Source organism: Apodemus sylvaticus, chromosome 12, assembly GCF_947179515.1.
Source record: "Apodemus sylvaticus chromosome 12, mApoSyl1.1, whole genome shotgun sequence".
Lineage (NCBI taxonomy): Eukaryota > Metazoa > Chordata > Mammalia > Rodentia > Muridae > Apodemus > Apodemus sylvaticus.
In genome coordinates, this window is record NC_067483.1 from 88,981,868 (window position 1) to 89,053,449 (window position 71,582).

A 71,582-nucleotide genomic window follows, 5' to 3' on the forward strand; every position below is an offset into this window, starting at 1 on the left:
CTTTCCTTTACCCTTTCAAGTCGCAGAGTGGGCACAGCATGTCGGGTGGCGTACTGGCTGGCTGAGCCTCATATCTAGGCATGTGCTGGCTGCACCTCGTCCTGTGATGTAAAGAATGTCATTCAGACTCTCCCTGGGCCTCTGCTTCCTGTACTATGTCCCAGAGGAAGTTCTTGTCATATCCAGAGTTCTGCAAATTAAACTACATCAGTCAGGTAAGACAGTGTGAATGTAAGACAGGGCAGCTTCAGCCAAAATAAGGGACACTACAACAAACACAGGGAAGAGAAGATGCTACAGAGACTCATCCTCCAGATGCTAACCTCTGATTAGCATGGGCGACATGGGAACTCATCAGCAGACGCCGGTCACTTCTCCATCTTCCAGCAAGGTTTTGTGGTAGTACACCATTAACTGTGTTTAGCAGATTACCTGCTTCAGAAGACATATTCTGGAACGATTGTGTTTCCATACCTCACAAGCTGATTCTGGGATGCCTGCATCCTGTTTGCTCAGGCTGGACTGGTCGGAGGACAGCTAGACTTAGGGCAGACACAAGCAGTGACTGCTGCTGCTGTGGTTTCTGGGGAGGCTCCACACACGGGCTTCATTTGGCCGCCATCTTTGTTCTACAGGCATCTGTGTGTTGGGGGCACTTGGAGGAGAGTGATCCTGCCTAGGGGTGATGGGTCCATGGTCTAACACTGCAGAAAAAGTTTCCTGTGTCAGTGTAGTACCCTCTTCCTCCTTAGCCCTTCTCCATGGTTGCCCTGAACTGCAGCCATGATTCTAATTCTTCTTCTTCTTCTTCTTCTTCTTCTTCTTCTTCTTCTTCTTCTTCTTCTTCTTCTTCTTCTTCTTCTTCTTCTTCTTCTTCTTCTTCTTCTTCTTCCTCCTCCTCCTCCTCCTCCTCCTCCTCCTCTTCCTCCTCTTCCACCTTCTTTTTCCTCCTCCTCATGGCTGCCAACACATTGCTCAGCTCCTCCCACTTTTGCTTGGCACGGTGCGCTGCTCGAAGAGCGAAGAGCACGAAGCCGCACACCCTCCGCCCGGATCATGTCCCACATGAACTTGGTGTGCTTGGTGAGGCACCTGCAACGCTGGCCATTTCTCAGCTTTTTGATGTTCTTCATCACCGTGTGGTCCTTGTTGAGGCCCATGGCCAAGGGGTAGCACAGGGCCATGGCTGCCGCTCTCCCATGGCGTCGAAGACAGCTCTGTGATTCTTTTATAGCGCCCAGCTCAGCTGTATCAGGTCCCAACATCTTTGCCTCTTTCCTTCCCTCATCAGTAGTTCCTGAGAGGCCTCTGCTTTCCTACCCCAGAGCCTTACTTGTGTTCTCGGGCGGGGGTCAAGTCTCAGAGCATCTGAGACTTGAACCTTGTACCTTGGCCGTCTGGAATCTTGGGGATCCGTTTCTTGCCTCTCTTCCCTGTGCTCTGTTTCTGGCCCTTCTTGCTTTTTCTTGTACTCACTCATATGCACGGCGAGGAACAAAACATGGGGGTGGGTGGTGGCTGGGTAGTCACAATCCAAGTTGGCTTGAACAGACTGAATTTAACAGTTTGGATGAAGCAGAACAGTTCCTTGAAGCAATAAGGACACAGAGCTCAGATAATCGGAGCGAGACAGCCAGAGTAATACTAAATCTATTTTTGAAGTTAAACTCAAGGTGCAAATTTCCCCACAGAAAAAAGTTCAGGTTTAGAAAAAAGTATATAGGTGAAGAAAGTCTCGGTGTCCTCAAGGGCTTTTAAATCCATGAGTTCTTGGGTCCAGAAACAAAGGTGTATAAAAGAATATTTGTCAAGTGTCACTCACAATAAAAGCTTTTGCTCTAGTCATTCAAGGTCAGCCTGGGCCGCATGGCAAAACCCTGTCTCATTTTTTTTTTAAAGGAAGGAAAACAATGGGCTAGAGATGGATCTTGGTAATAGATTGTTTGCGTGAACCCCTGGGCTCAACCCTAGTACTGAAAAGAAACCATCAATATAACAGCTGTTTCTTATCTTAATTTGTTATAAAAGGGGTAAATGATTTAAACACATGCTTCATCAAAGAAGACACACAGATGGCCACTAAGCCCATGAAAAGATTCCCAGTGTCATTACACACTAAAGAAATGCAAATTGAAACCCCAGTGCCTTCATCACATACCTATTAAATTGGCAAAGGAACCATAATGACTTTTGACTTACCTGTGGCATGCCTGCAACGCCCATGTCCTGTTTGGTACAGTGTTACAGGTCCTTTGCAAAGATGTATCAGTTTCTTACAAACCTAGACATATACTTTATCAAATCATCCAGCAGTATCTCTCCTCATCACCCAGGGAAAGCAGACGCCTCTTCTACAAATGTTCACACTGGCTCTTGTTGCAGTCAAAATCCAGGAACAACCCCAGCAGGTGAACTGGAGGGGTGAATTTCAGTGTCTCTTTAGAACCGAGCACAGCTCAACAGCGAAAAGCAGCATGCTATTGATATGAGCAACACCGTGACTAATCTCCAACGCATCGGCACGTGGAAGGAAGCAGCCTGGAAACCCCACATGCTTTATGGCTCCATTTCTGTGATGTTTGGACAAAGATGAAGTTTTAGGGATGAGGCAGGCATTGATGACTGCTACGCAGGAAAGCAAGGTCAGGGGTGGCAGAGAAGTTAATGCAGTGTCAAGAGGAGGGCATGGGGAACAACAGAAACCGTGTAATACAGGTGCAGCATGTTCACGGGACTGTGCGTTTATTGGGATTTAAGGATTTTTCACTAAAAGAGTAAATTTTACAATATAAAAAATTTTAAAAATGAATGTGAAGTTTGGCGTGCCCTTATTGTTGGATCAGGAGTTCAAGTTTACCTTGTACTGCTTGGTATTGGGGTTTATGGTTCAGTGGGTCATTGGGACACACATTGGCTCAAGTGCACTCAACTGAGTCAAAGCCACTTGTCTAGCCGCCTTCAAACACAACAGCACCCTGTGTCTCTCACACTCAACAGGGTTTGGAGAGGATCGCCCTCTGCCGTGCTGCTCCTATTCTCAGACACAAGCAGGAGGAAGGACAGGAGTCCACTATGATCTGGACAGGGCGGGGAAGGACAGGAAACCGCTATGATCTGGACAGTGCGGGGAAGGACAGGAGTCCACTATGATCTGGACAGGGCAGGGAAGGACAGGAGTCCACTATGATCTGGACATGGCAGGGAAGGACAGGAGTCTACTACGATCTGGACAGGGCAGGGAAGGACAGGAGTCTGCTACGATCTGGACAGGGCGGGGAAGGACAGGAGTCCACTACGATCTGGACAGGGCGGGGACGCCCTAAGTGCTCCTCTGGGTTTCTTCCCAGGCCCCATCCCTTCCTGTGTCTTCACATCTCCAGCCTTGTCTACACTGTGGAGCAGCCTCATGGGCTCTGCCTGGCTTAGTGTATGGGTTTCTGTTCTGGCACTAGAGCCCTTTAGCCACATTTGGTATCATTATCCAACTCTAAAATGGGGATAATAATAGACCTCTTTCATGGGGACCCAAGGATTAACTGATGCAAGTTTCTGCCGTGCGTGGCCCAGCACCTGCCTTGGTGACCCTGAGAGGAATATAGTGATTGTGTTGGTTCTGTCCCTTACCACATTGTTCATACAAGGTCCTGTTTGCATGCTTGTCCCCCACTGCCACAGACAGCATGCACTGTGCAGTTGGGAGCTGAATCTTGTGGAATTCAGTATCTCCAGGTGGCTGGCACAGGACAGATGCAGCTGTGACATTGGGGTATCAGGGATGCTGAAGACCCTGGCCATCACAGAAAACAGCCAGGTCATAGTTCACATGGGGTTGAGCTCACTTGTATGAGCTGCGCTCCCATCTTCACCCTCCTCCAGGTCGGGCCCAGGCATAGAGCAGAGCATCCCGAGACACCCTCCCCCACCCCAACAGTTCCTCTGCCCTGCTTTACAACCAGCTATCCTGGATCCAGTCAGCTCAGGTTCACCTGTCTGTACCTGCCTGTACAGGGACAGAGATCCAGGCATGAGGCTGGGTGAGAACAGGATCAAAATGTGGGGACCTGTCTGGCTTTCTAACTGTATGAATACGAGGCCCAGGGAATGCCGACATCAGCCTCCCTTGTGCTGGAGGACAGGAAGGTGGTCCTCTGTCCCACCTCCTGTTTGTGTCTGAGAATAGGAGCAGCATGGCAGAGGGTGATCCTGTTCATGGTCCTGTCTTGAGTCTATAGAGAGGGATACTGATGTGGATGCTGAGGGCATTGCATTTACCAGGATGCACAGATGGGAGACAGGTTACATCTCAAAAGATTGGACTTATGGACTGGGCAGTTATGGAAGGATGAATAGGGACAAAGGTTACTGCCTGCCCTCAGGTCCTCAAAGCCAACAATGCTCATGTAGAATGAGGGGGGCTGAGTTTCCCTGGAGCCCGTGGAGAAGACCCAGGACTGACACAGCCAGGATGGGTTCCCACGGGCTTGGGGAGCAGGGACAGTGATGAGGCTCTTGCTCTGTGCTGACTAGCCTCATAGAGTGTTCAGTCCTACTGGAACGTTCTAGGGTGGACATGTCCAGCCAGTCATACCAGCAGATGGTAACTAGGATGACCAGGTGACCCAGCACTGGTTTGTGTAAACATTGGATGGGGAGATTCAGCTCAGGGAGTAGAGATGTCATGCTAGGGTGAGAGATCACGGTAGTGATGCTATCTAATGGGCTCCGTGAGGAGATCAGACCCAGTGGATGCGTCTCTAATGTAGCACTGTCCTGTAGAGATTTCTCCAGGAATAGAATGGTTTTATAGGGCTGGAGAGATGGCTCAGTGGGCAAGAGCACTGACTGCTCTCCCAGAGGTCCTGAGTTCAAATCCCAGCAACCACATGATGGCTCACAACCATCCATAGTGAGATCTGACACCCTCTTCGGGTATGTTTAAAGACAGCTACAGTGTACTTAAAATATAATAATAATAAATAAAATCTTTGGGTCTGAGCTAGCAGGGCTGACTGGAGCAAGCAGGGTTGACTGGAGAGAACAGAGTTCCTAAATTCAATCCCCAGAAACCACATGAAGGCTCACAACCATCTGTACAGCTACAATGTACTCATATATATAAAATAAATAAATAAATCTTTTAAAAAGAAAAAAAGAATGGTTTTATCCATGAATTATTTGATAGATAACAGACTTCTGTCCCTCTCTGTCTCCGTATCCTCCCTCTCCACCTCCTCTCTCTCTCCCAATCCCCCCCATGCGCCCGTGTGTGTGTGTGTGTGTGTGTGTGTGTGTGTGTACATCTGTGTCTGCATGCATACAGGTATCTTTCTTTTTTTTTTAAGATTTATTTATTGTTATATGTTCAGTACACTGTATTTGTCTTCACACATCAGAAAAGGGTGCCAGACTTCATTACGGATGGTTGTAAACCACCATGTGGTTGCTGGGGTTTGAACTCAGGACCTTCAGAACTGCAGTCAGTGTCCTTAACCACCGAGCCATCCCTCCAGCCCTACAGGTATCTTTCTAATTGCTCTCTATTTCACTTTATGAGACAAGGTCCTTCACTGAATGTGGAGCCAGAGATTTGTACAGTCTGGTTGTCTAGCAAGCCCAGGAGTCCCTCTTGTTTTTATCTTCTCAGTTCTGGTGTTACCATGTCTTTCAGCTGTTACAGGAGTGCTGGGGGTCAGACTCAGGTCCTCCATGCTTGTATGGTGGACACTTTACCACCTGAGCTGTCTCCCTAGATCCCTGGTGGCTATTTAAAACAGTTAATGTATGACTACAGATTGACTTTTAAACAGTACAATTCTAACAGAAATATTAGCTTCATGTGGTCAGTGTCTGTTGTATGGGATACCAAGCCTGAAGAGGACAAATACAAGAATAGACCAGAGATCAGCTATTTTCTCCCCAAAAAATGTTAGTGGATATATTTGTCTCACTCCTGTCTTAGAGTCTTCAAAAGCAATATACAATAAAGCACCGGTAAAACTCTATCCATGGACACCAAGATTTGAATTTAGCAATTTTTTCATGTGTTGCAAAAACATTATTTTCCTCTTGATGATTTTTCAACTCCTTAAGAAGTATGAGGTCTGCTCTTAGCCCACAGGTTATAAGAGAGTAGGTGTCAGGCTGCCCTGGCCTGCAGGCTGCAGTTCAACTATCTTCCTCACTTCATTATTTCTGCGACATATTCAGGGCTCCCTGTTCGTGGAGGCTGTGTTCATTCATGATCAGTAGCCATATTTCCCCGATTGTGACAAAACACTTGAGGCAGATGACTTATAAGGAGGAAAGGTCTGGGATAGCTCATGGTGCCCTCAAACACTTTGGCCCATGAATTTTTTTGGCCTGGTCATTTTGAGCCTGGGGTCAGGCAGAGCATCATGGAAGGGAGCCGCGTGGCAGAGGAGGCCTGTTCACCTCTTCACTGCAAAGTGATCAGGAAGGAAACCAAACCAAACCAAGCCAACCTAATAAAACCAAAAAGCTCTGACTTCACTATGCTCCAATTCTTTTCAGTTTTTGCTATCTGGTGTAGCAATGGGCTGGGATAGAGCTCAGCCGGGGGAGTGCGTGCCTGTCACGGAGCTCCGAGTTACTGTGTGAATGGAGTATAGTGCTGCATGCCTGTAAATCTCAGCATTTAGGAGATGGAGGCAGGAGAATCACAAGTTCAAGGTCATCTTCAGGTATATAGTAAGTTCAAAGCCAGCCCAAGGATACATGGAACCCTATCTCAAAAAGCCAACCAACCAACCAACCAACTAACCAACCAACTAGCCAACCAAAAACCTCCAAACCATTTAAAGCACCCACACAAACAAACAAACAAACTCAAAACCACGAGTGCCAGGGACTAGGTACCAACCCCTTAACACATGGGCCTCAGATAACTCTCAAGATCCAAACTGTAGTTGTGAAGAGACTTTACTGAGGATACCCAAAGCCTTCCCCCAAAGAGAGGAGAGTCCCGGGGGCAAACCCCTGTGTGTTCTGCCTCTTAGTCTCCCGTAGCAGACAGGGTGGCCCGGTTAGGATGAGGGCTTCTGAGCCTTTACCCTCATTTGGTTCCTTCAGTGGATGGAATACATCTCACCCTGTGATTGCAGAAGGTCTCCTTCCAATCCTCCTTCTCTGACAAATAGGGAGCCATGGCTCCCCAGGGAGCTTGGTGTCTATATCCAGATGAGCCTCTAGGGTCTGCTGTGCTAGGCAGGGTCTGCCTGAGGGCTGCTGACGAGGCTTTGCACATCCAGAGATGTTTCTCATTGTGACAACCCAGCTTCCCTTTCTTTCCTCCCTAATTTCTATTTTCTTACAGTCGCCATCTCTGCAAAATATGAATAAAAGTATTGGTTAGAGGCTTTACATTTTTGTCCCTTTACCAAACTTGGGTCTGTCAGATGGTTTCTTTACATCTTTGAATAGACTGCATAAGGAATAGAAAATGCTAAAGGAAGGAAGGAAGGAAGGAAGGAAGGAAGGAAGGAAGGAAGGAAGAAAGGAAGGAAGGAAGAAAGGAAGGAAGGAAGGAAGGAAGGAAGGAAGGAAGAAAGAAAGAAAGAAAGAAAGAAAGAAAGAAAGAAAGAAAGAAAGAAAGAAAGAAAGAAAGAAAGAAAGAAAGAAAGTTATCTGGGAAGTTTCAAGGCAAACATCATAGACAGAGACAATGAACCCATGTGCCCACTGCTAGTATGGACAGTGGCTGCCTCCTGGCCAGTGTTGTGTGGCCAGCCTCCTCCCTGTCTTCTCCTATGGTGACTGAGGGCCGAGCTGCAGGAAGGTTTTGGTGGTTGCACTGACCGCATGTGCACAGGATCCTGACTGTGTGTATTCTGTTTCAGATAATCGCCTTTGATGAGTTAAGAACGGATTTCAAGAGTCCCATAGACCAGTGCAACCCGGTTCATGCGGTAAGTAACGCTGCTGAGGGTGTGCAGGTGATATCCCCATGAGTCACCCAGTGGAGGACAGTGGAGGTTTTAAAGAGCAGAACAGAGAACATATTCTCCAGAACTGGCCTCTATTCCTGGCTGACAGGTACAGAGCCTTCTTGCTGAGGTCGACTGTAAGACTGTATGAGGTCTTACAATATATCACCAGTCAAGTGTAGTGGATCTGCTGCACTGTGGCGCTGAGTCCTCAAACCCTGGTGCCAGTGACTTTTGGTTCCTTATTTGTGACCATAGGCAAAGACCCCATGTTGGCCAGCACATCTGTAGGGCGTGCAAGTATGGAAGTATGAACCTCTTGTTCCGCAGGAGGTGGTCAGTGGTTGGGTTTCTCATGGAGGGTCGATGGATAGAAGTGCCAGGGACAGCCTCATTATCTAGTGGGGTTTCATCTCTGATACCTATGGCTTGCCGTGCATCAGGGAATCGGGTGCAGCATGGTTGATGAGCTTGGGTTCAGCTTCTGGATGTCAGGTCTAGAACCCAGCTCTGTCCATCTCCAAAGCCCGTCTCCTGACTTGCAGCTCAGGCTTGAAAAGACCTAACTTTATGATGTCTAAGCCGTCCTTTGGCACAGCAGCCTTTGATTCTATAAAGTGGAGCCAAACTATTTCAAAGTCAGCTATAAAAAGCAAACTAAAGTCCCCCTAAGAACTGCTTGAAAGTTTCGCATTTTTCATAAAAGTTGTAATTTTTAAAACTGGTTTTATTCTCCTCTACCAGCCTTACCATCCACCTGTGATAATTTGGCTTTGCCAGGCCTAAATGGCTTTGCCCAGAGGCTCAGATCTTTCTGGACAATGAATTTGGCACTAACAGCACACACCTGTGCGTCAATACCCATAGGTACTCAGAGTGGCTGGAAGCCGAGTGTGTTCACTTCCAAATGCCAGGAAGTCAGGAGCCTGAGGCCCAGCCTCCAGCCTGTCTAGAGATGTCTGGTAGGATTCCCGAGCAGAACCAACTAAAATTTATCCAGCCCCTGTTTCCACCCTGCCAGTTCCATGCCAGGTCTTGGGCACCTGGTGAGATTTGGAGATGCTTTTGTAGAGTCTGTTTTTGGCTTACCAGGACAAGTCCTTTTTTAAGCATCAGGTTAGGACTTGCTTACCTGCTTCCTCACACCCCACTGAGAGGGCAGGTGCTTCTGGGAAAGGATAGTTCAGAAACAGCAGTCACTAGGTAGTATCCAGAACTACTTGCTGGAAACAGAAATGGATACTGAAGGATGAAGGCATGGGCCTTTCTTCACGTCTCTTCCTGTGGTGCTGGGGTGAAGCCTGAGCCTTTGCATACATTTGAGACAAATGCTGTACCACAGAACTACGCCCATCTCTCTCTCTCTCTCTCTCTCTCTCTCTCTCTCTCTCTCTCACACACACACACACACACACACACACACATACACACACACACACACACTTGTAAATTCCTATTACAGCAACATTTCTAATTAGTTATTGGATTAATTAAAGAGCTGAGTCCTGTGGAGCCCAGACATCTCATGGATGGACAGACCAAAGCCTGAGATGCCCCTGGGGGAGAGGGGCTAAAAACAAAACCAAAAAATCCTAAACCTTGTCATTAGGTGAGCATATAGACACAGTATGGTTTCCCCTGTTGTCAGGACATTGCTTCCCAGCAGGGGATGAAGTGCTTCAGCCACATCATTTAGCTGTTTCTAGTCCTCCAGTGTCCTCGAAGCCTCCAGAGCCACGCTCTGGGTTCTGAGATGTACAAACTTGCTTCACTGGTTGGTGACCCTAGAGGAACTTGGGTCCCAAGAACTTCCTGACTGTGCAATGTATTTCTTAAGGAGGGCATGAGACCCATTTGAAAATGTTTTCTTGTTCCTCTCTCTCTCTCTCTCTCTCTCTCTCTCTCCCTCTCTCTCTCTGTCTCATTTTCTCTGTGCGAGTGTGTGTGTGTGTGTGTGTCTGTGTGTATGTGTGTGTGTTATGGAGTGAGATCTTTGTATATGCCAGGAAAGCCCTCTACCACTGAACGACAACCCATGCTCTATTTTAAGATGCCCTAACACGTCAAGTACTGATGGACGTTTGGTGGGCCTGCTCCAGGGGTGGGAGGGTTCCCTTTCTATCCTCCACCTACCCTGGGAAGTCTCTGTCACAGAGATGGACAGTGTTTTCCCACAAGGCTCTGGCTTGCTGGAGCGTGTGGATGTCTTGTGTCATGAGTGCATCTGTATGAACTCTATCACATGTGTAACTTGTCTTCCCTGGATACTAACTCATCCTGATGTGGCTCCTTCCTCTGGGCTTCTGGGCTGTGCAGAGATCACCATATTTATGATTCAATTAGAGAACCTGAAGTGTCCCAGCCACCAGTGCCCACCCTGGTCCACAAGGAAACTCATTACCATGACGCCGACAGCAAATCACTTTGGTAATGAAGCACCAGAGATGCCACAGCTGTGTTCAGCATGGCTCAGAAATCTTGACAGAGCAGAGAGAGAGGAAGGGGGGGGAGGGGAGTCTGCTGTGTCATCCTCTGTCCGGCTTCCTAACCTCTTTCCCTGGAAATATGCCAGTCCTTGGAGACAGATGGACTTCTAGAAAAGCCCTAGCCCAGGGCACAACTGGGAGCTGAGTCCAGGGAAGGTGTCTTCCTCTAAGTACACACACACACAGAAAATGCAGAGCAAGGCAGTGGCCACTAATGAGGATGCCAGCGTGCTGCTCCTCGCGATCAGGGAGGTGTCTGGGACACCTGAGACATCCAGGGAGCATATGGTGGTCACTCTGCTGCCGCCGGGCCATCTGCTGTGTGTACGTGGAGACTTCAACTATAGGAAGATGAATGCTGAATGGGGAAGGAAGGATGCATGCTTTTGCCAAGAGTTTTTTCTTTAAAAAAAAAATAGGTGCACCATGTGTGTACATGTTCATGTGTGTACATGTTCATGTGTGTGTGTGTGCACGTGTGCACATCAGAGGTTGATGCCTGTGCACATCAGAGGTTGATGCCGTATGCCTCCATCAACCGTTCTGCACAGGTTTTGTTTCTGTTTCTTTCTCTTTTTAAAGGCTTGTTCTCTTGTACGACTGGAAAGATGGTTCAGTGGTTACAGTCCTGAACTGCTCTCACAGAGGACCCAAGTTTGGTTCCTCCTAGCACCTACATAGGTTGTAACTCTAGCTACAGGGGATCTGATGCCCTCTGCTGGGCTCTGTGGATACCTGCACCCATGTCTGCATACCCACACTGGGACACACACATATATACATAATTAAAATCATCATCATGGTGATAAAAGACAGGGTCTTTCACTGAATCGGAAAGTCTTAGATTTGCTTACACTGGCTGGTAAGCAAGCCCAGGTAGCCTCAAGTCTCTTTGTCTCCAGCACTCAGATAACAGGTTAATGTCACTACTCCAGGCTTGTTATGTGGGTTCTGGGATCTGAACTCAGGTCCTCTTGCCTGCAATGGCAAACACTTTACCCCCTGAGTCATCTCCCCAGCCTGCCATGGTGAATATCTACTGGGCATGTTGGTTCGTGCCTGTGGAAAACCTCCTTACAAAGGCTGACACAGGAGGGGTGTCACGAGTTTGAGGCCAGCCTGGGATACACATGAATCTAAGCTATAGAGTAGTACCCTCTCCCTCTAAAGAAACAACAAAACAAAACAGAATAAGAGAATAAAGAGCAAGTGGCCCTGAGGTGGTAAATGCAAGGTGGTCAGACTGGGAGGAGCCACTGGGTGGGCGGGCGTCTCTGGCACATGCCCAGGTTGGGTCTCTGGTGGGTTTTGCTGCTTCTGCTGGGGTAGCTTCCCTGCTTTTCGTACTCCCAGCCCACACATAACCTCCTATCTCCTTTCTTTCCTGTGCATCCCCAGAGGGAGCGGCTGAGGAACATCGAGCGCATCTGCTTCCTTCTGAGAAAGGTCAGAGGGGTCCCCCAGGTGGACGGAGGAAGGGTCACAGAGAAAGGGGTCATCAGGTGAACGGCCGCAGGGAGGGCAAGGTGGGAACAGGCCTCGGTTCTTTGGAAACCTTCAGAGGCAAAAGGAGCTAATTGCAGGAGGTGGCCTTCAGTCAGGTGTCAGCAAGACCAAGGGCTCTCTGACTGGGGTTGCAGGGTTTCTCTTTTCAGTATGATGATGATTGGCATTTACAGCTCCCGCCTCCTTCTGGTCTCTGTTCCTGTCTGTGCTGGGCTCAGGATTTTAATAACACCTCCTGATGGAAGGAAGTTTTTAACTAAATGCTGGGTGTCTTGAGGGTTGAGCATGTCACCTCAACCTTGCAGTTCAGCCATTTGGTGGGTTGGAGGGATGGAAGAGGGGGGGCTGTTAAAGTGGGGAGCAGTAGACCATAGCTGCCCTAAAGCTCCTTCTAGGAGCACAAGGGCGCACACGCCACTAGGGGTGACACTTGACACTGTCTGTTCAGACTCTGCCCTGCCATCAGGAAAGCGAGTCATCAAACAGACTCATGGGTGAAACGAACCATGTGTACAACCTGAGTTGGTGGCCGTCCCCGGCCTCAGAGTGGAAGGTGCAGGCTACAGGGAAGCCATCTGTCTGCCCAAATGCAGCATCTTGCAAAACCGAGCACCCCACGCCACCATCAGAAAGGAGATAGTTGTACGAAGTTTTAAAGTTCTCCTCTGCATTTCACTGGAGAGTGTCTGATCTAGAAGCCAATCATTTCTCCAGTTAATTACTTGCCCCTTTAATGTTTTCTGAGAAACCCCGTATGTTAGAATTCCGCATCTTACTTGTCTCAGCAGGGATGCGTGCTCAGATAAGAGCGTGCGTTCGATGATATTAGTGATTCAAGGAATGAAGAATAATTTAGCAAATAGCATATAATTTGCATCAAGATATGCAAATTATTTTGTAGATAGGATCATCACAGGCACCAGTAACACACTCTGGTCTCACCCGTTCCATCTCTCTGGTTTGTTCTTGAAGATGAGGCCAGAGGCCAGGAAATCAAACTGTTGGTTCTCAGCCTCCAAGTTGCTGCCCTCTCATCCTGAGCACATCACGCTGTGCTCTCTGGCAGGTGACCATCCATATTCATGAGTCTAAGCCTTAATCTGCCTTATATTGCCTGACCACCGACTGGTCACAGGAGGAAATGGCTGGCCCTTGCCCTTGTGGAGGTCCCACTGCCTATAATGCTCTAGGCTTTCCCAAGGTCAGAGGGAGGATGTGAAATAAACTGAACAGGAATTAGCTTTGACATATACAAATTTGCATGTGGTTTGCATCTGCCCCTCTAAGCAGTAGACTTACAGTAAGTGGTAAAGCGATGTTTTAATCAGGAACTGTGATTGTATTCCAAGTGCCTTTCCCCTTTCTCCATCCTTTCTGGCTGCTGCTTCTTCTAGTTAGACACAATTGTTACTCACTCTGCCGAGCCACATGAAGGAGGACAGTCCGGATAGACGTCAGAGGGCACAGACCCTGAGCTGAAGGCCTCAGGCACAGTAGCTGTGGGATACCATCCCCGTAGCCTCACGGCTCCTGGCTCTGCAGAGTGGCCAGCACTGCAGAGCTGACAAGGCAGAGACCAGTCAAGTACCTGCCCTGTCTTCCCTCCCACTCCAGGCTCTTGCCACAAGGCTGACTTCTAGCTTGAGATGCTCCTGTCTGTTCTTGGCCCCTGGGTCCGGCTGCTCTGGGTACCCAAGACCATTTTCATTGATGTTGGCTGTACCTGATTTCTTTCTGAGTGTAATTTTGACTTGTTGAGACTTCTGCATCTGGCCGTTAGGCACTTGCTAGAGCTCACATGTTCTTTAGCTTGATTTGGTAACTCTATGGGTTATTCTCAAGGATGTGCTTAGGTGTGCCACCCACGAGGTCTGTTTCTGCTACTTGAACGCCAGCTCTGGAAGGTCATGATGTTGAGCTGATCATCAGGTGTAGTTACAGTGAATGAAATGCAGAGTGAAAGATGCTTGCTCTGTGTTTATTATGGAAATAAACAATAGCTATTCTGGTCCCTCTTGTTAGGAGGTACTGCCATAATCTTCATTTTGGGGGTGCCAGGACAGTACCAATATCTATAGTATACTGCTCTCACCCCTTAAGTATGGCATCTATTATTTATTTATTTATTTATTTATTTATTTATTTATTTAATCTGTCTTTTTCACGACAGGGTCTCATGTAGCTCAGGCTGGTCTTGAACTCATGATGTAACCAAGACTGCTCTTGAGTTCCTCATTCTCCTGCCTCCACATTGCTAGTGCTGGCATTACAGGTGTGTGCCGCCATGCCCAGCTTGCCTGTATTTTAAAATAACTGCTAATCCCATGTCATACGTATTTTTGACTCAGAAGACTTTCACTCGCAGCTTCTGTGGTCCCACTCATTCCCTCTGTCTTCACATCCCCACGCTCTCTGAAGCTGGCATTTAGTTCCACACTCCAATGTCTGCTCCCAGCCAACTCCAGGTTCTTTAGGAGTAAAATAACGGTGGTTATCTTAGTCACTGCTCTCTTGCCGTAAAGAGGCACCATGACCAAGGCAGCTCTTATGAAAGAAAGCATTTAACTGGATGCTGTGACAGTTTCAGGGGTTTAGTTCATCATCATCAAGGCCCGGAGCATGGCAGCATGCAGGCAGATGCTGGGGCTGGGGCTGGAACTGGAGCTGAGAGCTGCATCCTGATCTGCAGGCAGAGGGAGAGCGCCAAAGCCCACCCCAGTGACACACTTCCTTCAACAAGGCCACACCCACTCCAACAAGGCCACACCCACTCCAACAAGGCCACACCCACTCCAACAAGGCCACACCCTCTAAACCTTTCAAATAGTGCCACTTCTTTGTGTCTAAGCTTTCAAATATATGAGCCTGTAAGCAGGGGGACATTCTTATTCAAACTCCCACAGTGGTCAAGTCAGCAAACATCTACCTTCCAATTCTGCCTGTGACCTTAGCATTAGAGTGAGCTGTAGAGTGTGGCTCAGGATGACAACACTGGATATGGATGGATCCGGAGCCCCATACGTGAGAGGCAAATGCTCTACCATTGAGCTACACCCCTAGACCTCAGGGCGAGGAAACAATAAGGATTTGACCTCCTGGCATTATCCTGAGAATTAAATTAGATAAAACATGCATGTAGTCTACATGTGCTCAACACCAACCAAATATCATTGTTAGCGGCCTGCCCCTCACTTCTCCTAAAATCCCTTATGGCATTTTTACGGGTACGCAGGTTGAGAGGACGCTTTGGCTGGTGGCATCCTCCCGTCTATTAGGTAAGTACCATTTGATGCTCTGGAGACAGGGTTGTAAACAAAAGTGGTACAGCCTGGGCCCCTCCCTCCTGTTGCTCATGTTTCAAAGGGCTCCGTTCAGATTCCCAGGCTATGAGCCATTGTTAGGGATAGCGTGACGGCTCCGTGGTTCTAGTTAGCATCAGTACCTTCTGGGAACTGTACCTTCCAAGAAATTTCTTGGAGCCAGCCAGCAGCCCAGAATGTGATGGTCTCAGCGGCTGACTGTTGCTAAGCCACCTCCTCGGCCTTCTTGGGAGAAAGGAAGGGGTTGCAATGTGGATCCAATTTTAGCCCTATAATTATCAGAAAATGTGTTCCTTGGGTAATAGTCTGAACTGCAGGGTGCCGGAGTTGACTTGTGCTCATGATTCATGTTTTGGGGCAAAGCCTCTGGCTCCTTGTGTGGCTCTCTGCCCAGTGTGTAGTAGGCTCTGTGGGCTTTTGTTACACTCTGTTCGGGAGACACATCGTGGGCGGTTTGGTGGCTGCTCCCAGGCACACACAGGCTTTTCATGGGGGCCACACTGGTGAAGGGCAGCCTGCTGTGTCTGTGTACTCAGAGGGGTCTCAAGGAAGGGACTTAAGTGGAAACCAAAGAGTCAGGGTGTGAACAGAGAGGTTTACTTTATCAGCAGTGCTCCCCCCAGCCTTGAGTTTGGCAGTGCAGTGTTCCTTTGGCTATTAGAAGAACTTATGGCTATGATGATTGTGAGTTTGGCTGCTCTGACCCTGTGGAGAGTAGGGGACGTATGTGGCGATGGTGACAATGACCTCTCTTGCTTAACAACTCTAGAATCCTTCTTCATGTCATCGTTTCTCCAAGAGTATGTCTGGCGCCACGGTGGGTTTTCTGCTGTTCTTGGATGGATTCAGCTCTTGTGCATGGGCAGCCTCCATTTTCCTCTTGAGAACTCTCATTGGCACATGGAGGAGTGGGTGGGGTTTGTGGAGGTAGAGGAGCTGATTTTAGGGGGATGAGTACAGGGGGCAGATGCTCTAGATTCAAAACCGGACCGATCATGGAGGTAGTAAGACTACAGGTGCTCCCTGACATGCTCCCTGACCCAAGCTTCCCAGGGAGGGAGGAGGGAGAGGGAGGAGGGAAGAGGGAGGAGGGATGAGCTCAAACTGCCAGTGTCAGCTGAGCCTATTACAGAAACTCCATGATGTAGCTCCAAAAGCAACCACTTTCCCAGTGGAAGTTACTTCTGTTAACTGAGAAGGCTCTGTAGTTTCAAATTGTCACACAAATGGGTGTGCAAACACTTATACACTGTGTCCAGGGATGGCTTCGTGGCTTTCAGGGTCCAGTGAAAAGTGACAATATAAGACTTGGTATAAAAAAAAAAGTTGAGAATTCCAAGAAGCAAATAGTAGAGCATCAGCAAAGAGGTTCTCTTCTGAGGCCAGTGTCCTGTGCCACCATACAGGCTACATGTCCCTCAAGTGGGTTCCACCCGTGTTCCTGGTCTGTAGTTCTTCCTGCTACCATAGGATATATCTTCCCTCTACTGACGATGGACTCTATCCCTAGGGACATGGCTAGATGATTGTAAGTGTTGAGGCTTTGAAAACCATTGGGAAATACTCTCTCCCTCTGAAAGTTCTGACACTCCCAGGACAAACCCAGTGATGTAAGGAGAATGAGAGTTGAAGCCACCTGAGCCATATGCAGCTCAGAGCCAAGGCCACTGGATCCCTCGGGCCTACCTCCCTATTAGATGTATGAGCAAATGGAAATTACTGTTGTTCTAAGGCACTATATCGTAGAGTGATTTATTATATAATACTATTGTGGCGAAAGTTGTATTAGTCACTGCAATGAAATACCTGAGGCAGTTCACATCTAAAGAGCTGAGGGTTATCATGGCTCACAATTTCTGGAGGTTCCAGTCAGGTGGCCTCATGCTATGGTCCCTGGCAGGGTTAGTGCATACATGGCAAAGAAAACTGCTCACCTCATGGGTTACAAAACAAAGAGGAAGAGTAGGGCCCCTCAGTTCTGAGGAAGCATCCACAGTGACCTAAGAGCCTCCCACTAGGCTCTGCCTCTCACAACTCCAGCAGCTCCAATAGATGACACACTCAGATGACACATAGGCCCTTGGGAGATGGTAAAGATGCAAATTAGAGCACCGGGGAGTGCATCCTGCACATATATGTCCTTCATAATGGGGAAATCTTTATTTAGTATCACTGTTATTGCTGTCTGTATATGATGTGTGTGCAGGTGTGCCGTAGTGCAGGTGTTCCATAGTGTAGGTGTGCTGTGGTGCATGTGTGCCATAGTACAGGTGTACCATAGTGCAGGTGTGCCGTGGTGCAGGTGTGCCGTGGTGCAGGTGTGCCGTGGTGCAGGTGTGCCGTGGTGCAGGTGTGCCGTGGTGCAGGTGTGCCGTGGTGCAGGTGTGCCGTGGTGCAGGTGTGCTGTAGTGCAGGTGTGCTGTGGTGCAGGTGTGCTGTGGTGCAGGTGTGCTGTGGTGCAGGTGTGTAAGCCAGAGAACAATGTTGTGGAGACATTCTCTCCTTCCCCATGAATGTGGTTCTGGAATTGACCTGAGGTCATCAGGTTTGTGTGACAAGTTCTTTACCCTTTCAGCAAGCTCGCCATCATCATCCTGAACATCTTTTTAAAAAAATAAATCTCTTTTTTTGAAAATAGTACTTTTCTGTGCCAGTATTCACTCCATTTTCTGATTCCACGATTTTTCAGATATATGGTTTCAAAGTCTGTCCAATTTCCTTAAATAAATACTCAGTGTAATTGTAGGCCAGAACCTTGAGAAAGACCCACATTGTTTTGTCCGTAATATTGCTGTGCACTCTCTTGGCAGGGAAAATGGGGAGGATGCCCCTCCCTCTTATTATCGGCTTTCTCTGCTATAGGAGCTGACTTGGCTTAGCTTAAAGCCTTTTTATCTATCAATACTGCCTTCCTGCAGGGCCCCAGGGGGTGAGGTGAGGACGAGCTGTTTTAATTGTAGGACATAAGGCAGCCAACAGGGATACATAAACTCAGAGACTATTATGTGGAATGCCTCAGAGTGGCCATCTGTAATGTAGATAAGATTTCCAGACCAGAAATACCCATTGCTTGGGGACGTCTAAGGTGGAACTGTGGGAGTATTACTCTGTCTTTAAAGGTATTAATCCATCGAATCTCCCAGAGCAACCTTGTCAAGTATGCGAAATTATGGGCCCACTGAACAGCTAGAGAAACTGAGGCTTATGGGTCTGATAGTCTTCGAGTGAAATTAAAAGGCGCGTCTATCTGAACAGAGTCCGCAGTTTGATTCTCTACACTGTAGGGCAAATCATTGTTTTGCTTCAAAGTGTTTCCCATAAGGGCCACCTCTATAGTAACACAGCTCATCTCTCTTAAAGGGAAGTCACCAATCCTGAGAGCCACACGGGGCCCGAGGGATACTTCCAGGTACTTGGTGTCCTCTAAGGCTTCGTTCTAATCCCATTTAACTTCATGGTGGGATAGTTCACCCCAAAGGGAGAGCTTGAAGAACAGTAAAAATATCCTGGAACAAGGCTTGCAAGTAGTGCCGACATGGATAGTTTATTTTCAGGTACTCTCTGTGGCAAACTCCCTGTTAGTCAGAGAGAGAGAGAGAGAGAGAGAGAGAGAGATGAAACGTTTTACTCACCACATAAACCATGCTGTCTTGAGGTCCCTAAGCCGGAAGCTGGAGGCACAAGACCTGGATTTGTCCTTACCTCAACCTGCCTGCCCCCCCAGAGAGCTGCAGTGTCACACCAGGGCCTGATACACACATCCCTGGCAAACATGGCCACACTGGCTTTTCAGTAGAATCGAGGCAGCTGCCTGTCATTTGCAGATCAGACTTCGATGGCCACCATAATGAGGAAGCAAACCAGTATGCTGGGGATGCCAGTGGCATCTCCCATGAGTTCATGGAGCACGCAGCGGGCTCTGTGGTCTCGGTGGGGCATGTCGGGGAAGGAACGTTCTCATTCTCATAAGGCATCTTTAAATCTGTGGTGGTCCACAGGCCATTCGCTCCTCATTGTTGGCCACCCCCCATTCCACATCCCATCTTTCCGCACCTACCAGGCTTTTCCTGACAGTGTCCAATGGAAGTGACACTACATGACAATTCATGACCCCCCTTTTTCCCTCCAAAACCTGGGTCTACGTAAAATCTGCTGGCATTCTAGCCGAAGGAAGCTAGCTTGCTTTTCTCTTCATTCCTTCCCAGCAGTTCCCTAAAGCTTTGATCACACAAAACCTTATATTGTGGTGTCTGAACATTTATCTTACATCCTTATGTTCTTGAATGCAAAAAAATCACCACGTTCTGTTCTTTCCCTTCTGTGCCTGACATGACCCCCAGCAGGGCTCTGGTTCCTGTTCACTAGTTAAGTGGATTAGTGACTGGATTAGTGGCCCTGAGAGCAGCTACCACATCCTGTCATTGATGATGATTTCCACAATTCATGAGGCAGAAAGCTTATCAAAATCATGGGATTGAGACACGTGGAAGAGGCCAGAGAGGCCTGTGGCAGGTTGGCCATGCTCTGTTATAGAGAGCATCGCTCACCGCCCACGGTGTGTGTGAGCAGTGTAACGGGTGCCTCAGAACTCTGGCGTCCGACCTTGCCTATGCATTAAAATCAACCAGGAAGCTTTAAAAAACAGGCTGCCTGGTCCCACGCTGTGGTTTCTGGTTTGGTTGGTCTGGAGCTTGGCTTAGACTTTAGGTAGTTAGCAGCTCTCTAGGTGAATCTAATGGGCATTCAGGCTGTGAACCCCTGGGTTGTCAGGGAAGCCATGCAGGTGGGGAGGCATTTCCACTTTCCGTGTCCCCAGGGTATGATTTAGAGAGTCATAATTTTCTAAACAGCACTAGAGTAAAAGCAATAATTTGCCAATGGGTGCTCAAGGAGATTGGAGGCACTGGGCTCCTAACTTCCAAGATGGTGTCAGCCCAGGAGGTGACTCATCTCAGGCAACGCACTTGTTTTCTCCTGGTACAAACTTTTATGTGCAGATGTTCCCCTTTCCAAGATGTGGCGACAGTCAAAAATTCTGCTTTCCAACTCCTGAAATACTCACACTTCTAGGCCCCCATTCTGGCCCCTTTCCAGATTACTGAAGGAGCAGGAAACATCTATGAGCTGTGTTTCTAGGTCACAAAGTGGGCCAGTATTACCAAATTTAATGGCTTCTTGTTCTTAGCACTGCCCTGTCTTTGCCTCTTCCCAAAGCTAAACCCAGCAGCATTTATACCTAGACAGGAGCAACAGAGGGCCCTGGGCTACAGATGCACATTCCCAGGGGCTCCCATAGCTGGATGGGTTCTTCCAGATGTGTCTTTTCCCTATGGAGAACCCGCGTCTCTGAGTTCTCCCACACTGGCTCTCCTTGCAACTTCTGTGGGGTTTGTGATTCTTGAAGCAATTTGGAAGTTGGTCTTCCTCCAGCTTCCAGTTTCATTGGCTCCGGTCCCTAAGCTCTGTCTGTGGCACAGACAGTTACACAGCACACGGAGTTTCTTTTCATTAGGATAAGACTGCAGTAGACTGGGAGAATGCCCCGCACACGGGAAATGTGAAACACCGGTGCAAAGGGCGGTTCTTAGGAGGGGACAGAAACCCGCACAGCTTCCTTTCTGTATCTGCCAAGTGGTCAGAGCACTGATGGAATTCTGGACAGTGTCCGTCGATGACGCCCAGGAAGGTAGGCGGGGAACACACAGCAAGAACAGCTTCACTGTGACAGCCTTTTAGCAGTGACATCTCCGTTGTTACGATTTGGTGCACCGGTGCAGAAGGTAGTGCCAGCAGCACAGTGCCCTGGTGGGAAAGAAATAAAGGGCCTGTCAGGAAGGTTCCAGCTGAGGGGACATAGAGTTCCGATCCCCTCAGCAGGATGCAAGACGAGATTGCATCTGAGAGGCTCTGCAGAATCCATCCTCTTATACCTGCCATTGTGGTACTTCATTATAATATAATAATAACAGTGATGCTAGCTGCTAACAGAAGCCAAGAATGAGGGACATTTATTGAGCTGTTTTTAGTTGCTGATAAAGGATTTCAAGCATAGATATTTCAGGCCTTGGTATGGAAAGGGAGGTCACAAGCTGTAAGATTTTCCTCGGCATCCTGTAAGGTTAGTGTTGTAGTTAGAATTTGTGCTGTGACCAAACACCTGACAGAAACTGTGTAAGAGAGGTTCATGGTTCCAGAGACTTCAGACTGTCACAGCAGGGAATACATGATACAGCCACCCTCATGGTGGCCAGAGAGAGGTCCCAACAGGAAAAGATCAGAGTACTGTGTAACCTCTAAGGTCTCGCCTTCAGTGGCCCCACTTCTCCAGGCAACCTTACTTTCCATAGTCCTGACACCTCCTGATAGTCTGGTCTCTTCCTGAACCTGTCAAGAGCTGAGGTGTCAGTTCTTGTGGTATATTAACCTCGGGGATCACCCTTACAGACACACCCAGCAGTGTTAACCTCGGGGATCACCCTTGCAGTGGAACCTTTCAGGCCAGTCAAGATGAAAAATCAAAATTAACTGGCACAGCAAATGAGAAAAACCCCGAATGCACAGTGTTCACAGCCTGATGCTTTACCCGGAAAACAGCGCCTGACCTGTGAGGCGTTCGAGAAGGAGAGACTAAGTAAAACAAGCTCAAGGAATCACACCAGAGCCTCTGGAGAGCATTTCCTTGCCTCTTAGTGCCCAGTGAGGCAGAGATAGAGAACTGAGTTCAGGGGTCACAGGCTTATCTGGCTCTTTAGTGACTCATCCCTGGATCTTAGCTTAAATCTGTAGCTGCCTCCCCAGCCTCCGCCCTACCCAGTAGACACATGTAGATAAAGACATTGTGCTACATTTTGGAGACACTTCTGCACATTTAAGTATTTGGTGTCCTCCACATTTCTGTGTCCTTGGGATACAGTTAGCCATAAGCCTGTGTGCCCCAGTGACTCCCCTGTGTGACCTTTCCCTTCCACTGACTCCCTCTTTCCAAGTCAAAACTAGATTATGGGATTTTTATTCAGTTATCTTTATTCAAGGTATCTTCCAAGGTATCTTTATTCAGTTCTAAGGGACTGTTGGGAAATTGGTGGCCTAGGAAAAAGCCTTCAGAGGTGCTGTGACCCCTAACTGTTCCTCGGGAACTAGTGTAGTCTGCTTGGGCTACCAGAACACAATAGACATTACTGTCTGTCAGTCTTGGAGACAAGACCATGAGGCCAGGGTAACTGAAGGTTGTTCCTCCTGAGGGCTCTCTCCTGGGCCTGTAGATGGTTCCCTAACCTGCTGTGTCCTGTCATGGCCTCTCCTTTGTGTATTCTGTGTCCTAAAATCCCCTTCTTATAAAGAAAATAGTCAGTCATGTTGGGTTAAGGCCCATGACTAGTGATGTCATAACTTTAATTACCTTTTAAAAGACCCTGTCTCCAAATACTTGTCACATTCTGAGATCCTGGGAGCTAGGAGCTCAACATGAGATTGGGAAAGGCAGTGAGGAGTCAGCCCACAGCACGCGCCAGGGAAGAGTTTTTATGCAGGCAACCATGAGAGAGAACGATTGGTACACTGTTGGCTCTGTCCCTGGGCGACTAGCAGGTCGGGTGAACAGTGAATCCCCGGGTTTTGCTTTTTCTAGCATTTCCCCATCACTATTGGGGAAATTTAGAAGAATAAGAGATAATCTTCTTTGTCTGAATGAAAATCCAACTTTACTGTGAGCAAAACTTGTGATGAAAGCAAGATGCCTCAAAGGGACCTGGCTGCATCACTCCCAGAAGTCATGCAGCTCACAGGAATCCATGCAGCTCACAGGAGGCCCTGCAGCTCACTGGAATCCATTGCTGCTCACAGGAAGCCATGCAGCTCACAGGAAGCCATGCAGCTCACTGGAGGTCATGCAGCTCACAGGAAGCCATGCAGCTCACTGGAGGCCATGCAGCTCATGGGAATCCATGCAGCTCACAGGAGGCCATGCAGTTCACAGGAAGCCATGCAGCTCACAGGAGGCCATGCAGCTCACTGGAGGCCATGCAGCTCACTGGAGGCCATGCAGCTCATGGGAATCCATGCAGCTCACAGGAGGCCATGCAGCTCACAGGAGGCCATGCAGCTCATGGGAATCCATGCAGCTCACGGGAGGCAGCATTCAGATTTTGTCACTGAAGCCTCCACTATTAACTCAGCGTATATCATTCATCCTTCTCGTTATCTCTTATTCCTGCCACTCCAGAAGATACGGGGTCAGATGCAAATCTATATAAATGATGCTCATATCCTACAGATATGCAGATTGCTGAGTGGGGCTACATTATTTCTGCAATTACCCTATTTCTGTTTATAGAACATTCCTTCCCAGGAGATTGAGACATGATCCTGGCTGGAAGCTGTCATTTGGTGGAAAGCCAGCTTGAGCTGTTCTGGGGCAGAAGGAGATAGTAGGGGTGACAGAGCACTTATGGCCCTCTGCAGGCTGTGCCGAGAGGGATTATAAGCACCAGCTTCGAGGAGGCTGGTGGGAGCTGTCTCCCTTGCTAGAGGAAGTGAGGTTACCAGATGTGGAGATGAGTCCATGCTGGCTATCTTGGCCCATGCGTGCTGCTATAATAAAACAGTACAACCTGGGAGGCTCATATGAAACTGTTTACCCTCACAGTTCTGGGGGGGGGGGCAAGGGCAAGGGATCAATAGGCTGAGAGTCTGATATAGGCTGAGAGTCTGATGGAGGTAGGCTTCACAGTCCACGGGTAGCTACCATCTTGCTGTGTCTGCATCGTGAGGAAAGCATGATGTCTCTGGGCCATTGTTCACCTCTTCGTTCAGTCACGAAGGCTCCACTTCCATCACCTCGATGATGCCCCGCCTTCTCATACTACCATGGGAGGGGCAGTGGGACAAGCAGCCAGCACGCCACGGTGGCTCTCGTGAAGCTTCCCTTCAGCAGCATTCACTCCGTTGTCCAACCTGCTGTCTAGTCTGCAGGCATTACCCACAATGCGTAGCTGGACTAATTTGAGGCAACAATTCCACTGTCAACATGGGCTCCTCTGTACTGAAGAGGAAGTACAAAAGAGGTTGATCAATTTCGCCTGCTACAGGCAAAGCCAACTGTTGAATCCAGGTAGTCTTGGCCCAGACTTTTCAGCTTTTCAGCTTCTGGTAACTGCTTAATTGATAAAAGTGTGATGCCCTGTTCTCAGTACAAAGATGGCGCAGAGTTAACAGAAAGGAATGCTCACAAGATCCCCTTCCAACTCTATTTTGGAGACAAAGATCTACCTCCTTCTTAGGGGATACCAGGAACAAGCCCAAGCCTGCAGAAGCCCGGTCTGGGAGCTGATAGTTCATCAGGGCTGCTTGCAGAGTGTGCATGAGGGTGAGTGGTCCCAAGGCACCTGGACTGTGGACGTCTCTCCTTAGCCGGGACGATGCCTTCCCCACAGCCGTCTAGGCGGAGCCCTCTCTTCAGTTAATTTCCTGTACTGTCTACTTTAGCTTCTCCAAAGACTCCAAGGCCTCCAGAGATTAGGGCAGAAATACACACACAAGGGCCTAAGATGTGTGAAAGAGAGGGAGCTATCAGGGGAGACCCTCCCCACTGTTTCCTCTAGGAGGAACTAAAGGCTCTACCTGGAGGGTAGATAAAAATGGAGGCTGTTAGAAGGATACCGGGGAGACTGACATAATTAATACTAAAAACTTTGTTCTATATTTATCATTCATGCCTCCATGTGGTCACAAGCAGCAATATGTAAAAGCACAGATGTACGCACAGGACTGGGTTCTTTTTATTTCCCTAATGATGGGGGAAAATGGGTTTATTTGTAGCCATTCCTCCTCGTCTGAAGTTACAGTTTCTGCAGTTTTTATTACCCAGTGTTGACATTAGTTGAAAAATATTAAATGGAAAATTCCATCGATAAATGATTCACAGGTAATAAGCTGCACACTGTTCTAAGTGGTGTGCCGAGATCTCATGCTGCTCTCCTCCCCGTTGGGACATGACTCATATCTTTGTCCAGGGTATCCACATTGTATTCACTACCTTCTCTTGGGTCACTTAGCAGCCAGGTCTCAGTTGTCAGGCCTGCTGTCATGTTCCACAGTGCCATGCTATGTGACAATTATTTACTTAATCATGACCCAAGAACAAGGATAATCATACTTAGCAATTTGAATACACCAAAGAGAAATCTTTAAGTGCTCCCATTAATTGAAAGGTGAGAGTTCTCAACTTAATGAGAAGAAGAACCTGTTGATATCACTAAGATCTAGTGAAAGAATAAATTTTGTCTGTGACATTGTGAAGAAAAGCAGATCCCTGCTAGTTTTGCTGATGTAACCTGCACTGTAAAAGTTATGGTTGTGGTACATGCCGCATGCCTGGGTAAGACAACAGCGCACTGAGTCACAAGGCTTGGGACTAGCTAGGGTTTCAGGTATGTGCTAGGGCTTGTGCTATTAGCTGCTGAGAACAAAGAGACCTTGACCATAACTAGTTTGCTCCAGTTCATCATGGACATCTCAGTAGATAAAAAAGCTGCTGTCTTAACATGATTACCCAAGTCTGCAAATACCTTACGCTATACACTGTTTAGTCATCTGTATTTATGAACCTTCTGTACCTGATTTTACCTGCCCCCTTGCTAATAACCCAACAATAAATGTCTGTGTGTGCTTTTGTCAGAAGGGAGGATGGAAGGCTAGGTAATATGAATATGTACTTTCAAAACAATTGCCCCAAAAGATTGAAGCACTCTGTGTCCTGCTCAGTGGTGGAAGAAGGTTTGTATTAGCATTTGTCTTTAATTCCAGCACTTAGGAGGCAGAGGTAGGTACATCTCTGTGAGTTTGAGGACAGCTTGGTCTACAGAGTGAGGTCCAGGACAGCCAGGGCTATACAGAGAGACCCTGACTTGATGCCCCACTTCCATCAAGAATAGAGCATCTGTTTCTCCAAGGCACAACTCAGTGGCCTTGGGCGACCCACAGGCCAGTCAATCATAAAGGGGCCCATCTTCTTCTCCCCAGGAAGACGCATAGCTCAGCAGTCAGGAATGTATCCTAACAGGTCAGCATTTCTCAACTTCAGGGCACATTGGACACCCCTAGAGATTTAAAACCCAGGGCTCCAAATGACTCAGCTCCAGAAAGTTCCACTCAATTTTTCCAGGCTGGGCTCAGACAACAGTGTTTTCAAAAGCCTCCCAGGGGGGTTCCTTGGTCTACCCAGGTGGGAACTATGCCAACAACAAAACTTGAGTTCTTTTCCTTCCTTCCTTCCTTCCTTCCTTCCTTCCTTCCTTCCTTCCTTCCTTCCTTCCTTCTCTCTCTCCTTGCCTCCCTCCCTCCCTTCTTCCCTCTGTCCCTCCCTACCCCCTTCCTCTGTCCTTTCCCCTTCCCAAGCTTTTCCATTAAATCAGTAAAAAGTTGTCTGTAGAGGACTTCCTCTTCAGCAAGCAGCCTTTCCCTGAACTGTCCTGTAGAGACAACTCTCTCAGGGGTGACTTTTAATTCCCACTCCAAAAATCCTTCGCAGAACTGGAAACTCGGACAGACACACTGCATTTTGTGATACTGCCAACTAGATCCGAGGGGCAGGCTGGCAGACTTGGAAAGCCCTCTGACCTTAGGGCTCCCTACCTTACCCGCCAATGCTTCTGTCTGATGGGGGGGGGGGCAGGGTTTTTTAGGATGTGATGATCTGGTATCCACACCAGATGATCTGGCCGGACACTCCGGCCAGCCAAGGTTAAGTATGCTAGCAGCCAGGCTGAACCACACAGGGCTGCAAGTGTGTTAATGGACATGAGTTCTGAAGCTGGCTGAACAGAGGGGCTCAAACCTTGTAGTATGTTAGAGTCACCTGGGGACAGTAAATCAAACCCAGCCAACAAAGTCAGAGCTTCTGAGGAGGGGACCCAGGATGGGTATTTTTAAAGCTTCCCAAGTCATTGCTGTGGTGTGCAGCCTTGTTTGCAAAACAGCACCCCAGAGAGTGCTTGGCTCTCATGGCTCTCACCACGCTTAGTAACTATCCGGGCCTGGCAATGCATCTGCTCAGTCCCTCCCTGATTATCACCAATCCTACCCAGTTTTTGAGCTTAGAATCATTTCTGAAGCAATTTGTGTCCTGAAAGATGGAAATTGCTTTTTTCCACGAGGCAAAAAATATCCCCATTATTTTATAAATAGAATTGGTCCCTGGCTCCGGAGGACTGTATTATTCTGTGACCAGCCACCCAGCCCTGTGCACAGTGGGAGTTTAAGTGGAATAGGGTGAGCACCTGCATGGTGCTCCCCTCAGCTCATGGGAGTGCTGCTCTGTGGTCCTCCACCGCAGTCCTCAGCACATCTTACTTAGAATGATGGAGGAGAGTGGTGGTGAACAAGAGGATGTGTGTCTTTCAGGTTGTGGAGGAGGCTACTTTCAATGGATTGGTCAATGTCCTCAACTCTTGTACTTTCCAGGGCTGCGCTTGAAGTGGGGTAAGGGCTTGGATTCTGAAGACAACCAGAGTGCTCACTGTGTAGAAAGGGGGACATGGTGGTAGGCAGAAGTATGAATGGTGGGTGCTGCTTGGGGTGGTATATTAGAGTTCTTCAGAGGAACACACACACATACACACACACATGCACACTCACGCACTCACATACACAGACACATACACACATGCACACATATGCATGCATAGACATACACACACAGACATACAGACGTACACACACACAGACACAAACACACACACACACATACACGCATGCACAAACATAGACACACAGAGATACACATTCACACATACACACATATACACAGACACATATAGACACACACACACACACACACACACACCATTAGTTTGCTTTATGATGATAGGCACCTGGTGGCTCAACAATGGCCATATGGAAAAGCAGAGAACCTAGTAGCTACTCAGGCCAAGAAGCCAGACAGACACCCTGCAACCTTGATCTGATGCCAAAAGCCTGGACAGTCTCTGCTATGGCGTCAATGATCAGACGGCTGAGGAAACTGAAGTTTGACACCAGCATGGGGGCAGCAGTAGTGATAGATAGGGAGGGGGGGCGGGGCACACAGCTCTCACCCTGGGCTTCTTTATATTTGAAGTTTGCCACCCGCACGGAGGACAGGTTGTCATCCTCCAATTAAGTCTCTCTGGAAATGCTTTCACAAACATCCAGAAGCATGTTGTCGAAATGACAGAAATCCAGGGGAGTTGACAGTCACGACCCCACTATTAAGGTTGAGTCAGCTGGCTCCCCCACAGGATGAGGCTGGGACTTCCACAAGCACTTAGAGAAGGCAAAGGCACACGCCCTTCTCACCTAGACAGCAGCTTCCAAGAGAAGGGCTGTCTCGTCAAAGATGGTGCAGCTACAGGGCTGATCCTCTGTGCACAGGCCAAGGGCTCTGAAGACGACCGCGGCTTGCAGTAGAAGGTGGGATATAGGACTGTGTGCATTTGAATCCCCAGAGAGCTGCACTGACCTTTTGCCTTTGAAAAACACCAGGGAGTGTTGAACGAGTGAGTGTAAGGATGAAGTTTGATGCCGCTTCACCAGGAGGCGTCACGCCCTAGCAACAGCCACGCCTACTCTGCGGGCCCTTCCCTGCCCCCACATCATGTATATACAGTGCACTTTTTTTTAATTTTTGTTGGATGGTTTTGTTGTACCAGAGCTTTTCATCCCTGCATAGATTCTCCAGGATACCAGCAATATCATGATCACACTGAAAAAATTAAAAAGTCACCAAGTTGGGCCCCTTTTTCATATGCTATTTCCCCAGTAGCTTACTCCATGGTTCGATCAAGAATCACACAGGCATCGCGCTGTCATGATTCCATGGCCACCTTTAATCTAGAGCAGCGAGAGCATTCTTTGTTTTTAACTGCACCAGTCTTTTTAGAGAGTCCCTGAAGGAGGGTAGTGTTAATAGGTCCCCAGCCAGTACCCTACACAGCAGGGTTGTCTCCGTGTAGGTATTTACACGGGGACATGAGCGAAGGCATGAGGTACAGGGCTAACCCTGTCCTTTCACTGCCCACCTTGGAACAACCATTCTTGCCCGTGTCTCCCACACACAGCCAGGCCCTGTCACATTTGTAACGTGTCAAGTCACCAATCGCCCTGGTCAATGCTTTTTGTTTTTTTGTTGTTGTTGTTGTTGTTGTTGTTGTTGTTGTTGTTATTTTCTGGTGACTCAGCACTTTTGCCTCCAGTTCCCCTGTCTTTCTCAAGATCTCTGGTTCCTGTGCATTCTGTGCGAGGGCGTATGCAGGGTATTGAGCCCTACACATTAACTTCTGGAGGCAGTGTCCCCAAGGAGGGGCCAGAATGGTGATTGCTTCTCCCTTGGTGGCAGTGCAGCCGCAGGTGTTGAGATGAGCCTTCTTGAGGCTTGGTCCTGGCTCCAGCCGTGATTCTTCAGCTTGCTTGCCTCTTATTCATTTCTCCCCGACTTTTACTTGGCTCTAGCCCTTCTCATTCTTATAAACTCAGCTCACATCATGCTGGGGCTGCCTTTTGCCTCTTCCCTCGTCTGGGCTTTCTCCGTCTGTAGATTCCTATCCCAGCAAGATCTTTGTCCCCATGGCAATTAACTTACTCAGAGAGAAGGGGTATTTTGGTTCACAGTTTTGAGGGTGGCAGTTTAAGACTAAGTGGCCCCGTGGCTTTAGGCCTGTGACAAACCAGGACTTCATGACAGGAATTTGTAGAACAAGCCACTCACCTCACGAGCCAGGAAGCGACAAGAGAGGAAGAGACAACCCTGTTTGAACACACATGGATGACCCGAAGGCCATCCACAAGTCTTCACAATGATTCTACCACCTCCTCATGGGGCCAGCTTGGGGTATACACCTTTGACACATTGACCCAAATGGCTGCATCCCCTAATCTGCCTTCACTAGATCTTTGTATGCATGTTCTTTTGAGCATCATGTCTGGTAGGCAGTTCGAGCCCTGGAACACTGTTGTTAGCATGGTCCAGGGCAGGGCCAGCAGCTTTGCCATCACCCAAGCTTGTTAAGAATGTCTGCGCGTACCCTTCACTCAGACTGATGCAGTCCTAGCCTTAACTTTCCGAAGCTCTTTATGCGGACACAGTGTGAGCAGGAGGCTGCCCACCGCAAACTGTGGCTGCCAGATATGGGAGCCCACAGGCTATACCTGCCCCTCAGCCTTTGCTGAGTCCCCACTGCGTACAGCCCAGTAGAAAACCACAGAAGGGCACACGCTGCCCCGGCTACCCCTGCCTTCCTGATATGCCTCCTCAGCCTGTTCTGCCCCAGCCACAGGCACTGTCAGAGGCCACCCCCCTCCCCAGTACATTTCTGCCCTCTAGCAGGGTCTCCAGGTAGCTGTGATCTTACCCACCCCAGCCACTCCCTTACAGTGTGTCCCTGGGCTGACTTCCTCTACTGTCTCATGCGTCTCCACATTCTGCTTCCTGCCTCCTCGCCCCCAATTTTCTCAGCCCTGCAGCTCTTGAGTGACAGGCGTGGTGCCAAGTCCCCTGCCCCTTTGCCCTTCACTGCAGCTCTTCCTCTAACCCTCTCAGGACCCCATTGGTTCTCTTCTTGCGCCTGTCATTCCAACTCTCCAGGGAGCTCAGGCAAGCGACCTCCCTTTGTCTAAAGCATCGCCCCTCTCTTGCTAGTACCTAGCACATCCCTCCTCATCTTCAAACACGGCTTCTCTTTCTGCTCTCACCCCACACGCACGCACCTTTTGTGGGCTGCCGAGCTCTGGAAAGAGGCATTTGCAACCCTTCCCTGCACACCGCCTACTCAACTCAGGATCCTGGCAGAGGAGTAGCTGGTCACCAAGTGACCCAATTACCAAATCCAGACCATCCCTCCCCTTTGTTTAAAGCTTTTTTGACATCTTGGGGTGACTCTAGTTACCTTGTGTGGAGGACTTTGGTTTTCCTTGTCCGGAGTACCTGCATGCACATTTCGCCCTTGACTTTGCTTTCTCCTGTGTCCAGTTAAGAGTTGTAATTGATGGGCTGTGAGTCCGGTGTGACCTTCAGATCTGTCTCGTCTGACCCACTTAATATTTAAGTGGGCTTTTACACACCCATTTGCTTACACAGCATTTATTGAGTGACTGCTGTATGCCAACCACACAGGAGAGACACACAGGACACAATCTCTGCACTGCCCTGTTCTCTGCACCGCTTCTTACACTGTTACCTGGGATGCTCTTGCCTGGCCAACACATGGCTTTTCAGTTCTTCTGGGGTCTGGGTGCAGAGCCCTGTGTATGTATCACTGTGCCGTGCTGCTGACCCGCACCCCTCAGCCTTAGCTGCCCTTGCTACCTCCTCTCTTCCATTTGGAGGAAACGTTTCTGGCCCTCTCGCCTTTGCTGGATTTTTTACAAGCAATCTCTCTGTAAGATGATGTTTGATCTCCCTGTCTGTCTGTATTCTCCTTGAAGTCCAAGGCTGCCTCTCCTTCAACCTTGCTTCCTCACAGTGCTGTGAGGCCCTCACTTGATGGGTGTCCGCTCCTCTCGGAGAGAGAAATTGAGAAAATTCAGAGGAAAAATGTTTCAAAGCACAAATAAATTAAGTATGATCCCCACTCTTGCTAAATATAACGGTAGAGGGACAAACGTCACAATTAATTAACTGCACCTTGTAAACCTCCTACAGTCTGCTTTAAAACAAAGCGCTATTTGAGATTTTTAGATAATTTTCTTCATGTCTTCCCTCTTCATTTCTGCAACTCTTAGGAACCAGTTGTTTTCTTATTTTCTTTTCTTTTTTTCGAGACAGGGTTTCTCTGTGTAGCCCTGGCTGTCCTGGAACTCACTCTATAGACCAGGCTGGCCTCGAACTCAAATCTGCCTGCCCTCTGCCTCCCAAGTGCTGGGATTAAAGGAGTGTGCCACCTCCGCCCAGCTTTTTTTTTTTTTCTTTCTCATTCTTATTTTTAACAAGGTGGAGAAAAATCTAAAGCAGGAGCTTCCGGAAGAACTCTTTATTCTTACCCACTTAGATTTCTCCCCAAACTTGACCTTGGTTTCTCATCTAATTTCACACTTCAGAACTGGATCTCTAAAGACAATCCTGTTTATTCCTTTTTCCCTTTTATTCACTTTACATCCCAATTGCTGTCCTCCCTCCCAGTTCCCCCATCACATAGTCCTTCTCCTCTTCTCCCCTCTCCTTCTCCTCAGAGAGTGTGGAGCACACACCACCCCCCAGACCCCATCAACCTACCCTGGTATATCGTGTCTCTTGCAGGGCTGGGTGCATCCTTTCCTACTGAGGCCAGACAAGGCATCCCAGTTAGGGGAACAGGATCTACAGACAGGCAACAGCCTTAGAGACAGCCCCCTCTCCATTTGTTGGGGGACCCACATGATGACTGAACTGCATATCTGCTACATACATGTATGTTGGAGGGACTAGGTCCAATCCATGTAGCCCTTTGATTGGTTAAAGACAACCTTGTTGATGACAGTCCTGTCAAAGGAGATATCCATAGAGCACCTTGTGGGCACGAGGTGGCTGCAGTTACAAACTTTCACAAAAGACTTGAGCTTTGACCTCTTGGCAGTCAGACCCATGTTGGCTGCCATTTTGCAGGGATAGTGGTAAATTCCAGTCACCAGAGCATGGCCCTAGGGCTGGTTTGAGAGGCTGCCACCAGTGTTCTTCACGATGACAGCGTTGTGTGAAGGGTAGCATCCAAGCAGGGCCATCACTGCTCTTCCGGGTTTCATGAGCATCCATTTTTAACTGCGGCCAGCAAGTTCATGGCGGACTCTTTGCTCAGATGCCCACGTTATACCCACAGATCCATCAAAGTCCTGCTGAATTACCTTGGTGCAGACTGCTATGTGTGATCCTGGGTCCGTAAGGTTCTGATGACCACATCAAGTCTCTCGATGGTCCTCCAAAGACCTTTCTGTCCTTCTACAGTGGCCTCTCCCAGATGGTGCGTGGCCCTGCTTCCCCTCAGCATAAATTCAAACTGGCTAGGCATCATCTTAACTTTGGCAGGCTGTCCTTTCTCTAGGTGAGAAAGCCTCTTCTTAAGCCCCACCCAACTCCTTGCATGAGATCATTAACCACCATTTCGGCTAGGAATGAGACTGTTCTCTCACCCCTAGCAGACTCCATTTGCACAGCATTTAAAATGCAACCCCAGGCACCCTACTTTTTGGAAGCGATATTTGTAAATCTGCATTTTGATAATGATCCCCCAAAGGATTCTCACAGGAAAGAGTCTAGCAGATCACGGCTCTGGGAGACTCTACAATCATATGCTGTGGTCTCATGATCTCAGGATGATGTGCTTGTCCTTTGTATCCATTCTCTGGTTTGCACCCTTCCTAAAGGCAGGGCTGTATCACTAGTTCCCCTCTGTGTGCTTCAAGCAGCAGGACGTCTTATACGGCGATAAGGTAAATCGTTTAGCAAGTGTTCATTGAATAAATGAACTCAGGCATGCATGCAGGAGAGACTTTTGAGGAGATGAAACTTGAAAGGTCACAAGAGCCTGTAATGTAGCCAAGACTGAGAGAAAATTCAAATGGAAAGAGAAGCTGTTCTATCCCAATATTTTGTGCAAGAGGCAGATTGACAATTGGACCTCCATGGAGCCGTTTTGAAATCATTTTGCTTCCAGGGTCAGATATTCTTCCTAGAGTGAATTGTTTTCACTTTGGGGAAACATTCATCTTTATATAAGACGTTATAAGAATTTTCAGGACCTTATTATTTGGTTGTTTCCTTCGGCTCTGATGATCCACTGGCTGTTTCTAAAATAGAACGCTTGAGTTCTTGGGGAGACTAGTCCCTGAGGTTGCTCTGGCAACCACCTTGAAAACTCGGAAGTTTTAGCCCAAGTTCCCCAACTTCTCAGGTTCCAAATGCCTCCTTGTTTGTCAGCAGTGCACGGACTGAAAGGCTACCATTAAGTCATTAACTACCTCTCCAAGTCACTTAATGAACGTGCTTTCAGAAAAGCTCCCAGCATGCTTAGTGTCTTTGTTACATTTACTTTCCTTGACCATACTAGTTTGAGATCCAGACTCAGGGAAATACCATCTTTTGGGGGACTAGGAATCACGTACACTGCCAGGAAGGCCTTCCCTGCTCTGGCCATTGATTTAAACTATAGTCACTTAGCCCATCACTTCTATAAATTATCTCTGGGTTTATTGACAAGCCAAACAGAGGAAACAACACATATGTTTTGGAAAGTGCACACTTTTGACTGTCACAGACCAATCTTTGCAGAGTTCCTATTTTTTGTTGCTGCCTCCCTGGCTCTGGCTTTGCCTTGATTGTCGGGCTTCCTGCCCTCGTTCTTGTCATGAGCACCAGCCCAAGAGTTGATTTCGATCGGTCTGCATAAGCTGTGACCCAGCAGACATCCTGGCCAAGTCAGTAGGCTAATGACCTTGGGAACCAAACTTCCATTGCCCTGAACTTCGTCTCCTAGAGCATGATGTAGGAATTATAAAAACATCCGCTTACTTAATAGAGGCAACAACACAGAAAAGCACTCAGAGGTAAAAGGCCCCGAATATAACTGTTATTATTATTATCAGCATAATATGCACTTTACCCAGTTTTATTGAAATGAAGGAGAAAATCTTTAGTGTTATTTTATTATTATTATTGGTGCTGAGGACTCTGCAGACTGAATCCAGGGCCAGGTACAAACTAAGCAAGCACTCTACAGCTGAGCTACATCCCCTGCCCTTATATAATGGCTTTGTTTTGAGACAGGATCTCTCTTTGTTACACAGGGTGGCCTTGCACTTGCCTTCCCATAGCATCAACTATTCCCCATCCAGAATAAAATCTTTGTTTTGTTACTTTGGTCTCACTGAACTAGAAAACCTGCTCCTGGGGATGCCTGAGTTACGGCATAACCTGCCTTGGTACCTACAGTGTCTGCTATAGCCATTGACATTTGTGCCCCCACCCCACCCCAGGCAAATACATATGCCCAGGAGTGTTCTGAGCTTTATGACTGAGTTCTATAAATCTATTCTCCATTACTTTATGAATAAGAGAGTTTTTTCCTCAAGGATGAACCATCCCATGCTCTGGGTATCCCCACACAGCATGGCGCAGGCTCCCATAGAGACCCTGTTTGTATCAGGTCATGGTTGCAGTGAGTGAGTGTGTTTCTGTGTGGTTTCAACTCATGCAACCACTGCTATTGAGCTTTGGGCATGTGGTGGTTTGAATGTGAATGGCTCCCATAGGCTCATATATTTGAATGCTTGGTTTCTAATTGGTAGAACTGTTTGGGAAGGATTAGAAGGCGTGTCTTTGTTGGAAAAAGTTTATCACTGGGAGGTGGTCTTTGAGATTTCACAACCTGCACCATTCCCGGTAAGCTCTCTCCACCTTCTGCTTAGGGATCAAGACAAGAGCTCTCAGCTACTGCTCCAGCGCCGCGCCTGCTTGCCTGCCACTTGCTCCCTATTATGATGTCACAGACTCCTAACTCTCTGGAGCCATGAACCCCAAATTAAACACTTTCAGTTGCCTTGGTCATAGTATTTTGTTACAGCAATAGAAAAGTAGCTGAGACAGAGCTCTTAGCTTGATGTTCCGATCTGACCAATCCCCAGAGGCTCTGAATGTGGAGTGAGTTGAGATTCCAGTCTCTGAATGCCATTAACAAGACTCCAGGGACTAAGTCCTCGAAAAAATTCAAGGGGACAAACTGTCTTCAAACCGAAGCAGCATTGTTATTGCTTCCCACAAATTCCTGACAGTTTGGAAGACAGGAAGAAGTGGGGGAAGAGAGAGGATTTAAACAGAGTGCAAGCCCTGGAAATAATTTAGAGAGGGAAGAGACATTGGTTTAATTTTTAAGGGAGTTCAGTTGCTATTTTTTTTTTCTTTTTACAAAGTGACTGGAATGTTTGAGCTGAAAAGTTCTATGAAGATTGCGTAGGTCAAGCACCTCATCTTATAGGCAGTAGCTGTTATTTATGGAGGCTGCTGTGTACCACACGCAACTTTAAGAGCTTCACACGCATTGATTCTAAATACTCATTATGCTCCCACGAAATGGACCCTGCCATTTTCTTTAAGAGGCTGCAACAGTTACAGTATTATTATGTCTTTACCTCGGAATGTAAATTTATCAAGACAGATTCCCTGGTAAATCTAGGTCTCCCATCTTAGATGTGCATAGTTGGATTTGAAACCAACGCTTAGGAAGGAGTTCAGCCTTGGACCACTTGGTCTACCTGGGCGTTCTCTTGTCTTAGCATTTCTGTGTGGGGCAAGATACTTCCCTGGACATGCACTATTAGGCTGGTCCTTAAAGATCCCTTGTCTTGTCTTGTTACACACTTGAAATTTGATAGAGTCATGAGGGTTCGAAGCCAGCCCGGGCTGCAGCCTGGGTGAGACCCTGTCTCACAAAACAAGGCTCAGGGCTAAAAACTTGCTCAGCGGTGGGTGGCTTGCATGGTATGAACAAAGTTCGTGGCAGTGCAGAATATAAACACACAAACCTAGCACTAACTGACGACATGGCTGCACACGTGAGCTCCTCTCCAGGTGTCAATTCTCCATGCTTAGTATGACTAACCCTCCTTTGTTTGCTTTGAGCAAACATTCTACCAACCTGCTGCATCTAACAGGGAATTAACACCACTTAATAGCTGTTACGTGGGATAATCAGCCACTTTCAGGCTAGCCTTTGGAAGGCGACGATGCTATTGAAGACCAGATTGGCTTTGTTGAGGCACATACTTGAAGCTTGTGTGGATAATTGCCCTCCTTCAGAAACCTCATTTGGAGGAACACTGGGAAGCTGTGGACGGGGAGAAGACAGTCTTAGGGTTTGCTACCTTCTTTCCCCAAGCTGAACTTCATCCTTTGTGGGCTGGGAGGCAGCTGGGGAAGAAGGGGGGCAACCAGTATGATAGCTCACTAGCAAGCTTCAGACAGTAGAGTCCAGGGAGTCTCACCACCATCCACCATGCAAACATAGCTGGAAGTGGGGGGCTGGCGAGATGGTTCAGTGAGGGACCCTGCTTGCTTGACAGCCTAAGTTACATCCCCAGAACCCACCTCAAAGATGGAAAAGGAGAAGCAACTCCACAAAGTTGGTCTCTCACCTACACGTGCACACAGTGGAAGAACATAGAAATGAACAGACAGAGGCAGAAGAGAATGTCCCCCTGCCCGGGGCTCTGCCCTGTCACCAAGGGTTCCCCTGTCCAGGTGCAGCAGTGGTAATAATTTCCCAGACGTCTCCTGGGTCAGAAAGAGGTCAGCTGAAGGGTGTTCAGCCTCTACCATGGAGGATTTGTGGGCGACAGCCTGCACCGTGGAGCAGAGTACCTCTCTGGGACCCTACGACAAGTGCTTATCTCTTCCATCTTGGTACAAGGACACCCTCTGCTCTCATAAGAAAATCAGCCCTGTAATCCTTGACTGAGGCTGTCCCCTCCAAGGACCCTGTCTCCAGTCACAATGAATGTTGAGATTTTTCCACTTTTTGCCATCAGGCTGTCTCTGGTGGCCTGTTTTTCCTCTGGGTTTCCACTTTGTCTTATCTGTAGACAATGCTATCTTCATTTTGTCCTGTCGCTGCTGGTACACCACATATGAGCTCACTACCTAGTAGGTATGGGCGTGAAAACCTGTGAGTGTGTCACACTTGGGGCTCTTCCACATCAGAACTGGACCAGGGAAGCCCTTAACTCCACTGCCCTCTGCAGTCTAGAACATTCGCTTTGGCTCCTGCCCCTTCCCCTCACACAGTCAGAAACATTTCCTAGTGGTTCCTTCAGTCTGGATATAATTCCTCTGCCCCTCATCTCCAGCTTAGATAAAAACAAAAACAAAACAAAACAAAAACAAAGCGTGGATTGCTATCTAGCTACAGCGCTAACTTCAGCTGTCTGAATTGCTAGCAAGTTGTAGGAGGATATTGCTCCTCCTTTGGAAATGTGGTGGTTCAAAAGGAATGATTTCAGTTCTCACCTCCCTGGCTCCTCCCCCCCCCCACACACACATGGTTTTTAGGTGGGCCAGTCCCTCAGCACATGTGTGAGGAACCTTTCAGGAGCTCTACTGAATTTGGAGTGTGTCTCATTGCTGCATGCAAAATGTCAGACCCAGTAGGGTTAGAGGAAGGGGCAAGACCTGGCCAGAGTCCAAAGCTTGGCTCTAAAAGGAGCTAGTCACCTGTCTTACCTAAAACTGTCTGGCGAAACACCAAGACAGATGGAAGTTGCTTGAGAGGGAGAAGGGGAGGGGAAGGGAAGAGGGGGAGGGAGAGAGGGCCAGCACAGCACAGAGAGTACAATGGATGTCTGAGGGGAGACTGTGGGGATCAGAGGGAGCCAGAGTGTTTACTTCCATACCAAGCGGATGCCCCCTGCCTCGGGCTGGAGAATTCTTGGAGTCCTCTCTCATGGCAGGGCTAGAGCCAGAGGCCCACCTCCCCTGCTCTTGACTGAGGACGCTCCTGATCAGATCCCAGCCCCCAAGCAGTGAGGGTGAGGAATCCGCAGGCTTAGTTTGTCCCAGGGACGGTCTGGAGAAGCTTTGTACCCCACTGGAGGGCCAGGGGCCTGGTGAGAGCTTTGAGGTGTAACCTCGGCCTAAATATTCTGACAGATGCACCTGGGAAATGTCTGAAGTTATGGCTTCTGCCTGGTATCTGCCACTGTGGTCTAGGGTGGGACCTGGAGATCGGCACTTCTGACAAGTCTGCGACATGCTATTCCGAGGCGCTAGGCCCTATTTTGAGAATCAGTGTTAAGAAGTGCTTTTCAAACCTAGATGTGCATACATAAGCCACCTGGGAACCTTCCAAGGCAGGTTCTGCTCCAGCAGATCTGGGCTGGGACCCAAATCCTACATTCCTAACAAGCTGCCAAGTGCGGGGCGAGGCGGGGGATGTTGGGGGGTGTTGTTGGATGGGGTGGGGGGTGCTGGGGTGTTGTTGGATGGGGTGGGGAGTGTTGGGGGTGTTGTTGGGTGGAGTGGGGGTGGGGCTGGTCCAGAGAACACACAAGGAGGAGCGCTGTCCTATAGCTCATAGGGAACATGTTATTCATTCAGTCTTCCAGAACTGCTGACTCTGAAGCTCAGGTGTGGGGCGGGGCAGGAGGCAGCCGGGCATTCCCCTCTCCCCCCCACCCCCAATTTTACCAAAGCCTCCAGAAGATTCTGAAGCACAGGACACCAGGGAGCTATTGAGAGAGAGCTGTAAGCTCACAACAATGTGACCCATTTTGTCAGGGGAGGGTGGGGCCTGGCACTGAGCCACATCTGTCCCTGCCACACCATGCCCTATTGCCTTCCACCAGCAGCAGAGCCACCCCCACCCCGACCCCCACATGAGTACTTTTGGAAGGAAACATCTTCTTCAGAGTGTCGTGTGTGTGTTTTCTCATGGGTCAAAACGGGAGAACTTCCCCAGTGGCAGCCCAGGAAACAAGTGTTTTGTGCAGGTAGTTGGCAGGTGTGTGTGCTCAGTGCGTGGCAGAGCGGGTGGTGAGGCTCCAGGGGAGATGGCAGTGGGACTGGAGGGGCCCTAGTCAGTCGGAGCCAGTAAGCCTCGAAGCAGAGCCCAAGGAGCAGGGAACACCAGAAGGGCCAGGTCACACCCAGGCCTCAGGGTGGCAGAGGAACAGAGGCCCATTGGTCGGTCGGAAGAGGAAGTCCCTCTAGGCCCCAAGAACACCCAGAATCTCCGTGCTCTGATGACCATCGGGAATTCACAGAGGAGCAGGGATGTTCTTGTCTTCAGGCCCTGAGCCCCTCAGGCAGGCGACCGCTTCCCTTGCCTTTGTCCCACATTTCCCCTGATGGTCCTGGTGCAGAAGAATGAAAAGGTGTGTGTATGTGTGTGTGTGCATATGTGTGTGTATGTGCATGAGCGCACGTGTGTGTGTGTGTGTGTGTGTGTGTGTGTGTGTGTGGTGATCTATTTGTTCTCCTTGAAGACAGTCCCCTCCGTCTAAGGTCAGCCATGAGGGTTTTGATCATGAGAGATTTTGGCCATGGGTGGCCAACATCAAAACTTTTTCTGGACCCTCAGGAGGGTTTTTGGCAGTGGCAGGCCTTGAACCACACCTGCAGCTGATGGTGCAGATAGAGTTGGTGATTATGATTCTGCGCTGTAATTCTGGGCCAAGTCACTTAGCGACATTGGCTTCCAGATAAAAACACCTAACTGACCTCTATCGGGCAGAACTCTAGTCAGCTCAAGCCTGGGTCTCAGCAATTCCCTGGGCCCGCTGAGGCAGGATCCCAAGTCCCGAGCAAGCAATGACAGGGCTAGGGGCGGGACTGCCTTCCCTGAGTGCAAATGCTTTCCCAGAGGCCGTCACCACCTGGAGAAACCAAATGGAAATGGCTTCCTCAGGGCCGGCAGCTTCAGAGTGAGGCTTCCTGACAGCGCTCAGAGACACTTTATCCCAGTCTCACAGTCCAGCAAAATCCAGTTTCCTCTCTATGCCAGCCTTTCTCTTCTTGCTCCCATCACCATAACAAAACACTTGAGATAATGAGGAGGAAAAGTTTATTTTGGCTCATGGTCTTGGTCTTTCACTGGTTGGTTCTGTTTTGGGTCTGTGATGGAGCACTGCGTCATAGCAGGTATGTGACAGAGCAAGTAGATCTGCTTACTGCATAGACAGGGAGCAAGCAAAAAAGAGATATGTGTGTGTGTGTGTGTGTGTGTGAGAGAGAGAGAGAGGGGGGGGGAGGGAGGGAGAGAGGGAGAGAGGGAGGGAGGGAAGGAGAGGGGGAGAGAGAGAAAGAGAGAGAGAGAAAGAAAGAAAGGGAGAAAGGAGGGTGTGTCTTACAGTCCCCTTCAAGAGCAATCCCTAAAGACTTCCCTCTAGGCCTCCTCTCTCCCAATAGTGCCACCCTGGGGAATCAGGCCTTTAACACATTGTCCTCTGGGGGACATTCAAACTGTAGCAGCATCCTGCTGGCTCCCTGCTCTGGTAAGTCAGCCAGAGCCCAGGGCAGTGGCAGATGATTGCTCTTTGAAAACGTGGGGTTGGATTCCATGCTGCAGGTCAGCCGAGAGTCGCCCCGATTCTGTTTAGCCCGGGAGGGCTTCTGTGCTTGGGTCATGTGCACTGGCAGAGACACGGGCGTCATAGGCAAGCGACTTAAAGCAGCCCGTGGCTTGTTTCTCTGCCCACCTGGAGACGCTGGAAGCTGGTGTCCAAGAAGACCCTAGGAGTCTAGATTGAGAAGTAGGAAGCCGAATCTGGCTGTGGGCTGTTTCCCTGGCTTTCAGGGAAGAAGGGCAAGTTACTTCCTGAGTAAGGAATTCTCCAGGACGTTTATTCCCAATATGAAGATCATCCCCACTGCTGCAGGGCCATCGTCCTCTGATGCTAGCTCACCATCTGAGAGCACCGTCCTTCCTAGTCCAGTTTGCATCCTCCACCAGCAGGCGTGGCGCCTTACAGATAAGGGAAGTAGGGCCTGGTGTAGTTAGCTGCGGTTCTTCATATCCTGTGGTTGATCCTTATGTAACCAGAAGGAATTTACATAATGCTCATCATTGCAGACCAGTGTGTATTAGCTGCAAAGCTTGTTGTCTGAGCTGACAGGCAACACTGGGAGCTGGGGAGACAAGCCTTGCAGTTTCCACGGCCTTCAGTCTGAACTCAGGTCCAGATCTTCAGTGGGCCTTCTGTGGCAATGGGCCTTCCGCGGCTGGGATCCTTCTATGACCATGGGCAGGGCTTGTTTGTTTCAGAGATCTGGGCCCCTGACTGGGGAGATGACTCTGTGGAAGATAGTGCTTGTCTGGCAAGCATGATGAGCCCAGTTCAGATCTCCAAAAAGCACAGAAAAAGCTGGCTGTGGCTATGCAGAACTGGAACCCTAGCACTGGGTAGAGTGGAGGCAGGAGGATTGTTGGGACTTACAGCCTGCTAGCCTAGCTAGAAGAAAAAAATAAAGGCGAGCTGAAGCTTCAGAGAAAGACTGCCTCATGGTGTAAAGGAAGAGTGATGGAGGGTGGCCATGTTCTCATCTGGCCTTTGCATGCATACACAAACTGTTCCCCTCTGGCCTCTGCATGCATACACACACAGATATGTGAAGTCACGAGTGCGCGCGCGCACACGCACACACACACACACACACACACACACACACACACACAGCTCCTTCTAGACATCCTGCCTTCTTGGGACTCAGGTGGATTTCCTACCTCTTACTATCTGTCCTATTCCCTAGCCTTAAGGCCTCCCTCATGCCAAGCATATTACTTCCTCACTTCTGATATAAGATAAGACATCCTCTCTGCTTCCTCTTCCTGTGAGGCTAAGAAAGTCTCTTCTCTGCCCTTCTGTATCAGCACATTGAAGAGAAACCCCAAACTGTCACATGGCGTTATTCTCCCAAGATGCCTGTGTCCTGGCAGCCAATGGTTGGTCACACAGATAAGTGAGAAGCCGCAGTGACAGGGAGAAAATATTTAGACCAAGAATAAAAATAAACTTAAATCTTGTTTAAAAGGAGATAATGGTTCCTTCCCTCCCAGAATCTAGCACCGTGTGCATGTGTGTTATTAGCTAAGAACAAATTTAATCAAGGAAAAAAATCTGAAAAAAGTTTTAAATTTTAGATTATAATTATAGTCTGTTTTGGTATTGATTTTTATACAATATATTTTAGATGCTCGAGATGGCTAAAACCAAGTACTTAAGGCTTTCTTTAGTTACCAATGAAAGTTTACATATTTTGATGGACAAAAAATAAATTTAATTTTTAAAATTCCTGGGAAAACAAGGATGTGAGCGAAGGCATGGCAGATGCCAGAGAAAGGAGATATGTCTCTGCTGGACAGAAGGATCCTGTCTTCTGAGACTGAACTCTGCTACACAGTTCTTACCCTAGCTTTGGGGGCAGTACAGGGGCCCTGCCTGTAGAGGGCAGTAGAAATGAAAAACAAGAGCAGATCCAAGTGCCCTGTAGAAATGACCATGGCAGATCTGTATTGTCTCAGGCAGGCTGAAGAGAAAGAGGAAGCTGAGGTGCTGTTAGGACAAACTAGAGGCTCGGGAGAGGTTTACAGGGGGACGTGAGGATTCAGGAATATCCAGATGGGAATATTTGCCAGCAAATAGAAACTGAGTTCTAGAATCTGGGCAGTGAGTCAGACGTGTACTGGGCTTGGCAGGCACCCCAGCCCTACCTTTCCTCTGGTCTGCTCTATACACTCTTAAATACGTGGTCCGTTTGGTGGCTTGTGAAAGGGCTACGCAGGATAGTGAGCGCTTTGTTTTATTGTTGCTGGTTTTCTTTTTCTATCTTTGTCTCTCTCTCTCTCTCTCTCTCTCTCTCTCTCTCTCTCTCTCTCTCTGTGTGTGTGTGTGTGTGTGTGTGTGAGAGAGAGAGAGAGAGAGAGAGAGAGATGTGTGATGATAGGGGTGTAGTGTAGATATGTATGTGTACATGTGTATGGGCAAATGTGTGTGCATACATGCCCATGTATGTACGCATATGTAGAGAGTCAAGGTTGTCGGCAGACATCTCCCTCCCTTAGTCACTCTTCTTTCTCAACCAGTCATGAAAGCAGGGTCTTTCAATCAAATCCAGAGCTTGCCCTTTATGGCTGGTCTAGTAGGCTAGTTTGCTCTGAAGATCCCCTGTCTCCTCCAATTACAGGTGGGACACGGTGCCTACCTGATATGTCTGTGTTTCTGGGGATCCAAGCTCCAGTCCTTGTGTGTGTGTGTGTGTGTGTGTGTGAGGCAAGTGCTATAACCACTGAGCAATCAGTCTCCTCAGCCTCTCTGGTTTTGCTAGCCATGTCTCATTGAATGCCGACTTTCCCATGCATATTCAGATTTATTCTTCCTTAACAGTGGTTCTGCCTTCATCACAAAGCCTTCAGCTATTCTCAAGTTGGCAGGCATTGCTTGATAGGTTTTGGTTTTTGGGGGACCAGTTCTCACCATGTAGCCTGCACCCTTAGCCCGGGATCACGGGTATGTGCAGGCAAGCCTGGCTTTACCTGTCACCTCTTTAGAGCCCACAATGTCTATAGTGAGACCACTCTTACTATTTATAACTACAGAAAGCAAGGACATGTGGTCTCAGACTGTGGTCTACATGAAGTGGCGTCTATTTATAATTCATTCAGTGAACCACAGGTACTGGTGCAGCTCAACAGCTCGGCTACAGGAAACAGCGTCTGTCGGTGATAAGGGATGACACTAGCCACAGGCACGGTCAGAGTTCCAACCTACTTTTCTATACTCTCTCTGAGGTTCAAGTGTGGGGCATCTTTCTGAAGCAGCCATTCTCTCTGAGCTGAGAGCAACCCAGCTGGCTACCCAGCAGAATGAATACGCATTATACCTGCCTGGTGGTCCTTCTCCTGGCACTCAATGCGGCCAGCAACAGGGGCATGTTACACATGTTACACCAGCCTGGGTGTAAACAAAGGTCCGGAAGGATGCTCGGGAGGGTGAAGAGGGGAGAACACAGCTCTGCTTTTCTCATTGATTTCTCATTCTGCGGCTCTGACTGCATCAGACAGGATGGACCTTAGTGTGTCATAGTGAGAAGGAACACGTGACCCTCAGTCGCTCAGAACAACAAAAATTTATGGCTTGCTCCCACTCTGCCCATCACAGGTAGCCTGGGGCCTCTTTCCTCACTGGCGTTGTCAGGATGATGAAGTATACCCATTGTTATAACTGTTCTTTGCAGTGTCAGAGGAAACAGAACAGGACTTTGGGGGCATTTTTCGTTGGCTATTAAGTGTTCCAGGCTTCTCATAGAGTTTCCACTCATGGTCCATGGGGTCCCTCCCAGCTGCTGGGATCCGGGACACGATGTCTCATGTTCCAAAGGCCAAGTAGTGAAAAGGTGTGGATGGTCTAGGGTGAGGCCTGGTATGGGACAGTGCGGGTGGCCTGGCTAAGCTCCATTTGGTCTGCGAGGAATAAGGTTCCTACATTGTCCACATCAGTGTGACATGGGATTCCTGGAGACAGAGGAGGGACAGTACATATACCACAAGGGTATCGCAGTTACTTGAAGTCTCCTGGGATTAAGGAACAAGTCTGCTCAGTATTTTAGATACTGAGAGGCAGTGGGAAGACCCACACCGAACAGCAGGAGGATTTTCTAGCTTTCCCTCATCCCTAAAAGGCTAGCTGGCCTCTGGTAAGTGTTTTCCTCCACACAGGGGATGGTGATAGATTCTCCCTGCCAGTCACAGCTCCTGTTATCCACTGAGTCCCAGAGAACGAGGGGCAGTGTGATGGATAGAGGGCATGAATTCTGAACTGTCATCATTCAGAAGTTTGGTGTTGGCACTGGAGGCGGGGATGGAGCTGTAATGGATGATTCAGACCCGTAGTTGCTTGCTGTCTCTGAGCATGCTAATTACTTGGCATAAGTGCTTGGAAGTGATGGCTACGAAATGTAGAGATGTGCATGGTAGAGTGGGGCTGGTGTGCCAGCTCTGAGAATGTGGGCTTGCTCTAGGCATGGGAGGTAGCCCGGTGATGCCCTGCCTGGGTGTGGATGAAGCCAGCAAGCACTGCTTTGAGGTTCTTTAAGGAGAAATGGCGGGGACATGTCCTCTCTCACCTCAGGGTTGAGATTCATAGGTGCAGGAGCAAGCTGTGCCTGGGTCACCCACTGAAGTCATGACCCTGGAGGGGAGGTGCTCATGCGCTGAGTCTGTGCTGAGCCGGAATCACTAAAGGTTAAGACAGTTTGTTCTTCACCAGATGCCAAGAATAAACACGACTCCCCAGTTACAAAATGCATCTCTTACACGCATGCTTGTATATGCATTTATTTTTAATCTGTGAATATGTCCTTATTTTCTTCAAGGGCCAACTGGCCAGGTAGCTCATGTGCTTATAGCAAAAGGCTAATGTCCTGTTCTGTACCAAAGCAGATTGGTCTGAAGCGGCCGTTCCTACCCACGGAAGTCTAGGGCTATGACTATAGATGTCATGTCACGGGCAGTCTAGCCATACTACAGATGAATGCAGTTGGCCAGAACAGAACATCTGATCACATGTAGGCAGTGCGGTGGTCTCTAGGGCAGGTCAGAAAGCGTGCTATGCATGGTTGGTGAGATAGTTCAGTGTCCTTAAGTCTGATAGCCAGAGTTCTATCCTTGGGACCCACATGGTAGAAGAGAAGAATTGTTTCCCACAAATTGTCTTCTGACCTCCAAATATGTGTGCAGGCACACATGGATGTGTATGCATGCTCACATGTACACACACACACACACACATACACATGCATTATTATTATTTTTTTTTTGCCTTCTGAACTACAGTCAGTGACTTAAAACTTTGGTATTTCTTTCCTTTTCTCTTCTTTTCTTTTTGTCAGTTTATAAAAGGAATCAGGTATGGGGCTGAGAGGAGCAGGGGAGGATGAGCCGCTATTCGAAAGACACAGTTTGTTGGACTGGAGCATTCACGATGGTCTAAGATGCCGAGAACAAACATGACCAAGAACAAACACCAACATGTATGTGCACAGGCCATGCACATACATGTGTATGTGTGTTCTGCCTACACGAGTGTGTTTGCATACTGATAGCTCTCCTTACTGGAAGGGGTTGGTTATCTGCTTTCTAGTCATCTTCAGTTTTCAATTTTCATTTATACCACATGTGCCTACCCCGGAGGGATGTCTGTCTTTTTCCACCAGTCCCCCTGTATCTCCCTGGGGGAGTCTGAGCTCACTTCTCCCTTTTCAAAGAGGACACCTGTTTTCACTATTGCTCCTTGGTTTTTCTCTTGTGCACATCTTGATCGGCCTATCTTCGGCCTTTCTGTTCTCGGGACATTCCTGTATTAGGAACAAACACACCTATTAGCTAGCTAGCGGAGGGCACCGAGGAGCCAGCAACATAGACAAACAGATGGAAGGTGACACAGGACACTGTTAGTTTCTTCAGACAGCCCAGATGCTAGGCAACCTCCTCCCCCTTTCCCAGGCAAGTACAGAGGGCCTGTGTCTACTCGGGACTGGGTCTAAAACAAAGTGGTTAGTCACAGGGAAGTGACCCTAGTGGGAACAGTGAGTGGGTGGAACACTTCCTCCCTCTAACCGGGCCTGTGCGTCTCTGCTCCCTGTCCAGCTGGTGCTTCCAGAGTACTCCATCCACAGCCTCTTCTGCATCATGTTCCTGTGTGCCCAGGAGTGGCTCACCCTGGGGCTCAACGTTCCTCTGCTCTTCTATCACTTCTGGAGGTAGGTGTGTCTGGAACTGGTCACCCCTTCACTTCTGCACCCAATGGCAGTGTGCCCACATGGATCGCCACTAGGGGCCTTCCTTTATCTCCATTTAAAGAAACCTTGTTCTAGATACAGTTATGTTGTGATTAAGAGCTCTGACCAAATGCAAGTAGACTTATTTAATACAGGTTACAGCTCATTATTGAGGGGCAAGCAGACCCTTGAAGGAAGAGACAATAGAAGCCTCTTTCTGGCCTCCAAGCAAACTCATGTTTACCTGACTTTCTTACACAACTCAGGAACACCTAATTAGGAGATGGCACCATCTACCTACCATGGGCTGGGCCCTCCTATACCAATCCATAGTCAGGATGGTCCCTCATAGACATGCCCAAAGGTCAATGTGATCCAGGCAGTTCCTCAGTGGAGACTCTCCTGTGAGATGACTAGATTGTGTCAAGCTGACAGACAAAGATACTTAGAACAATCTGACTCTCTAGGAGCTGGAAGTAAATCCCTCTTGGCTCTGCTCTGGACCCCCGCCCCCTGTCCTGCAGGGGAGAGTGAAATGCAGCTACAGTGTTATTCCCTGAAACCAAAATCTGAAAACAGTATCAATGACTGTTAGCTGATGCATCTAAAGAAAATGTGGTGTATCCATACAACGGAACCTCTGTGTGGAAACTGCGAAATCAGAAAGTACTTAAAATTATGAAGTCAGAAAGTACTTAAATGTGCTACAGTGTGGATGATTCTCAAATAAAATATAAGTTAAAGATATCGCAGCCAATAGCAACACATTATATGATTCTAGTGACATGAAATTTCTAGAATAGTCAAATCTATAGAGACATAAAGTAAATAAGTAGTTTCCAAAGGGGGAGGGGAAATAAGAAACAACTGCTAGGGTTGTTGTTGTTCTTCTCCTCCTCCTCTTCTCTCCCTCAGTGTGTGTGTGTGAGTAGGTGGGGGAGCAGCCATGGTCTCATTGCCTGTAAAGATCTTGTCTTGGTTCTTGAATCTCTGATGGCCTTTTCTTAGGAAAGTTATCAGAACACAAAGACAGACAGAATGAAGACAGAGACATCCTTAAACACCCAAAGTCCCGGAACCCAACCCCCTTCTGTCTCTTTTCCTTTTCTCTGACTACCTCTGTCCCCTGTGTGTTTATATCTATGTGTGTGTGCACAGGTGTGCATGTGGGTAGAGTTTTGATGACACTCTCCAGTGTTTTTCCTCAGGCACCATCTCCCTTTTAGAGGGAGGGAGCAAAGTCTCTCGTTGGCCTGTAACTCGCTTAGGTAGGCTTGGCTGACTGGTCTATGAATCCCAGGGCGCCACAGGCATCAACATTTCCAGCACTGGAATTATAGCCTCACACCACTGTCCCCAGGGTTAGAACACGAGTCCAGGTGTTAGTGCTTTACAGACTGATCAGATGCCCCTGGCTCACCTGCCTCCTTGTCAGGTCCATACCACAGTACCCTCTACCCTCACACTCATTTTGCATCAGTGAAACTGACCCGGTCACCACTTTTTAGTGGCCATTTGGAGAGGCCAATTGCACACTCAATATATACCAGCATCACACTTCTCCTTTGAGGTGGGCAATTTTTATCCCCATCTTACAGCTGAGCCCAGGGTGGGTTGATGACCGACCCAAGGAAGGACAGTCTGGTAAGCAGCTAGTAAAAAATAGTCTTGGTCCTTCCTGCCAAGCCATTCAGCCACCTGGTTCCTCTGCCTCCACTTAATGAGGTCACCTGGGAACAAAGCCTGGTGACAGCAAATAGGTTTTGAAATCTGCTCTGGAGAAGAGGAGAGGTGAGTGGCCCAAGGGCTATGAGCTGGCAGCTGTCATCGAATCTGGCTTCTGATGTCCTCTTAGCATAGTGTCAGTGACAGATAATGCCAGTGCAGTTCTCTGAAGGGAAGGAAGAGGTGACTGAGATGCCAGCTCTGTGAGTGTGTGTGTGTCGTTTCTGTTCTTCAGGTCAGGCCTGTGCCTGGTACTTCTTCAGGGCAGGGAGGTGCTACTGTTCCAGGCCTGATAGGAGCAGCAGCGTGTACTCCTGCCTCCCAGAATCCTTCCCCACAGTGACCAGGGAGCACAGCACCGGGCCATCCCAGCTGCGGTGGGCTCCTGGGCCCCACGGGGAAGCTATGCCCTACAGATGTTGGTGGGCATAAACTAAGAGCTGCAGACACTTGCAAAGGCCCCAGTTATCACGTAAGGCCCTGGCCTTGGGTGACATTTGTGGAACTGATGTGGCTGTAGGCATTAATGGGGACTCATCTCCCACAATTCTCTTTCCTGGCTTCCCCAAAGATGGCGAATGTTCCGTCAATCAAGCAAACAAACAAAAACAACCCATATCCCTAAAAATGCCTCTCTAATGCCTCTCTATGGTATTCCGGAGTTTAAATGAAAGTCTGACTAGTGGGCACTAGCCCAAGGCACTTAGTGTTCAGAATATAGACATGGAGAAGGTAGTCAGATAACTCTTCCACATATGCCTACGTGTGTCTTCCAGGTGGTACCAGGCTATCAGAATCAACCTCAAGCAGAAAGGAATGATTTGGACTCACAGTGGAAGGGAGTGTATCGCACCACGGTGGAGAAGGCATGGAGGCTGGGGCTCTGCCCACGGCGGCAGGAACTCACAGGGTTATTCCATCTTGGAAGATGGAAGCACAGAGCTGAGACAGGAAGTGGGACTTCCCTATAACTGTCCCCACTTCCTCCAGTAAGCCCTTACCTGCTGAAGGTTCCATAACCTCCCAGACAGGGCCACTAGCTTGCCACCACATCTGCCCACACACAGGCCTATAGGGGAGAGTCCACATTCAGACCATAATCCCGGGTGACATGTTCTCTTCTGTCAGAACACCTTTATATGATACTGTGGTTCTCCTGGAAGTCGTAAACACCTGCTGAAAGGTTGTGGCCAAGTTGTACTCTAGCAATGGTTAGAATCTGAGTTGGTAGGAGGCACAGATCTTCAGAAACAAAGTACAAAACGAGGGGACCTTGGCCTGACAACATAGGGAACCCTGAGCCTCAGAGACATCGCTATCATGTCCTCTTCCCTGCAGGTATTTTCACTGTCCAGCAGACAGCTCAGAGCTGGCCTACGACCCGCCGGTTGTCATGAATGCTGACACCTTGAGCTACTGCCAGAAGGAAGCTTGGTGTAAGCTAGCCTTCTACCTCCTCTCCTTCTTCTACTACCTGTACTGGTGAGTCCTGCCCTCCTCTGGCTTTGACTTCAGCAGCAAATGGAAGGGGGTTTGAGGCTGGCCTTGGAGAGGTAGCTTCTCGGGAGGTAGCCTGGGACAGAACATGGCTAATGGAATCTGATCCCAGTTGTCTGACCCTGACTCCAGAGCAAGGGTGTCTGGGAAAGAAAGACGCCTTTGTGCACCTCCTTTGCAGCTCAGGAAACATCTAATGACATCTCTTAGGAGGCAGCTGCGGGGTCGTCACATCACAGGCTTCTAACTAGCAGGGCTTCAGGCCCTTCAGAACTCAGCGGCTCCTCTCGTCAGGGTACCAGTGAACGGAGGGGCCCAGGATCATTACCCCTTGCCCTCAGCCTGTTTGTGAAGATTCGTGGGTACCGTATTAGCGGCCTTTATCCCCGCCACAGCAGCAGGCACACCCCACAGAGAGGCACATTGGGTCATTAAGTGCTTATACTGCAATTCCTCCATGTTTCATAACACCGTCCTAATTGAGCAAATCCTGCCGACTTTGCAGAGTCTCTTCCGGGTCCCTTTCTTCACCTCGTCACTTGAACACCCTAGCTCAGCAGAGCGCCGTGAGCTGTCATCCTGTGGTCTGTACTCTGGAGCTGCTTGTTCTGGAAATGTCTCCTCATCCCTTTTGTGCTCATTTCTGGGGCCTTTTCCCGGCCACCTTGCTATCCTGTCCCTGTCTTTGCAGGGTCACACATGTCCTCAGACACCCCGATGCTGTCTCCGCATAGGCGGAGAACTTTTCAGCCATCTCTGGGCACAAGTTGGGTGCATTAAGCTGCATTGCTGGACATTCCAAAATAAACTCCATGTGCATTGCCGAATTTGCGAGATAAATTCCGCCATTGCCCACATAGTTAAAGTGAGGAACCTGGATCTGTGAAGGTTGAAATGTTTCCCAGGGTCACAGCTAATGGTCACACCACGTATAACTCGAAGACTGAACTTCAAACTGCATACAGACCCCACAGACAAGTCTTTATCAAAGCAAGGTCAGCGGTTAGAGACAGGTGGCCGATTCCAGTGCAGCTGGCCCCTGGCACGGTGCCCGTCAGCAGGAATAGATCTATTGTCCAGATTCCTGCACTTTCCATAAGCAACTCCAGGTAACTCTGGTGTATGTGCTGGAGGTGAAACTGGCACTCTGGAAGGTCGGCTTGGTCCTGATTCCCTCCTTGATCCCCAGGGTCAGCAGATGTAGAAGTCAGGAAGACGTAGGTTCATGGCTGGCCTCAACTATGAGGAGTTGGGGGGAATCACAGAATTATTCTAGTGCCTTCTTCATGAAGTCAAGGGTTATTCCAGCATCAGAGTTTTATCCTTCATGAATGGTCTGGATGCTTCCCACTCTATGCCGCAGAAGCCTGAGAAGCTGTAGGACCCTCCTTGGAGAAGCTGAGGTGACCAGCAGTTCACCCAGTCCTTTTGGCTTAAGGCGTTTGCAGCCTTAAGGTGGCTGCTCTCCCGGGAAGCTGCAGAGGGTGGGGGAAGGCTGTTTGAAGGCAGAGGCCACTCCTGGGAGAGTCTTCAAGTTTTGTGGGAACAGGACGGAGAAGGGGGGTGTGAAGCAGTGGAGTCTCGTGAAGAGGCCAGCAGCAGGGTAGAGATCTGAGTTTATTGTCCGGTGCATAAGCTTATGAACAGTGTTTGAGCGAATCCCAACCCCCAAGTCCTCAGCCAATTGTATCTCTGTGCCCCACTGAAAGCCCTGCCTGATGAGGTTACTCAGAGGTTTGGGTGTGTGTGGGGAGCACCGTCACCTGTTAGGATTTCTGCATCAACAGGGGAAGCAGCCACTGCCCTGGCCTCAGTAAACATCTTAGATCTAATGCTGCTGTGTACGGCAGGTCAGGCCTCTTCAAAGAGTTAAAGGAGCCTGTGATGCCTGGCTCTCCATTCTACTTTTTCCTTTATAAGGTTGGCCTCCATGTCCCCCCTCCCCCCAGAGTCTTCTCTCTGGAGTGAACTCAACCTCACTTTCGCCCGCCACCATGTCACATGCCCTCAGCTCTTTTCTTCTGATTTTGAGACCTAGCCTTGCCGAGTAGCCTGGGCTGCTCTTAAACCCGAGCCTTCTGCCTTGTCTGTGGAGAAGCTGGGATCACAGGCCTGCCTGTGTCACCAGGCCTGGCTAGAAGGGTTTCGAGTGTGCCCTGGCCCACATTATTCATAAGCATCCAGAGGCAACCCATTCATGGGGGACATGGGATGCCATCCTAACAGACACATCGTGGGCTGTAGCAAGGCCTCCGTGGGTGACCTGGAGACCAGAGACAGGAATGAGGTGACACCATAGGTTCCAGCCTCAGAAGGAGGCTGTGGGGAGCCAGACTCCTGCTGACATCTGTCTTCCTGTTCTTGTTTGCATTCAGCATGATTTACACCTTAGTGAGCTCCTAACTCAGACCCTGCTGACGGAGAGGAGAGGCTGGGAAGCACTGCAGCTGTGGCTAGAGGAGCACCAGACGGGGATGACGGAGAGACCCAGCTGGCAGAGACCGAATGGACGGAAGTCACACAGCAGACAGGGCCATGTTACCCCACGTGTGTCTGTCTCTGCCTTTGCCTTTCACATCCCACATGGGTTGCGGAACCCCTGTGAGCATGGGGGTGTCAGCTTGCAGCTGCTGAAACACTCGACCTCTGGAGATGCTGTCATTACCCCTTCATCCACTTCCCTGAGCAGCAGAACCACGCAAGTTCCCAGAGAGCTCGGCGGGATGGTAGACACGAGGCCAGACTCTGGAAGGTGTCCATCAAGGGACAGCATGGCTCGGGGCCAGCGACAGATCTTCAGGGATGGCTGAGACCCACAAGGACACCATGGGCTGCCCAAGACTCTTGTCATATTTTCCCCAGAGCTGTGGCCACATGCTTTGCTGGTGCAAGGCTGTGGGGACTGCCCTGAGCCACCTCTCACGGCACTTTGATGCTCTGTGTGCGGGAGCCTGAGTGCCGTGGCTTCCTGAGCTGGGTGTGGGCATCAAGTCCTGTCCAGTGTCGACTGGGGAGGGGAGAACATTGATTTCTAAAAATGTTCGCAACATGTCCCAGGTGTGAGTTCTTCACCCTCCCGAGATGTATTCTGCCACTGTACCAAAAATTCATCAGTCATTACATGCCAATCAGCTGGCTGGCATGAGCCAAAGCCTAAAAAAACCTCAAAACAGTGCACATCCCAGACACAGAGAGCTGTTCTTTACGTGGGTATGGACAGCCAGCAAGTGAGACAAAACAATTGTCACTTCCACTGATGCTTCACAGCCTTTGTGGTGTTCAGATCAATGTGGGGACATCTGCTTATTTAGAATTTTCCACTTGGCTTTTGCTCCTTTTTCTTTTTGGGTGGGAGTTGCAGGGCCGGTGTAAATACTGACAAGGCTGAGTTTTTATGATGCTTAAATTAGGCACAATGATTTTTACCTGATTCCCCAAACTGCCTTGCTTTCTACCATTACACCACTCACACACACACACACACACACACACACACACACACGAGCGCTATTTATGTCTGTACCGGCGCCCATCTGAATTCTGTGACTCAGGTTTTTGAATGGTGTTTGTGTAACACATTGTGTGCTATGTTTAAGATGCAGCAACAACTTGAGTGGCTCACCTCATCTCATTTCAACCCCTCCCGGGCTGCTTGTGTATCCATATGGTTGGCAAACTACTAGGTAGAAAAGCAGTTTCAAAAAGAAACAGTGTTTCTAAAATTAAAAAAAAAAAAGAAATCTACAGACAACAAAATAGGGAGGGAAAAAAACTTACAAGAAAGAAGAAAAACACAACACTGCTTTTCCCGAGGGCCCAGCTGCATCAAGCACAGCCTTGCAGCCTGGAGAATGCTTTCCCTTGGTAACTTGGTGACTTGCTGATGCTACTCAGCTTCAGCTGGTACCATTCCCGGGGATGGCTAGTTCCATCAACAAACAGCGGGGTCTGGGTGTCAGGGGCAAAGCTAACTCCATCAATCATCTTGAAAGAAAAAAAAAAAAACAAAGAAAAGAAAAGAAAAAAAAAAACAGACACGGAGAAGGTAAGGAAGAGGTCTTCTTTCCTCTCTCCAGGAATCTGTTACACTTTGCCCTCTTCCAAAAGGGCTTAAAGTATCTTTTGACAGGACACCCCAATATCAGAGATTGTTTGTTTTGTTTTTTTGAGACAGGGTTTCTCTGTGTAGCCCTGGCTGTCTGAAACTCACTCTGTAGGCCAGGCTGGCCTTCAACTCAGAAATCCACCTGCCTCTGTATCAGAGATTGTTAATGTGGACTTGGGAAACTCAAACCTACGAAGGAGGCCTGTACCACGTCCCTACTTCCTCAGTGATCTATTTAACCTCATCCCCTAGCAGTAAACGGTCCCGGCTCATACTACAGGGCCTTACCTTTTCTAACCCGCTTCCCTAGCACACTGAACGCGCCACACGGTCCTCTTGTTCTTTTTTTTAAAGTGGAGGAGTTTACAAGACCTGGTGGCTGACTTTAAGAGAACATGCCCTTTCTGACCCCACTAAAAGCCTTGACTTTTATGAGAAAAGATTTTAAACAGAGAGCTTTAGCAGAAGTGCGTGGGGGCATGGGTTTTGTTAAGGGGGAAGTGTGTGTGAGAGAGATTCATCCTTTAGTCCTTCGAAAGCCGCAGGAACTGCTGGTGCCTCTTGGGCAGGTCCCACCTTTATGAAAGAAAAACATTCAGAACTTTCCCTTGCCATCAGCTGTGATTGGGAAATAAGTCTGGTGATCTCGTGGGAGTTAGAGCAAACCCTCGGTTCCCCAGGAGAAGCTCATTTTCCTTATGGTAGAAATAAGCAAGATGGGGGCGGGGTGGGGGGGGACTCTTGGCAGAGCGCAGGTGAGTGGCAGGTGCCACGGCCAATGAGAAGAGTGGTTTGCAGAGATGCACAGCAGGTCTGTGGCATGGCTTTAAGACCAGCAGCCGGACCTCTTCCCACAGAACTTTGCTTGCTTGGCTGCCGTTCTTCCATTGTGTGCCTCCTGGAAGGAAGGCGGGAGAAACGCCTTAGAGCAAGTTAGATCCCTCGTAGCAAGCATAGGTCAGGGTACTTTAGGGGTATAGAGCACCGGCCAGGAGTGGCCTGGAGTATGGGCCCTGTTCCCATGCTGTGGCCCTGTGTGGCTGCGCTGCGTGTGGCCTGCATGTTGGAGAGTCACAAGATCACATTTCCCTCAGCTAAGATGAGAGAGGAAAGACAGGCTCTGCCACAACTTGCTACAAAGATGGTGTGACTCCATGTCTGGCGCGCCTGGTACTGGTAAGTACTCTACAGAGGGGCTGCGCCCTGCTCCCTACGCTCTACCACACGCCCCAGCTTCCTGCCAACCACTGGGCCGGGCGCATCTCATTCAATCCCCACCATGACACCGTGAAGCAGGGACTATGACTGTCTTTAAATGATAATTGAAAACTTTGATGCAGACCCTACAGAGGTCAAGGACCCAAGCCAATGTCACACTTGCCAAGTTGCCCACCTGAGTCATTTTTGCTTCCGGGACCTTGCTAATTCTGTAATTCTTGAGAGAGCGGTGCAGTACAGGAAGGGTAAAGGGATGTGTGGAGTGATTATGGACAAGGCAGGGGCTGAGCAGCAGGCCTCAGGAAACTCACAGTGAGCCACCTGGGGGGTCCGGCTGCAATTAGTCTGGTGGGCTCTTCATCTTTTCTGAGACTGCTGCTCCTTTGTCACATGAGGTGCGTGCTACCTCCCACGGCTGTGATAGGTCAACTGTGTCTGCAGAGCTCCTAGCAGAGAGCCTGGCTCTACAATCTTGTCCCAGGAAATCTCATTCGCTGGTCCTCCCCCCACTGCTCCTCCCTCCCGTGTGCCAGATGATTACATCCGGGGGTGGGGGTGGGGAAGGACAAACTTAGCTGCGCCTCATAGGAACACAGAGCAGTGTTCACCACGTCTCAGCTTTCCTCCTGTCCTTGTCCCTTCCTGGGCGTGGGGTGGGAGAGTCACTGTCCCAGTCGTGCAACAGGGGCAACAGCTCAGCCTCAAGCAAAGTACCCCCATTGCTCCCTATTTTTAGGCTTGGTAATTGCACCAATGTTGAATAAAATTGTCATCGTTATGACAGTTTTATTCTCCCACGTAGGAGATGAATGCAGCCAGCAAAATGCTTTGACAACAGCTAATTGTGCTCACACTGTGTTATCACGCAGATACGTTCTATAGCCCTCTCTTTTTTGGGGGTGGGGGGGCTGGGGGCTTTGGCCTGTTGTGCTCCACACTGCGCGCTGGCATGTGGCTCTTATGTAGAACCTCCCTCGTTCCTCAGAGTCAAAGCCGCCATCACTTGTCACACCATTGCTTCTGCTCCAAGGTTGAGCCCAAAGGTGAAACCCGGGTGATGGGTAAGGAGGGACAGATTCTAGGTTGCTCTTCTAACAGGACTGTCTCTGTAGGATGGAGAAAGGAGCCAAGCAAGGCAGAGATTCTTCCAGACACTGCCTGGTGAGCATTCTGGGGAGAGGCAGGGTTCCTGTTTGGGAAGAGGACTGCTCTTTCCATATGGAGGACCACCATGATGGGAGTGTTCAGTACATTCTTCACAGTTCTCCTGGTACCGGAAGGAGACCTCAATGACCCAACCTCTAATTACTGCCTGTGATCCAGAAATAGCCACTATAAAATGACAACTTCCAGACCTTGGTCACTCTGTGGCCATCCCTGCCACCTCTCACGCCCCATGTAGTTCTTCTTCCACATCCCTGGATGCCCCAGAGAGGCCTTTCTAAGCCTTGACCTTGGACTCTTGGCTACCATATGTCAACCATGGTTTTCTTCTTCTGCAATGAGCCGTGCACTTGAAGTGGCTCATCGGGGCTTGTACTGACTTGTAGGGAGTTTGCTAGCTGTTAAGTGCAGCCACTGTTAAAACCAAAGTTACGTAAGTGTAGATTAATTACATGGACGACAGAAGTGTGTAGTTACAAGCCTACTTCCTAACACGTGCATTTGAATGTTTCCTTTTAGGTTATGGTTGACATGTTTGTGGTAGAAATATGAATGCCAAGTGATTGTGTGATCCTATTCATTCTTCCTAGACTCAAGTTGACTGATGTTATTAGTACCAGACAGTTGCCCAGGATAGAAGTATTTACATCACAGAAGTTGGCAAATGCACCTCTTTCCCAGACCCCTCTGAGTGCCCTCATTAGTGACCCTGATCTTAACTCTGGCACAGTTGTGTGACCACAGTGTGGGAGTCAGTAACCAAGGCAACCATAGCTGCATCTTTGGAGCAGTGGGTGTGCAGTGGCTGGTGGCTTTGAGGGTCTGGGCACCTGCCTTCATGACCAGGCCTGTCATCAACTCTGACTGGGACAGCAGTGGTGCTGCCACTGTTGTTCACTAGAGGTCATGTGGGGCTGTCTTCTGGTTTGCTGTGGATTTGACAGACAGGTACCACCTTATAAAGAGAACAAGTTACTTTTGTCTCCTGGCTGTAGAAGTTACTATATGTGACTAGTGGACTCCATGCCTTTGGGCTTTTGATGGCACGTGATGGAGTTGCCACCCTGGGGACCTTGGGGAGATACTTAACATCCAACCTACAGGTCAGGCATGAGGACACGTGCTTGGTATCTGAGTCACAAGTAGGAGAACCATGAGTTCAAGGCCACCTGGGCTACACAGTGAGAACCTGCCTTTAAGTAGAAGTCACATTCAGTAGCAGGAAGGCAACCTTTTAAGGTGCCTGGCACTGCAGGGAGAAGGGCCTGGGGTGTAGGATCTGCAACACCTTCTCTGCTAAGCATGACATCACTTTGATCCGCAGACCCTAGTTCTGCTTTCCTAAGCTAACTTTGAGCTTTTACTCTTTGGAAACATGTCACTTCCAGAGCCTTCAGCGTCCCTGTGCAAGTGGGGTCCATGCCGCCTCCTGGGATACAAGGGTGAATAGAATCCATATTCTGCTGGGTATCGTTGCCTCCCAGGGGGAGAGGTAAGCAGTATCTACCCTCCTCCTGAGGTCTCAGCAAAGTTGACTCTGGGAAAGCCATGAATTCATGGGGCTTCCTGAAGGAGCATAGAGGGGTTACTTACAGGGTTACGGGTACCCCACCCACAAAACCTTTATCTACCAGGGATGAGGGCTTCCTCACAGCCATGGATGGCAACCCACCCCCAGCACCCGCATCTCAGCTATGCTAGCTTAACTCTGGTTCCTTGCCGAGGCCAAGTGCAGTTAGGGCAGCAAGACCTATATAATAGGTGTTAAGGAGCAGCTGAATACTCAGGTGAGAGTCTTAACCCTCCACCACTGTCCGCCAGGGGTTGTGAGCAGTCAGCAGCCCCAGTCAGGGTCATGCTTTTGAAGGGGGCAACAGGGCAGTTGCTTCCCTTGGAAGACAGTCACAGTAGGTGGCTGTCTACCTCCCTGGGTGGTCCAAACCAGCAGGATGAGAGCGTTGTAAGGTACCATACCCAGTCTTTGACTCGGTGCCTAAAATCATCCCCATGGCTGCTGCTCCTCCCTCCTCACCTGGTTCCGGGGCTTTGCTCTCTCTGCTCTCTCACTCTTCCATTCAGTCTTCATCCTGTAACGCAGGTGCCTCGGGGACGACCCCTGCCTGTGCTTCCGAGATACAGGCTGTCTCAGCCGTCGTCGTTATGTGCTGTCTCAGTTTGACCATGTGAGACGCCAGCGAGGCAGGCTTACATGCCAGCACTGGGTCCCTGTTCAAACATCCCCAGAAGTGTGAACAGTCAACCCTCATCCTTCTCAGAAATGCTTGATGTGCCACAAAGTATTGTCACCTTTGTGGTGGGATGATGCGTGTCTCTTCCAGTGTAAGAGAACGAAAGAAAATGGGATCCCAGTTGAATGCCAGCCCAAACAGTAATGAGACTCAGCCGTCAGCCCAGACCCAGGATGGCGGATTTGGATCGTGCAGTGAAGACCGCCTGATAGTGCAAAAAGGCTGAGGGGAATTCTACCCAGTTCTGCCCTTACAGAACTCTTAGGATGCTATTTTATTTTCCTATAGTTAAGTGGGAAATGATCCTTAAGTTGAGGTAACTTCCTAAGCGCCATAAAACAGATCGAGCCCTCTCTGAGAAGTGGAGGTACTCAGCCAGTGCATCAGATCCCCGGAAGATGATGTGTGGAGCCCCGTGCCTGGAATAACCAGCTTTGTTCTTAAGGAATATTTCAAGTCTGTATTAAAACAACCAAACAGTACTTGCCCCCATCTGTGTCTAAAACCCAGGGCAAAAAATTACCCATAAGACTCAGACACTAACCCTGTCTAACTATAAGAAAAAGAGCACAGATTGTATTTTGCATTTAAGACCCCTGTTATCTTGCTCTGGGTTGGTTACTGGGAAACAACGTAAGCTTTCAGTGGCGCAGGTGAGGAGGGTGAACCCATGCCAGACTCCGACAGCAGCATTTGGATGTTGGCACTGTCCGGATACTTAACCAAGGTGACGGGAGAGTGCCATCTCCAAGTGCAGCCTCACCCTAAGGTGAATGGTCCTCCTGAGTGGACATCAGTAGGCCTCGCACTCAGCCGCTCCCACTCACAGCCAATCAGTACAGGGCAAGAATTAGATCAGGCCAGGAAAAGGGAGGCATGAGAAAAATGTCAGAAGCCCAGACATACTTGAAGATAGGGCACCGTAAACAGAAGGTCTAAAGACTGGGCTTAAAGGAAGCAGCAACACACAAGTCTGAGCACTAAAGTAGGCTGGAGTGGTGACCAGGTCGAGTGGGGACTGTTAATAGCCACACAGCTCATGCACTTAACAGTGCCATCTGCCTTCCTCAGAGTACTGCCGAGTCATCCCCCAGCTATTGAGAGGCTGGAACGAGTCCCTGGGCTCCTTTGCTTCACTAGCTCACTGTGAGGAGCTTGTTCAACTCAAGCTTTGTGTTTGAGACGCCGAGAATGTGGTGTAGTAATCGCTGCTCTCTGGAGCTCGGAACACAGAGAACTGTGAACCTGTCCAGAGCTCGGTATCTCTATTTCATGAGACTGAGCAGGGAACCATCTGGAAGACTGGTTTCTAAACAAAGGTTCAAAGAGGGCAGAAAATAGAAGTTGGACTCCTCTTTCCTCTCTGTAAGAGATCAGGGCAATTGCTTCCAGTTGAAAGTTCTGCAGAATGTTAAGAAAAGCAGGTGAGTGTTGGAATGCTGGACCACGCCCGCAGCAGCTGTCCCAGCCCCTCAGCAAGGTCTATCACAAGCATGGAGAGGGACAATGTGAAAGAAGGATCACTTGTAGGACCTTTCTCAAGAGGAAGGTGGAGGCCTAGTGGGGACAGGCTGGAGACAGAACAACTGGGATTGGACAGCAGAGCAAAGCGCTAGCATGTGCTACAGCAGGAGAATTCCGTGGGTGAAGCCCAGTATCAGGAGTACCATAAAGAGTGACAGGCAATGCCAACACTGGACAACAGTGTTCCCGGTGGCCACGCTGCCAAGTTTAGGGCAGAATCAATAGAAAGGGCTGATTTCTGGATCCATGGGGTTAGAGGCCATTTGAGGGCAGATGTTAGGAGATGGCCTTTGTTTGTCCTCATGAGGCCCAACAGTTGAACTGGACTGAGTTTTGCATCAGTCTGAGAACCTGAAGAGGCTGATCATTCTCAGTGTCCATTAGTATTTCAAGGACCAGCGCAGAGGGATAATGCTTCAACAATGGGCCTGCACCCCACAACATTCTGGGTTCAGTAGCACATAGCAGAGGTATATGGAAAAGACTGGTCCATCAGCGCAACTTCTAGAATCTTCCAGTCACAGAAACATGGAGTCTTAGCCCTAAGGGAGCAGACCTCTGGCCCTTTTCTGTCGTTATCTTTCAGGTGCAGAAGAATTTGGGAAACCTTGTTCCAAGGAGAGCCGTTGGATATTGTTTTTGGCCTGAGAGAGTCTGGATGGTGGACAGATGATATTTTTTTGAGAAGTAACATAAAGAATCTTATGCTTAATTCTCCACCGAGTGGCCTGGAGTCATCCGTGGGGTACCCCTAGAAGTACTCCCACTCCCAAGCTCAGTGGCTCCCACTCGGCCCACAGTGGCAGTTCTCTGATACAGAGATCCTGGAAGTGGGGAGAGTGGCAGGGACAGTTCTAGAGAGTGACTTTTGCCTCCTCTCTGTCTTTGTGCGTGTTCATTGTTTGGGGGATGAATCAGCTTGGCTGATCAATTAAACCAGGGAGGTAGGAGAAAGTGTAGGCTGGAGGTTTGTAATGTGAGGCTGCCTGGGTTCATTCAAACACAAGTCTCTTTGCCTGCATTGCTCCGGAACAGCCAGAGGTGGAATAGACCCTGAAGATTCCGAGTTAACACCAGGACGAAAGGCAGCCAGGAGTGATGAGGACCTTGGCTGGTTTCATAACCAGATATTTTCTTTACACTTAGTTTTCAACCAGGGCTGTGTGGTTGATATGGCAATCTCCAAACTCTTACATCATTGAATGAGCACTGCTCTTGATGTAGGGAGGGCCCAACTCCATCTCTATGTTGGCTGTGTGATGTTGATCACATTTCTTAGCCTTTTTGAGCCTTAGTTCACTCAGCTGTGTGTGTGTGTGGGGGGGGGACAATAATGAATGGTTTTTAAAGGTTGTCATGAATATAATTATTCACATGAAATAAATGTATAGAGTAGATTATGCAATACAGATATGAGGGATTAATGTAGTAGTCACAGCAGGCGTTGTCCTATAATGATTTTCAATTATCAACCTAAGGACTGGAGATGTGGCTCAGTGGTAGAATGCTTGGCTTACACGGGCAAAGCTCTGACTTTATCTCCAGCATTGCAAAAAAAATGTTAATGTATAATTTTTTACACCCATTTTCTATTGGAACAAAGTAGAGATGTCAGAGTCAGGATAAATGGGAGCTAAAATGTCCCAGTGTGACTGACGCACTAGAAGATGGCCAGAAACCTGGTAAACCTGTATGGTCAAGTCTACCCTTGCTTTAGGGAGTCAGCTGGGTGAGGAGATAGCCACAGTACAGCAGAGACTCAGGTGATAGCACATTCCAAAGGCTTCTAGATCAATACATTAAATATGTAACTGATAGACTAAATTGATTAGAAGAAAAGGCTGAGAGTATTGACCAGAGGAAGACAAAACGGTTGTCCTTGGCATGTAGACTATCATGTTGTCTGTAAGGCAATAGGGACACAGATATTTTTGACACTGTAGTTTGACATTCCTCCCAAGGTGTTTTACCCATGTCTAAAAATACAAGTCCTTAAATGAAAGTTTTGTCCATGTTGATGACTTTACTGAGGAAGCTATTTCTGTGGTGGATTCTGTTCAGCTGGTTTAATTCATAGCTTCATTAAGGCAGTCCCAAATCTTTCCATTATCAGTTTCCTAAGATTATTTTCACTGAGATCATTTATCCTGTGTGCAAAATTCATGAAGATTAGTCAGGTTTCTAAAATTATAGCTTCTAGCACCATGAGTTTTACATGGAACCACTAATTTTACTAGGTTCAAATTTCCTGAGTCAGACTTTGCAATACCAAATTCTTATAGTCTATTGATGCTAGACAATAACAGATGTATTATGGGATGCTTCTTCAACCTGCCAACCTTTGGCTCAAGGGCGAATTCCTTACCAGATCTATTTTTGGGTGGCGATCCATATCAAATTCTATAGTTTCCATGGTTATCACACAGAAGTAATTCTTGAGTAAATTTATAACTCACGTGTCTTATCATGGGAGAGAGTTTTAAACATTGTCAATATTATTTTATTCTGGCTGGCTCTGCCATGAACATCACTCATTGTTGGATTTGGGAATGACCACTTGCTTTTGTTTCATGTATTTTATTTTAATGAACAGATAGCATTAGCTGCTGTGTGTAGATAGCACTAGTCATTGTGCTTGGGCATTTCAATGGCTGCTAGGCTGGGGTCTGCTTCGCCTTTGCCTGGTTATTATACTGGGCCCTTTTGTTGGAATAACAGAGATGTCAGAGTCCATATAATGGAGGGAAGGAATGTCCTAATGACTAAAATGTTGGAAGAAGGTCAGAAACATGGTAGATCTATATGTCCAAAAGCTTACCTAAAAGTCTACTCAGGCTCCAGAGTGGCTGCTGGGCTGGGAAACAGTCACAGGTATAGCAAAGATTTGGGTCAGAGACTCATTACAAAGGTGCATGTATAGATCAAGCATTTACAGAACACTTATGTGCACTAAACAGTAGGTTGAACATCTTCTGAACTTCATCTCCTCACTGTCACTGCATGGAGTAGGCACTGTCCTTACCTTGTACTTAACAAATGAGGAACTGAAATGGCAGAGACTTAAATTACTCTCCTAGATGACAAGCTAGTAGCAGGTAGACTTGTGTCCACAATTCAACTTCAGGGAGGATGCTTCAGGCTTGAGCCTGTAGCTCCTGGGGTGTTTATCTGACCCAGGGAAGAAGGAATAGAAAGGACAATTTTAAGGACTGCTCTGAGAAGATAGAAACTGTGAAGCTTGACTGAAAGAGGATGTTTTTGTGGATTTGGGAGCTATTTCTTTTTTTTTTAAATATTTTTATTTTTTCGAAAATGTACATTTATACAGTTATCTTTTGATCATATCTACTGCTTCCCTATAGCTCCCCCTACTGCCTATCAGCCTTCTCCCTCCCAACTTCATGGCCACCTGTTTTTGGTTATCAATACATCATACATCAGGTGGCAACTTAACACAGAGATAAAGTCACTTGGGAAGAGGGTACCTTAACTGAAGAATTACTTGGATCAGGTTGACCCGTGCCCTTGTCTTTGAGGCATTTTCTGAATTGGTAATTGATGTAGGAAGTCCTAGCCTACTGTGGGTGGCGTCATTCCTAGGCAGGTAGGGTCTGGGCTATATAAGAGAGGTAGCTGAAGGAAGCTAACCAGCAAGCAGCTTTCTCCGTGGTGTCTGCGATCCATGTCTCCAGGATTATTCCTTCGGTTCCTGCCCTGACTTCCCTTGGTGATGGGATTGTGACCTGGCAATTGTAAGATTAAATAAATGCTTTCCTCCCTAAGTTGCTTTTGGTCATGGTCTTTATCATTGCTTCAGAAAACGAACTAGAACACACCCTGAGTTCAATTAGCTCTGCCCATTTGTGCATGGGCTTGAGGCATGGGAAACCACTAGTGACCATGTGGGGACTATTACTTGAGAAAGATAAATTGTTTAGAGCAGTGGCTTTCAACCAGTAAGTTGTGACTCCCTCAGAAGTAAACCCTTTCACAAGAGCTGCCTAAGACCATCAGAAAACACAGATATCTACATTACAATTCATAACACTAGCAAAATTGCAGTTATGAAAGTAGCAATGAAAATAATTTTATGGTTGGGGTCACCACAACTTGAATTGTATTAAAGAGTTAATAGTTCCTAATAACATTAGGAAGGTTGAGAACAACTGGCTTAGGGGAAAATAATGGGCTCAGTTCTGATGCTAAATGTGGATGCCCTAGCTTTAGAGTAAGAGAGTTTGACTCCATGTTGATGATTGACAGCTTTCAATCCCCATTACTCTCGCTACCTTCTCTCCCTTTTCTCCTATACCATCTAGAAGTTCAAACCATAGAACTTTTGGTTGTGCATATGGATCCATCCGTGCCTGGCTCTACCCACTAAGCATGAGAAAAGCAGACTCTAGCATCTTGCCTTCTGAGCCATCTTTAAGCCTGCCTGAGGGTCTTCCCTACCCTCCTGGAAGCTTCTACACATGAGCAGTGAATCTCTCTCATATACCCAATGGTGAAGGAATGATCTCCTCAGCCTCAGCAGAATATGGATCCAGGATTGGATCAGCCTCCCTTGAGGCCGTGGAGGCCAAGCACAGTACCAGGCAAACCCCAAACTCGGTAGAGGCTTATCTGTAAACTAAGTGTGAGTTTCCAGCCAAGCAGAGACCTGGGCTCCTCCCATCTCATAGCCCTCTCTGTCCTCAAGGTTTACAGAATTCTCTTAGTTCAGGGACAGGAAGGAGTAGAGTTAGCAGATACTAGAGCAGGGTTTATATGAGCTAGGCATAGATGTGGTACTTTATCTCCCTCCCTTCTCTCTCTTCCTCCCTCCCTAAGTTGTATGACCATGGTCACCCACACAGCAGGCTGGGAAGTGTAGTCCAGGTGGGGTTTAGTGACTGTGTAGCAGTTTCTGCCACAGACACATTGGATTTGAGTGTCATTTGATTACTGAGGTGCTTAGAAGGTAGGGGAGGGTTTTGAGAAGAAGGCTAGAATCACAATTCTAGATTACCTTCTAGACATAAATAGAAAGGGAGAAGGCAAACAGGAACTCCAGTGTCGTAATAGCTTCTCTTGTTTAGTTTATAAGCATTGGTTTCCAGAATGTCACCATCGGAAGTAGACATTGGAAGAGAGACTGAGCAGGAAGATGTTACATATCATTCCCTTAGACTTGAACAAGCCAATTGTTAGCTGGGCATAGAGGCTCATGCCTGAAATCCCAGCACAGGGGAAGTGGAGACATGAGGATTGCTATGAGTTTCGGGTCAGCCTAAGCTATACAGTAAGTTCCAAGCCAGTCTGGTGAAATTTTATTTTTAACCCCCTTACCCTCCCCAAATTCAGAACGAATAGTTTTTACACACACACACACACACACACACTTGCTGTTTTGGTTCACATTTGAAGTGTCCCCCATAGGCACATGTATTTAAATAGCTACTCCAGCTAACTCTACTTTGAGAGGCCATGGGATGCGGCTGGCACATCACTTACGGGTAGGACTTTGAAGGTTCCACCACTCTGACTGCTTCCTTGCCAGCTGTCTCTGAGGGTCTCTGCCATGAGTCACCATGGGCTTATTGGTTCCTGCTGCCACACCTTTCTGCCATGATAAACTAAATTTCCACTCAAACTCTGAGCCAAAATAGTTTTGAGTTTCCCTTCACTTGTGAGATATTTTGTCACAATGATTAAAAGAAACCAGTGCAATATACACGCATGTGTACACATATGTACATGTACCATGAAATGTGTATGTGTATATACATGCATGTGCACACAAGTACACAATACATTCACATGCATATAATGCATGCATACATATATCTACACACATAAACATGCCCAATCTAAGCACACATGTACATGTATATACATATGTATGCATGCATATACATGCATGCTCAGACATGTATATGTGTATATAAACAATGTACACACCTCTAATGGTTTGGCTCCTCCAGTTTGCTGTCTTTCTGAGTCTCCACTGAGAAGGGAAAGGAAGTCTAACTGGAGACCTGGGTAAGAGAAAGGGCGTCAGTCTGCTATTTTAAGGATGTGAGAATCTTTGTCTAATGGTCTTCTTGCTGGTTAATTTCATTCCAAATGTAGTTGAAAAGTATTCTGATAGCCTTCATTATCTCTGCAAATAATTCATAAATTCAAATGGACTCAGCAGTGTGGGCTGGATTGCAGGAGGATTTCAAGGTCTGTCAAGGTGGTAATTTCCAGGACAGCGCCCCAGTTGACAACTCCTGTTGGATGATCTCCTTTTTATTGGAATTCTCCATGTGATTAGGAAGAAAGGCAGCCAGCTTGAGTTAATCTTCAGCAGCCAGTGCCCCACGAAGCATTTCCTGCAGCCCAGCACAGCTGCTGCAGTCTGTGTGGCTGATATGGAGGAAGGCTCAGGCCAACAATGACTGAGTAGACAGATACACAGAGTTCAGATATGCAGAGCTGAGTGGCCTGCTTGGTTCCAGAATCCTGGAGAAGGTGGGAATGAAGTTACAATGCATTAATCTCACAAGCAAGGTCCTTTGTAGCCTCTGGGCTCTGCTTTCCTGGAGACTGATGCATGCCTTTGCTTCTGACACTCATTCTGCAGCCCACTCCATTCAGGGCCCCAAGATGTACGGCAGGAAGTGAAAACAGAATGCAAATGCTTATCTGGTGGGCCGGAAGGAGAGATGATGCCTTTTGTAAGCAGTAAGGCATCGCATTGTGGACAGTGTGTAAGCCAATAGCTACTACATAATGACAAGGTGCGTAGTGAGCTCATGACAGAAAGCTGCACACTTCAGACTCGCCACAGCCTGAGGGAGAGTCACTTACAGAAGATCGTTGCATGTAAGCTCGTTGATCTGCTTATTCATGTATGTGTTGTTTATTCACTCACTTATTCATTTATTCCATAAATGCTCACAAATATTTCTGCCGTGGATAAGCTTGAACACACAAAGATGAAGAGGAGGCTGTCACCAGCCCCTAAGGACCTCACATCTGTCTCTGTTTCCCTCCCCTGTTCCCTCCTCCTGTCCCTCCACCATATAATCCTTCCTCCCATTTGTCATTTCGTGGGGACCTCAATGGCCCTCCCTCCTCTATATTACAGCTCTGTGAAATGCATAGCTCCTGCATGGGCCCCCACTCCCTGTGCCTTAGAGATGCTAGGCCATCTTTATTCCAATACGTACGAGGTGACGTAAAGTCCCTTCATCAATTTCTCTTCTCCAGTGCATGTGTGTCACCTGTCTTATAGGGTTGGTAGTTACTTAAGCAGAGATGGGGCAGGAGGGGCAAAGGGAAGAGTCACCTCATGGGGCCTTTGACCTTTACCCCCTTCCCTCATGCCCGTTGCGTTTCTTCTCCAGAGACACAAACACCCATTCATGCTCACACTCCCCCCATGTTTGTCCCCTCCACCCTCCCCCTGTACTGAATAGAACAGGCCCTGGAGGCTCCTCTCCTCCCCTGACTTAGTGAGCTAAGAAGTTTTCTGAGGAACTTCTCTTTTTCCAAAAGGAGAAGTGGAAAGAAAATACAGACTTTCCTTGTGCAGAATTAACCTGTGCTGAAGATGCCTGCATCTTCAGGCATATGTGTAGAGACAGGATGGTGGCCAAGGATAGATGAGTGACAGAGGACACTGCAGCACACTCAAAGCTTGGAGCCAGTCTCTCTAATCCTGAGGAAAAAAGGAAATCCTTTAGAAATTAGAATTCTGTTTGCATACCTTTTCTTTGCCTTCGTGTGGATGTGAGATGCAGGTTATGTGTATCTAGTCCTGGGGATGGAACCCTGAACCGGACCAGTGCTAGGCAAGGGTCCTACCACTGAGCCCCATCTCTAATCCTTTTGTGATTTTTATCTTGAAACAGGCTCTTTCTAAGTTGCAGTGCCTGCCACAAACTCCTTATGCAGTGTCTTTAATCCTCCTGCCTCAGCTTCCATAGTAACTAAAATTACAGGCCTCTGCCTGGTCTCCTTTCTCTATCTTATGCTAACGGTTTTTAGAGTAAGTATCCTCTTACTCACCCTGCTTGCACGGATGGCAGACCGCAGAATGTTGTCAATCAAGGTTTACCAAAGGGACATACATTAGAAACCGTTGCTGTGCAGTAAGTTGCACGCCACAGTGAACATTCATGGTGCCAGTTTCTGTGTCAAGGATCTGGAGCTGCCCCCCTGGGAGCTTCTGGCACAGGTGCACTCCTGAGGTCACAGATGTTGGTCAGCTGCAGGCATCTGACATCTGGCCTGGGATGGGGTTTGCCGCCTCGGTAGGCCCTTCACAGGTGCTGGCCACTGCCCCTTCTTCCCAAGGTGGCTCATCGCTTCCACCAGAAAGGTCCAAGCAGGGGAGGGAGAAACCTTGATGCATTTTGTGATCCAGCCCTGGAAGTGGGATGATTGTGTGACGTTCAGGAAGAGAGTGTCACTGCAGGACATGTCTTGGAGGCTGTGCATGACAGGACAAGTCAATTCTATGGTTTCTTTGGTCTCTCTCTTTCCACCAGTGTTCATGGCCTAAGACAGCGATGTTGTGTTTCACCCAACACCATAATGTGGATTAGAATGTGGTATATCTCACAATGACGAAAATGTGTTGAGCCACCGTTCATCTACAGAGTGTGCTAATGCTTCGTGCAAGCAAGTCCACTCAATTGCAGTATTGGCTGCCTGCCCCGCACCTCCTGCCCCCCTCCCCACCCCGTCCCCACTGCAAAGGAGACAGAAGAGATAATGTGTGACTATTACAAGTGCCAGTCCTTTCAGATAGCAACTAGAGTTTCAGTGGTCACTGCCAAACAGGGTTTCAGGTGTGACCAGGAAGAGGGAGATCTCCGGGGTTATGCCACATGCAACAGACTAAAGCTAGAGTCAGACATTATGTGTGGCAGGAGAATTGATTAGCGTATCTGCTAGAGTAAGCAGTAATTTTTTTCAAAGCCTAAAACTTTGCCTTAATTGCTGCCATTAGTAAAGAGAAGCCGACTTCTGCAGGGTGCAGCTCACAGCCAAAAGCGCTCAAAGTACGGTGCAAGCTTTGCCTCTCTGAGCACCAGTGGTTTAAATGTGTGCTTCAGGGTTTTGTACTAAAATCTGCCATCCCGTGGCTTGCTTTACAGCTACTGGAGATGCAGGGGTGTGGAAAGAGATGCAAGTGAAAAGTTCCAGAGCCTGGGTGTTTGGGATGTGTCTTCCAAATGTGTGCCTCGCTCCCTGCCAGCAGAGGAGAGCTATCTCTACCAAGCGAAGTCATCTCACTTTGTTGTATATTTTTGTCTCCTGTTGTTTTGTGTGTGTGTGTGTGTGTGTGTGTGTGTGTGTAGTTTCTCAGAAAATCACGCTGGTGAATAAGAATAATGTGGTAATGAAGTAGGAGATGGAGGGATGTTCATTCATTCAATCAATCAATCAATCAATCATTCATTCACTCATCCTACCAAAGTGTTGAGCTTTGATGTACTAGCTTTGTGCTGGACGATAGCCGGCACAGAACACATGCATCATCCTCTGGTGATATTTATTGAGTACTGTTAGCTCTCTGACACTCTAACAGCTGCTGTGAGGCATTTTTTTTTTTTTAAATGTAAAAGACAGGGCTTGTTCCTAAAAGATTTGCAAGTGTTGTTAAGAAAAGAAAATTCACACCTAAAAAGGAACAAGAGAGCCACGGAGTGTTAAATTTTGTGGCATGATCATTGAATTTGCCAGGAGCTGTTAGAAGTGGCTCATGTGTGAGGCACCCAGAAGGGCTGGAAAGGCTCCTGAGGGGATCCTGATTCTGATGACCCAGGCCTACCATGGAGCCTTAGGAGTGGTGTGTAAGGAGCCGGGGGAGGGTGATAAGGAGGGACTCTCCAGGAAGCTCCCCACCCCCAACCACTCTGACTTGGCTTGGCTGGGCATTTTCTGCCTTACATCTTGCCCTCCCACCCTTCGAGGAGCCCAGATTTAAATTGGGAGTGTGTGTAAATGGGGGCTTGGGCTCCCCGGTAAGCCACGGTAAGCTGAGAGCCTTGTGACTATGACCGCAAAGACCACCCCCACCTAGTCCAGAAGGAAACTCCACCTGGCAGGGGAGTGAGTGGGGTCTCCATTCCAAACTGTGGCCAGGAGATCCAAATGGAATGGGAGACTATGGTGTGGGGCTCAGAGGAGGGCGAGCATGTAACCTGCAGACAGCAGGGAGCAATGGAAGGCTCCTCAGGTACGTCAAAGCCTTTATAGAGCCACAGGCTTTTATAAGTAACAAGGGCTGCACGGAACCTTTGGGCTGTTCCTTACTCTCGACTTCTCCTGATATCACTGTACCTGCCGCTGCCTCTGAGAGGTCCATTCTAGCCCAGAAGTGTCTCCTGCATCTCTGCCCAGATACAGGGACCGTAGCCCCAGGTAAGCACAGTCTTAGAAATGAGTAGACCTGTGAGAGTTTATCCACGTCATAGCGGATCACTGGTCCACCAGGCCTGAAGGGCATTTCAGGAACAGAGGGAGGGAGAATGCGAGGTGTGAGCCTGGAGCCTGGGACAAGGGAGGCAGCAGTATAGCAAGGTAGCCCTGGTGCCCCCAGGCA

At 48.4% G+C, this 71,582-nt stretch overlaps 1 protein-coding gene across 1 annotated transcript; it reads left to right on the plus strand.

The window, feature by feature from the left end:
* The first annotated feature begins 4,570 nt into the window (after positions 1-4,570).
* Positions 4,571-54,225, plus strand: Cnih3 (cornichon family AMPA receptor auxiliary protein 3). The gene is made up of 6 exons (XM_052199942.1): positions 4,571-4,597; positions 7,857-7,925; positions 11,828-11,875; positions 47,385-47,497; positions 50,579-50,722; positions 53,113-54,225. The coding sequence occupies exons 1-6, from the start codon at positions 4,571-4,573 to the stop codon at positions 53,138-53,140; spliced, it is 429 nt and encodes a 142-aa protein (XP_052055902.1). The 3' UTR covers positions 53,141-54,225.
* Positions 54,226-71,582: the final 17,357 nt, after the last annotated feature.

Bases quoted from the DNA above. Each gene is read 5' to 3' on its own strand.
- Cnih3 (XM_052199942.1), top strand. From the start codon at position 4,571: ATGTCCAGCCAGTCATACCAGCAGATG. The intron at 4,598-7,856 runs GTAACTAGGATG...ATTCTGTTTCAG, and splicing joins GCCAGTCATACCAGCAGATG to ATAATCGCCTTTGATGAGTT. The intron at 47,498-50,578 runs GTAGGTGTGTCT...TCTTCCCTGCAG, and splicing joins CTCTTCTATCACTTCTGGAG to GTATTTTCACTGTCCAGCAG.